The 69,701-nt window shown below is 46.1% G+C and overlaps 2 protein-coding genes across 7 annotated transcripts in view; both read right to left on the bottom strand.

Moving 5' to 3' along the window:
• Positions 1 to 22,469: 22,469 nt before the first annotated feature.
• LOC136588080 (zinc finger protein 271-like) lies at positions 22,470 to 44,550 on the bottom strand. Of its 4 annotated transcripts, none has more exons than XM_066587020.1 (7): positions 44,531 to 44,550; positions 38,892 to 39,042; positions 38,621 to 38,782; positions 38,312 to 38,432; positions 38,163 to 38,245; positions 37,958 to 38,072; positions 22,470 to 25,247 (listed from the first exon to the last, which is right to left on the bottom strand). In XM_066587020.1, exons 2-7 carry the CDS (start codon positions 38,967 to 38,969, stop codon positions 23,740 to 23,742), a joined length of 2,067 nt encoding a protein of 688 aa, XP_066443117.1. In that variant the 5' UTR covers positions 38,970 to 39,042; positions 44,531 to 44,550; the 3' UTR covers positions 22,470 to 23,739. The 4 variants fall into 4 exon arrangements, with proteins under 4 accessions (XP_066443117.1, XP_066443115.1, XP_066443116.1 ...); XM_066587018.1 differs by lacking the exon at positions 44,531 to 44,550 and adding an exon at positions 43,914 to 43,998; XM_066587019.1 differs by lacking the exon at positions 44,531 to 44,550 and adding an exon at positions 43,727 to 43,856.
• A 7,653-nt stretch (positions 44,551 to 52,203) lies between these two features.
• The window catches only part of LOC136588129 (uncharacterized), a 19,480-nt gene continuing 1,982 nt past the window's right edge, over positions 52,204 to 69,701 (bottom strand). For 2 of the 3 annotated variants that reach the window (XM_066587127.1, XM_066587128.1), the window contains exons 3-5: positions 68,716 to 68,806; positions 68,342 to 68,440; positions 52,204 to 54,749 (exon numbers count right to left, since the gene is read on the bottom strand). In XM_066587127.1, coding sequence (XP_066443224.1) covers positions 54,109 to 54,749; positions 68,342 to 68,440; positions 68,716 to 68,806 — 831 coding nt within the window. In that variant the 3' untranslated portion in view covers positions 52,204 to 54,108. The remainder of the gene's footprint in view (positions 54,750 to 68,341; positions 68,441 to 68,715; positions 68,807 to 69,701) is intronic. The other variant, XM_066587130.1, reaches the window with a different exon arrangement.

Here is a 69,701-nt window from a genome sequence, read left to right as displayed (position 1 = left end):
CACCTTCCAGCAGGTATTTGTAGAGATGCTGATGTACATTTATAGGACATTATTCATAAAATTTGGCATCTTATTTTGTATTTAGTCTTCACATATTTACTTGTTTTAGTAGTTTAACGCTTTTTTTGCTGTTTATTGCCTATTTACATCTTTATTGGGCCACATTGATTTTCTCCTATTACTAACCCTTTTATTCCTGTAAGGTATGAACCGCTTAGGATGGTTTTAACCATTTCCTATGTATTGTTTGTACTCCTATCTCTGAGGTTATTGTCCCATTCAATAAGGTTAACGGCATCACGAAGCTGCTAGAACTTGGCCTTTCTAAAGTTTAGTATTTTTATTGCTCCCCTATACAACACTCTCTTGAAGGACAAGTTGAAATGTATAATATTATGGTCACAATTTCCCAGGAGGCCCCCCAACCTGCACCCCTGTTATTCTGTCAGGTCTGTTGGTTAATATTAACCCTTTAAGGACCGGGCTGTTTTGTACCTTTTTAAAGGGGTTTTGTCATTAAAAAAAAAAAAAAAAAAAATTTCCATACTCTCCTATTTCTTCCCCCTCAGTCTCCTTACCACATCTTCTCCAGGCTGAGCTTCTGCAGTGGCCCCGGGGTCACCTCACAGCAGGCCAGGCGGCTTGTTATGAAGGCTTCATTCCTCGCATTCTCTTCCTGCAGGTCAGTGAAGGTCATGTGCCTGTGTTGTACCGTTCCCCGCCTAGGAAGGAATTATGATCTATTTCAGAGACGGCGCACATGAGCAGTCTCTGAAGTAGATCGGCACTCCCTCTGCTGGCCTGTGAGCTGTGGCGTAATGTACATTGGCTGTCAGGAAGGAGACTACCTGTAAATGTATGTAACCTCACAGGAAGGCGCAGAATCGGCCCAGCTGGAGGTAAGGTGACCCGGGGAATTGCAGGAGAAGATGGGTGAGGTGAAGATCTGGTAGGTAGACTGACTGTGGAAGGAATAGGCAAGTATAGATCTTTTTCTTTTTAATGACAAAACCCCTTTAAAGACCAGACACTTTTTAGGGATTTTACCCATGTGGTGGCTTGACTGCCCTATTTTTTTTTTTTTTTTCTTCTCCATTTGGAGAAGCCTGTGTTCTGTTCCACTGTCTGAGGATAAGAGCCTGCAACTCTCTGCTATGGAACTGAGCCCAAGGCACAGTATTGATGCAGGACATCATAACGCCTAGGACACTCATGGCTTCCCTAATACATACTCCAGTTTTTTTTATATAGGGCTGTACAGACACCTAAAATATGCTGCCTTCTTGAGGGGGGTAGGGAAGAGGACTGAAGATGGGAATCTAGGATGACACTCAAACTTTTTGCTAGGTTCAGGATCTAGTTTGGACTTTTGAGAATTGATGAGCCAGCCTAAACCCTGTAGTAAAGAGAGCGTGATCTCTAACTGGAAGTCTGATTGGGGGGGATTCTGCAACAGGGAGGAAGTCATCCAGATAAGGGATAATGATTATCCCCAATCCGCGCAGATGTGCTATCATTTCTATTACTACCTTAGAAAGAAATTGTGGGGCGGAGGAGATCCCAAAAGGCAGACAGACAAACTGGAAATGGTGAACTGACCCCCTCCATCTTCAACGCAATTTTCAAATATTTTGGAGAAATGGGATGGATGGGAACGTGATAACAGGCATCTTTTAGGTCAATAGTGGCCATGACGCTATCTACAGTAATCAGCGGGGTCGTAGTTTTAATCGTTTTTATTTTGAATTTCCTGTATACAATAAAGTCGTTCAGGCTTTTTAAGTGTATTATAGTTTGATGGGAACCATCTGGTTTTGGTACTAGAAATAATGGGGAATTAATCCCTCCCCGCCCCATGACGTAAGGGTACGTCATGGCAGGCTGGTACTTCCCGCAAAATGACGTACCCTTACGTCATCTGGATAGCTATTCTGCAGCGGGAGCCCGCTGTCAGTGCCCCCCCCCCCCCCGCGCGTGCGCTGTTAACACCTTCCCTGCCGCAATCTAAGTAGACCCTGCCATGCCTTATCACAGCGATCATAAGTGCTGTGCTGCAAATAGTGTAAAAAAAAAAAAAGTGTGAAAAAACCTCTTTTTTTGTGCTTTTTCTAATAGCATAAAGGTAAAAAAAAATTTATATGGCACATATTGGGTAATGATGCGTCCGTAACGACATGTACAAAAAGTTGAACGCTCTTTTTATTTGTATGGCAAAAAGCGTAAAAAAACAGCTAAAAAACAGAGGCAAAATGCTAATTTTTAGCATTTTGCCTCAAAAAATGCAACAAAAGTGATCAAAAAAGCCGTATGTACCCCAAAATGGTACCAATAAAAACTACAGCTGGTCTCGCAAAAAATAAGCCCCCGTAGAGCTCCGTACATAGAAAAATAAAAAAGTTACAGGACTTTGAATGCAGCGATAGAGAAAAAAAAAAAAGATTTCCACAAAAAGGGGTTTTTTATTGCAAAAAAGTGGAAAAACCTAAAAAAAATATAAGAATTTTGGTATCGTTGTAATCGTACCGCAGAAAAAATGTATTGTGTCATTTATGCTGCATGATTAACGCTGTAAAAAAAAAAAAAAATCTATGGCAGAATTGATGCGTTTTCTCTCCCTGTCATCATAAAAAAAAAAAAAAAAGTTTTACAATATAGTCTATGTACCCAATAATGGCACCGATAAAAACTACAGTTCACCACGCAAAAAACAAGCCCTTATACGGCCGCGTTGACGGAAAAGTAAAAAAGTTATGGCTTTTGAAAAATGGAGATGAAAATCCGCCAAAAATCGTTGCGTCCTTAAGCTCAAAATAGGCCGTGTCATTAAGGGGTTAAAGCTCCTTCTGGTGGTCTTTTTCCGAAATGGGAATGATGGCCCCCAGCACTAACAGGTTCTGGACCCCTGTATGGAAAGCTTGTTGGAGGGAGGGTGACTAGAGAAGTTACCAGAAATATCCCGGGAAGCCGAGAGCTAAACCCAATCCTATAACCCTCAGCTATTAGGTGTAATACTCATCCATTAGCTGTAATGTTCCACTATTCGCCATGAAACAAGGATAATCTCCCACTCATTTGTTGGGGGGCTGCAGGACCGGGACTGACTGATAGGATAGGACCATCTTCTGGTTTTCCCTTTCCCCACATATCTGGAGGATGAGGGACGAGGTATAAACTGTCTCCTAGGTGGTCTATCTATTGGTAGCCCCTGACTTTTGTCCGCCGCCTTCTCCAAGAGTTAATCCAGATCTGGACCAAAAATGTGATGACCCTGAAAGGCAAGGGTGCAAAGTTTATTCTTGGCTGAGACATCTCCTGACCAGGCCTTCACCCAAACAGCTCTCCTGGCAGTATTAGACAGGCTGCCAAACAGGCCCCGAAGCAGACTGGTTCTATCGAGGTGTCTGCTAAGAAACCAGTGGCCATCTGTAACAGGGGGAGGCAGTTAGCAATTTCCTCTCATGGCCTTCGGGTCAACTAGTGTGGAAAGCTGGTCAAGCCATATAGACATTGACCTAGCTACAGACATGGCAGCAATATTAGACTTGATTGTAAGGGCCGATGCGGTCCAGGCCTTACGCATAACTGCATCGACCTTGCTGTCCATGGGGTCCCTTAGGTGGGACACGTTGTCAAAGGGTAACCCAAACTTCCTGGTGACCTTTGAAATGGCTGCATCCACTTTAGGAACCTCTTCAACAGTAGCTATGTTCTCTTCGGAGAACAGGAGTCGGTTTTTAAAGTCATTTTGATTGTTCTACGTACTGCCATTAATTTAGGATCAGGCATCTCAGTGTTGTGTTCACTGGGAATACCGATTTGCACCGTGCCATGAGTCCCGCAAACATTTTGTCCTGTATAGAACGAGGCTGTTGCGTTTCCTCCTCTACTTGCATGGTTTTATGGACTGCTTTCAGGAGCTGGTCCATGTCAGTGGAGGAAAATAACTACTTTTTCTCCTCCTGAACTTCCTCACTCAGTTCCCCTATAGAGAGGTTGTCCCCTATGTTGGATTCGGAGTCTGATGCTGGAAGAACTGTTCTTCTTGCAGACACAGAGGGGCCTGGTTGGAGGTCAGAGAAGGAGGATTGGACCTCCTCTTGCACTATAGCACAAATTATGTCATAATGCCTTCTGCAAAATTGTTGACGTACACGATGCGCAAAGTAATTTGGTGTACACGTCATCTAATCTCTTTAGGCACACTGGACATTTTTTGCTCTTTCTTGGCCTATGTAGGCTTCTGTATATCCCTGTCCTGCAAGAGATGGAATACAGCGGTGTTTGGGTCATGGTGCAAGTGCGTTGGTCGGTCCACTGGACCAACTGGACTGTTTGTGGAGTCTCGGATTCCTCCCTCGCGGACATCTCAGTGGTAGATCCTAGGAGCCTTAACGGTACCGGAGAATCAGGCAACCATCCCTGCAGACCACCAGCAGAGCTCTCCTTGCAGCTGCTGGGTTCCACTTTTGAATCTTATGGTTTCCCAGCTAGGGATGTTGGGTTATCTCCTGCACCTATCAAAAGAATTGCCAAATCTGGTGAGGGGGAGATTCTTTTAAAAAGAGAAGAGAATCCCTGCCATGTTACTTTTATTATGGGGCAACTCCAGAAAATGTGGAGAAGGGATCCTCGTCCTCCGCATCCTCTCCAACATCTATCAGGGAAGAAGTCGGAGAGTCTAACAGGAGATCTATACCATCTTGTGATCACCTTGCTATGAACTTCCATCAGAGTTGTACATAAAGAGGCCTTATTTGCCCATCTATGTGCTGTGTTCCACTGTTCTACAAATAGGGAACATCCCAATTCAGGAGATGGACTTTTTTGTGTGGATTGTGGTTGTAGTCCCTACCTCCACAAAAAATCTCATATATAGTCTTAAAGGGGTTGTCCCGCGCCGAAACGGGTTTTTTTTTTTTTCAACCCCCCCCCCGTTCGGCGCGAGACAACCCCGATGCAGGGAGGTAAAGAAAGCTCACCGGAGCGCTTACCTGAATCCCCGCGCTCCGGTGACTTCTCTACTCACCGCTGAAGATGGCCTCTTCCTCCGTGGACCGCAGCTCTTCTGTGCGGTCCACTGCCGATTCCAGCCTCCTGATTGGCTGGAATCGGCACGTGACGGGGCGGAGCTACACGGAGCTACACGGAGCCCCATAGAAGACTGCAGAAGACCCGGACTGCGCAAGCGCGGCTAATTTGGCCATCGGAGGGCGAAAATTAGTCGGCACCATGGAGACGAGGACGCCAGCAACGGAACAGGTAAGTATAAAACTTTTTATAACTTCTGCATGGCTCATAATTAATGCACAATGTACATTACAAAGTGCATTATTATGGCCATGCAGAAGTGTACAGACCCACTTGCTGCCTCGGGACAACCCCTTTAAGTTTTAATTTATATAGGGGGGGCGGGGGGGTCAAATAAGAATCTGTAAAGATAAAGTGGTAATGAGAGTTTTGACGTTGGGGGGATCTCCATATGCTAGAGTTTTGGGAGTATAAGAAAAAATCTTTGCTCAAGAGACCATATTCTGATTAAAAGTTTTTATCTAGTCTCCGTTAGCAAGGTCTGAGAATAAGATTATACCTCTTTTTTTCCAGCTGGTCGTGTGCAGGTTGTCCGACCAGAACTCCAGAATATCTATTGGGATAGGAACAGGTTTCCTAGGGGCATGATTTTTTTGATGCCTGTAATAAGAGTCGCCAGATGGTTATTGCTGCTTCGATAGTGGGATTTTTCAGGGGTGTTAAATTAGGGTCCAAACTGGTTGCTATCAATAGGTTGCGGAGTGATTTTTTTTTTTTTTTTTGCCAAGAGCGCACTGCTCGAGATTTGGCCAGCTGATCCCCGAATGTGACACACACCATGCTCTTATCTGCGAGATATTTGCTTTATAAAATGCTTCAATGTTAGGAACTATCACACCTCCGTGTCTTTTAGGACTGAACATTATGGATGCCGCTACTCTTGGTCTTTTGTTTCCCCAGATAAATATCAGTTGCTTTTGTAGACTTTTAAGTAATCTGGAGGGACATTCAGTTGTGATAGTACGGAATCTATATTGGATTATGGGAGGATCATCATCTTGTACAAAACGATTCTGCCCGCCCAGGAAAATTCTCTTTTGTTGTAATTATTAAGACATTCACTTATTTCGTCATGTTGCGATTTATTATGTCTTTTACAGGGTATGCCCCTGTTATTCCCAGGTATTGGCTTCCCAATAATTCCCATTCATATGGGAATTCTTCTTTAATTTGAGACTGGAGTTTAGCGGAGATGTTGGTAAGTATTTTTGATTTAGTTGTAATACGAAATCTTGCCAAAATGTGTCAGATGCTGCCCTGAGGGACTCCAAGGGAAACGTTAGCATTAAAATTACGTCGTCAGCAAATAAACTGATTTCATGCTGTCTGGAAGATAGGGGGACACCTCTAATGTTACTTTCCATACGAATTGCTTCAGCCAAAGGTTCCATGATCAGTACAAATAAAGTGGAGGACAGGGGACATCCCTATCTAGTCCCATTTGTGATCTCAAATGAGCTAGACATGACTCCGTTAATTAAAATTCTCGCAGAAGAGAATCCATACAGTGCCTGGATAGCCCCCAGAATCCTTTCCAGTACCGAAAATGCGTATCCCCAGTGGACCCTGTCGAATGCCTTCTCTGCATCCAAGCTGATGAGCAGACAGGGCGTTCGAGAGGCCTCCACCTCCCCCATCACATCTATCAATCTTCTGGTAGCGTCCAATGTTTGCCTCCATTTAACAAAACCTGTTTGGTCGCTGTGAATGAGGTTAGGGGTAATTTCAAGTCGTATAGCCAAAATTTTAGCGTAAAATTTGGTATTGTTAAGTAGCGATATCGGTCTGAAGTTAATGGGGGAGGATGTATCCTTGACGGGTTTATGTAACGTTATTATATTTGCTTGAAGCATCTCCGGGGGAAGGCGTCCTTTTCACATAGCGTCATTGAATAGGTTTGTCATGTGAGAGGATAGCTGGGTCCTGAAGATTTTGAAATACGCGTTGGAGAAACCATCTGGACCAGGGGCTTCATCATTTTTAGAAGTATTAATAACGTGTAGTGTTTCCTGTAGGGTAATCTGAGTATTCAATTGGTCTAGTTGGTTTTTGTTTAGTTTTGGAAGCTGAATGGAGGAGAGGAACTGGTTTATCTCTGTTTTGATGGGCTGCGGAAGAGGGGTATCTCTCCAAGTTGTATAATGATTCATAGAATCTTCCACATATCTACGCCATTTCTATTGGGTTAGAAGTTTTCTTACCCAAGGATGAGTCTATCATGAACGGGATCCTAGCTTTAGATCTTTTTTGTTTTACCCTATTAGCCATCAATCGGGTAAATTTGTTATTGCCAATGTAAAAGGAAGACTTTAAGCTTTTCAAGTTTTTCTCATGTTTGTCTATGAGAATGTTGCGTACCTTAAAGGGGTTGTCCCGCGCCAAAACGGGTTTTTGTTTTTTTTCAATAGCCCCCCCGTTCAGCGCGAGACAAACCCAATGCAGGGGTTTAAAAAAAAAAAACGGATAGTACTTACCCGAATCCCCGCGCTCCGGTGACTTCTTACTTACCTTGCGAAGATGGCCGCCGGGATCTTCACCCTCGGTGGACCGCAGGTCTTCTGTGCGGTCCATTGCCGATTCCAGCCTCCTGATTGGCTGGAATCGGCACACGTGACGGGGCGGAGCTACGAGGAGCAGCTCTCTGGCACGAGCGGCCCCATTCAGAAGGGAGAAGACCGGACTGCGCAAGCGCGTCTAATCGGGCGATTAGACGCTGAAAATTAGACGGCACCATGGAGAGGAGGACGCTAGCAACGGAACAGGTAAGTGAATAACTTCTGTATGGCTCATAATTAATGCACAATGTACATTACAAAGTGCATTAATATGGCCATACAGAAGTGTATACCCCAACTTTGTTTCGCGGGACAACCCCTTTAAGTCTCATTTCTACAAGTGTATTATGCAGGATAGTAGATGGTGCGTTTTGCAGATTTTTCTCTAGACTTGCTTATTCCAATAGGGTGTGTTTGAGCAATTTATCTTTCTCTTTTGTAAATTGAGTCCTGCTGGATCATCACCCCTCTGATGACAGTTTTATCCGCGTTCCAGAGAATAAATCGGCACGTTCCTTAAAGTTAAAGTATTCACTTAATGCGTCTCTAATTTTCTAATAAGGAAGTATTATTCCTCCAGTTTCCAAATGTTAGAACTTGTGGGCCCAATTTGAGTTTAAGTGTGATTGGATCATGATGGGACCATGGCGATACGACGATTTTTGCTTCTTGAACTCTTTTGAGGATCAGAAAATCCACCAGGAACATGTCGATTCTTGAAAAGAATTTATGACGGAATGAGTAGAATGTATATTCTCTGGAGTTGACATGCAAGCATCTAAAGGAATCAAACAGTTCTGCTCCGTGGATCCAGGAAGACAGTCGGGCCTATTTCTGCCCGGGGAACTTGTATCCAAAGTTTCATCTGCTATTGCGTTAAAGTCTCCCTGCTGAACGTTTTTTATTTTCCTCATCACTCCATTTAAGAATTTGAGTTGCTTTGAATTAGGAGCATATATGTTGGCCAGGGTGATGATGAGGCCCTCAATTTTGCATATTAGGATTATAAATCTTCCTTCTGTGTCTGCTATAACTTCGACTAGTTGAAAGTCTAGTAATTTCTCTCACAGCCACCAGGACTCCTGCTTTTTTCTTAAAAGCATTAGAAAGGAAGATTTTGGGAAATTTAGGGTTTGACACGGTAGGGACCCTGTCACACGCAAAGGGGGTCTCCTGGGTGCAAACAATGTCTGCCTTTGAGGTCAGGGCTTCTCTCCAAAGAACTGATCTTTTGAAAGGTGGCGTTTAAAGATAATACATTTAATTCCATTTGAGCTTTAAGAAGGAAGCTTTAAAAGTCCAGTACAATAGGCAAGTCACAGCGCAGCTCTTAGAGGCCATACAAACCAGTACCACCTCCTTAACCGGGAAAATAGAGGAGGTCAAAATAGATGTAGGCTTGATACGACAAGACATGCAAAACCTCAGAAACAGAGTGGGGGAGGCCGAGACACGTATATCACAGCTCGAAGACACCATGGCTCCAATACCAGAAAAGCTCACAGAACTCGACAAAGCAGCAAACACCTGGTTCCAGCGAGCAGACGATCTTGAAAACAGACTGCGTAGAAACAATCTTCGGATAATAGGACTACCGGAACGCGCTGAGGGTCAAGATCCTTGCTCATTTATGGAAACCTGGTTGAAAGAACTTTTACCAGAGGCCAAATTTACAACGGCCTTCGCCATCGAGCGGGCCCATAGGGTCCCGGGTCGTCCGCTGCCCCCGGGGGCGCCCCCGAGACCGATGCTGGCAAGACTACTGAGCAGCAAGGATAGAGACATCGCCCTCCAGGCCGCAAGGCGAGCGCAGAACCTCCAATACCAGAACGCTAACATCTCTTTGTTCCCAGATTTTTCGGCTGCCCTGCAGAAAACCGGAGCATCCTTCGTAGCAATCAAGCGCCGACTGAGGGAAGCCGCTATACCATATTCCATGATGTATCCAGCCCGCCTACGTGTGGTCCACAATGAACGAGCTACTTTCTTCTCCACTCCAGAGGAAGCCGAGGACTGGCTTAACCGCATGCCAAGATCGCCCAGACGCCAATGATCATCGAACAGGTCTACCCTGGGGGGGGGGGGGGGGGGGGGACCACGGGTTGAGATAGAAATTAGTAGGTGCGAGAGCTTTTAACGGCGGGGAGACTTTATTAATGAATATCTTTGTTGGGAAGCTCCATCTATAGAGAATCTTGTTTTCTCTTAGTATTGCAGTGATTGGTAACAATTTCTTGCGCGCCAGCATAGTGGTCTGTGAGAAATCAGAGTATAATCTTAGTTAGGGCCAGAAATATTTGGACAGTGACACAAGTTTTGTTATTTTAGCTGTTTACAAAAACATGTTCAGAAATACAATTATATATATAATATGGGCTGAAAGTGCACACTCCCAGCTGCAATATGAGAGTTTCCACATCCAAATCGGAGAAAGGGTTTAGGAATCATAGCTCTGTAATGCATAGCCTCCTCTTTTTCAATGGACCAAAAGTAATTGGACAATGGACTCTAAGGGCTGCAATTAACTCAGAAGGCATCTCCCTCGTTAACCTGTAATCAATTAAGTAGTTAAAAGGTCTGGGGTTGATTCCAGGTGTGTAGTTTTGGATTTGGAAGCTGTTGCTGTGACCAGACAACATGCGGTCAAAGGAACTCTCAATTGAGGTGAAGCAGAACATCCTGAGGCTGAAAAAAAAGAAAAAAATCCATCAGAGAGATAGCAGACATGCTTGGAGTAGCAAAATCAACAGTCGGGTACATTCTGAGAAAAAAGGAATTCACTGGTGAGCTTGGGAACTCAAAAAGGCCTGGGCGTCCACGGAAGACAACGGTGGTGGATGATCGCCGCATACTTTCTTTGGTGAAGAAGAACCCGTTCACAACATCAACTGAAGTCCAGAACACTCTCAGGGAAGTAGATGTATCTGTCTCTAAGTCAACAGCAAAGAGAAGACTCCATGAAAGTAAATACAAAGGGTTCACATCTAGATGCAAACCATTCATCAATTCCAAAAATAGACAGGCCAGAGTTAAATTTGCCGAAAAACACCTCAAGAAGCCAGCCCAGTTCTGGAAAAGTATTCTATGGACAGATGAGACAAAGATCAACCTGTACCAGAATGATGGGAAGAAAAAAGTTTGGAGAAGAAAGGGAACGGCACATGATCCAAGGCACACCACATCCTCTGTAAAACATGGTGGAGGCAACGTGATGGCATGGGCATGCATGGCTTTCAATGGCACTGGGTCACTTGTGTTTATTGATGACATAACAGCAGACAAGAGTAGCCGGATGAATTCTGAAGTGTACCGGGATATACTTTCAGCCCAGATTCAGCCAAATGCTGCAAAGTTGATCGGACGGCGCTTCACAGTACAGATGGACAATGACCCCAAGCATACAGCCAAAGCTACCCAGGAGTTCATGAGTGCAAAAAAGTGGAACATTCTGCAATGGCCAAGTCAATCACCAGATCTTAACCCAATTGAGCATGCATTTCACTTGCTCATATTCAGACTTCAGACGGAAAGACCCACAAACAAGTAAGACCTGAAGGCTGCGGCTGTAAAGGCCTGGCAAAGCATTAAGAAGGAGGAAACCCAGCGTTTGGTGATGTCCATGGGTTCCAGACTTAAGGCAGTGATTGCCTCCAAAGGATTCGCAACAAAATATTGAAACAAAAATATTTTGTTTGGGTTATGTTTATTTGTCCAATTACTTTTGAGCTCCTAAAATGTGGAGTGTTTGTAAAGAAATGTGTACAATTCCTACATTTTCTATCAGATATTTTTGTTCAACCCTTTAAATTAAACGTTACAATCTGCACTTGAATTCTGTTGTAGAGGCTTCATTTCAAATCCAATGCGGTGGCATGCAGAGCCCAACTCGCGAAAATTGTGTTACTGTCCAAATATTGCTGGCCCTAACTGTATATTTCCGAATGGGTCAGGGAGCTCTTTAAGATTCCTCGATATCTTCATTAGGTCCTCTTTAATGTTCTAAAAGTGCACCCTGGCAATCACATCCCTTGGGATACTCTCTGAAATATTTTTTGGCTTAGGAAGTCTATGGATTCTATCCAGAATGTGCTCCTCTGGTTTAGAATTTTGGTAAAAGGATTGTTATGAGTTCCTGCACAAATTTATTGAGCTCATCTGGTCTCACCGTTTCCGGTATAATAGTATTGCGCCTATTGCGGCCCTCTGGATCTGCCATTTTTTGTTTAAGCACTTTGAATTCTTCCTCCAATTTATAATGTGCGTTTATCAGCTCGTTGTGCGAACCTGTTATTTCACAGGTCTTGTTCTCTAAGTGATCCACTCTGTCGCCTAAATTCACTATGGTGGGGTTGACTCTGGTATTAAGTTCTGCGAGATCGCTTTTTAGGGAGCCTCTGAGCGCTAGAACCATATCTCTTATGAAATATTGAGACGCTGCCTGGCTGGTGCATTCAATATTTAATATGGGGTCTGTGATGTCTTCTGTTTCGTTTCTAATTTGGCTGAAGCTGGTATGTGAGGGTTCCTCCCTTCTGGGTCTGCTTTTTTTCGGGCTAGATCTAGGGGATCTGGTGAAAACACCCTCTTCCTCTTGAGCTGAATTAGTGGGAGAAGATGGCGTTGTGCTGCCTGCCTGACCCCTCCCCCCTCTTCAGTGTGCTGGACGGGGCCATTTTTTCTCTCCCCCGTTCTTGTTGAGCTGCTGCCAACAGCTCCCGTGAGGGTGACTGTGTCTTCTGGATATGATTACTGTGTTGGGCATGTGAGGGGTAGGATGAAGCCCGCTTACCCCTTCTCCCAGGTGCAGGATTTCCTCTGCTGGCATGCCCCGTCTCCTCTCTTCGCTCAGATTCAGCCCCTGCCTCCTCCATCTCCCACTCCTCTGCTGTGCCGCGCGCAGGGAAGAACTCTGTCAAGCGTCTGGGACCCAGTTTTGTCTGCCTCCGTCTTGACATCTCTGGGTATAGCCGCTCTTCTAGCACCTTATAGGGGATGTTATAGTCCTCTGAAGTCGCTGTGAGTTGCTTGGGGTGGTTTGCTGAAGCGGAGCTCCTCAGCAGACGTCCGCCATCAGTGCCGTCCTGGCCACGCCCCCATTATCTTTAGTTATTAACAGGAAGTTGTTACATTTGAGATCCGCAGGTTTCGGCTTCCCAGTTTATATTCAGATAAAGTCCCCCATAATAATTACCTTGTTGTGATTTGCTGCTTCATCTATTTGTCTCAGTAATAGATTTTCAGTGGCTTCTGTTATATTTGGTGTCTATAGAAAACCCCTATGAAGATTTTATTATTTTTCCTTCCATGTATTTCCACCCATAGAGACTCTACATGTTCCATGTTCACCTCCCACCCATATATCTTCCTGTAATGTGGGCTTTAAACATGATTTTACATAAAGACAAGCGCCCCCCCCCCCCCACACACACACACTTTCCGGTTTTTATGATCCTTTCTGAACAGGTAAAATAATCTAGGACCGCTTAGGAGCTGATGCTCGACAGCCTTGGGCCTAGATATTCCAGGGTGATCCCTTTTCATTTGGTCTTTTCCATTCTTTATTAATTAGGGGTTTAATCTTGACCTAAGTCAGTGAACAGAAAATACTCCTTTAATGAGGATAAGGTTGATAATCAGATTGAGGCAACGCACAAATCTTACGTGCTTTTCACACCCGTGTGAAGGTAGTTTTTCATGTCCTCTTTAGTAAAATTATCCCTTCATTGATAGATGGACAATACAAATCTCTAAAAGGGGGCGTGCAGTAGATTAAGGGGAATCCCTTTTATCCCAGTGGCGGGGCGTCCACTCAGAATCCTTGCTTTAGGGTCAATTGGAGGCCTCTCTGGGATGGAGCCATTCTTTCTACTGTCCCAATCCCTTCAGTTCATAGCAGACAAGCATGTGAACATACTATCAGTGCAAGGGACTACCAGGCCTCCAGGTCCAATGAATATTGCCCAACATCTCCTGGAACTAGCAGAGACTCCATACTGTGCGGCTCTTTGCGGTTTAACGGAAGGGGGTAGCTAATGTTAGTAGGATAGCTCAAGAAATCCATACAATCAGCCAAGTGGAGTACCTACTAAATGTGGAGGTTTTCAAGCAAATTTCCTTTCTATGAGGGTAAACAGAAGAATGCCTTAAGTTCCTCTCCCTGGATCCTAAAGACTGGCCGTTGTGCGTGGATATGCTTTCTCAGCCCTGAGGAAAAGCCACTGCTACGCCATCCCCCCCATTATGTCTTCTTCCCAGAGTGATAGAAAAGACAAAAGAACAGAGGGCCAGAGTTTAAAGGCCTATTTACAGGGACGAGTGTCGGGCAAACGATGCTCGACACTTGTCCCCACACAAACTAGCTCCCGTGCGCGTCACAGGAGCTAGTATCGTTGGCTCACAGTGGGGAGGGCTGCAGGAGATTTCTCTCCACGCGCTCCCGCCCCTCTCTATTGACATAACATAGCGGCCGTTCAATACTGATTGTCTGCTATTTACACTGAGCGATCAGCTCATAGTCCATCGTTTTTGCCCGGGTAATTTAAAATCTCCCTGCTCCTGGCTCCCAAACATAGCCGAGAGCCTGGAGATTTCACGAGGTGCCTCGGTATGCGTTCCCTGGTCACGTGATCCGTGCTATCCAATGGATAACGGCAATGCCGTAAATGTAAAAAAAGCTAAAATTTCACTTCCCGTCACAGATCCGATCCATGAGGGGAGGTGAAATTGCTTACCTTCAGCCTCCGGCGATGTTCCCTGACGGGATCTTTATCCGCTGACCATTCCTCAACTTTGCCGCATGCGCCCGTTGGCCAAATGGCAGACGCAAGCGCAGAAGCTGCAAAGGGTCCGGGAAATTTAAAATCTCCTGGCTACTAAAGGTAGCCGAGAGCCTGGAGCAGTGACTGAGGGCCGCAGTGAGCAGTCCTTGGTCACGTGATCGATGTTATCCAATGGATAATGGCGATAACGTAAAAGTTAAAACACAGTTGAACGTCAATGCTCCGCGATATCGCACTCACCTGTGTGTAGGTAGCCTTAAGCAAAGTCTTTTCTGCATAGTGGCACTCCCAACCGCCCAGCCATGCAGGGAAATACAAGCTGCTTCATGTACCGGGTAAGCAGGACCTCCGGATTGGTGTCCTAGAGGCCCGGCCTCCACGGCTTGTAGAGGTATGCTGGATTCTAGCAATATGCCAACACTTAATAAGATAGGAAAATACTTAGCATTTTACAGCCTTTTTGGGTCATAGTACAAGATCTATTTACAACACCAGCGTTGAAAGATGAGAATGTAAAGAAGTCATCAAAGTGCTAAAGCCCACTTGTCTGTCTTTCCACGTGTTAACCCCTTAGTGACAGTCAAATTTTGGAAATCTGACGTGTCCCTTTAAGGGTGACTACCCACTAGAGTTTTTTGTCTGCTGCGAATTTGCTGCTATTTTTTCTTCCAATTGTCAATGGGATTTCCTAATGTTAAAACCGCAACACAACGCTACGCAACTTTGCATTTTTAACATTAGAAAGTCCCATTGACAATTGGAAGAAAAAATAGCAGCAAATTCGCAGCAGAAAAAAAAACGCTAGCGGGTGTCCGCTCTAACATGGAATAACTCCTTAAAGGTTTTGCATATCCAAGTGATATTGTTTTTTCGCCACCTATTGTACTTCATTTAGGTGCTAAAAATATACCGATAAAATGTACACTACCGTTCAAAAGTTTGGGGTCACATTGAAATGTCCTTATTTTTGAAGGAAAAGCACTGTACTTTTCAATGAAGATAACTTTAAACTAGTCCTAACTTTAAACAAATGCACTCTATACATTGCTAATGTGGTAAATGACTATTCTAGCTGCAAATGTCTGGTTTTTTGTGCAATATCTACAAAGGTGTATAGAGGCCCATTTCCAGCAACTATCACTCCAGTGTTCTAATGGTACAATGTGTTTGCTCATTGGCTCAGAAGGCTAATTGATGATTAGAAAACCCCTGTGCAATCATGTTCACACATCTGAAAACAGTCTAGCTCGTTACAGAAGCTACAAAACTGACCTTCCTGTGAGCAGATTGAGTTTCTGGAGCATCACATTTGTGGGGTCAATTAAACGCTCAAAATGGCCAGAAAAAGAGAACTTTCATCTGAAACTCGACAGTCTATTCTTGTTCTTAGAAATGAAGGCTATTCCATGCGAGAAATTGCTAAGAAATTGAAGATTTCCTACAACAGTGTGTACTACTCCCTTCAGAGGACAGCACAAACAGGCTCTAACCAGAGTAGAAAAAGAAGTGGGAGGCCGCGTTGCACAACTAAGCAAGAAGATAAGCACATTAGAGTCTCTAGTTTGAGAAACAGACGCCTCACAGGTACCCAACTGGCATCTTCATTAAATAGTACCCGCAAAACACCAGTGTCAACATCTACAGTGAAGAGGCGGCTGCGGGATTTTGGGCTTCAGGGCAGAGTGGCAAAGAAAAAGCCATATCTGAGACTGGCCAATAAAAGAAAAAGATTAAGATGGGCAAAAGAACACAGACATTGGACAGAGGAAGACTGGAAAAAAGTGTTGTGGACGGATGAATCCAAGTTTGAGGTGTTTGGATCACAAAGAAGAACGTTTGTGAGACGCAGAACAAATGAAAAGATGCTGGAAGAATGCCTGACGCCATCTGTTAAGCATGGTGGAGGTAATGTGATGGTCTGGGGTTGCTTTGGTGCTGGTAAGGTGGGAGATTTGTACAGGGTAAAAGGGATTCTGAATAAGGAAGGCTATCACTCCATTTTGCAACGCCATGCCATACCCAGTGGACAGCGCTTGATTGGAACCAATTTCATCCTACAACAGGACAATGACCCTAAACACACCTCCAAATTGTGCAAGAACTATTTACAGCAGAAGCAGGCAGCTAGTATTCTATCGGTAATGGAGTGGCCAGCGCAGTCACCAGATCTGAACCCCATTGAGCTGTTGTGGGAGCAGCTTGACCGTATGGTACGCCAGAAGTGCCCATCCAACCAATCCAACTTGTGGGAGATGCTTCTAGAAGCGTGGGGTGCAATTTCTCAAGCTTACCTCAACAAATTAACAGCTAGAATGTCAAAGGTGTGCAATGCTGGAATTGCTGCAAAAGGAGGATTCTTTGACGAAAGCAAAGTTTGATGTAAAAACAATGTTATTTCAAATACAAATCATTATTTCTAACCTTGTCAATGTCTTGGCTCTATTGTCTATTCATTTCACAACGCATGGTGGGGAATAAGTGTGACTTTTCATGGAAAACACAAAATTGTTTGGGTGACCCCAAACTTTTGAACGGTAGTGTATGTTTATTAAAAGCGCCAAAATTGGGAAAATTTTGAAGTGTTATTTTTGTCATTTTCAACTGTAATATCTCATATATACACAAACCTACTGTACAAATTTTTTATGAGATGTATATATATTTCCATCTGTCTATTCTGGACGCACATTTGAAAAACTTGTTTTAAAAAAAAACATTTAGGAAACGTACAAATTTAACATTACTTATCAACATTTTGAGAAAACAGTTTGTTTTCCTACACAGGGCCAAGATTGCAAAGGCTCATGGGTATAGGAATGATAGATGACCCCACAAATGACCCCATTTTAAAAACTACACCCCTTACTTCATTCACTGAGGCGGGGTCAGGAGTATTTTGACCCCACTGTTTTTTTCAGGAATTAATGCAATTTAGAGGAGAAAAAATAAAATTTTACATTTTCACAAATATGTCATAGTAACATAGTATGTTAGGCTGAATGAAGACAAGGTCCATCTAGTTCAGCCTGTTTTAACCCCACCCCTTGTTGGTCCAGAGGAAGGCAAAAAAAAAACAGTCAGCCAATTAGCTGCTATGGAGGAAAAATAATTCCTTCCTGACTCCATAATTGCAGCCAGAGTAATCCTTGGATCAACGTCTGAGATCAACAACCCCGCTGGTCACCTAATGTCTATATCATAACGCTCTAGAAAGACATCTAGTCCCTCTATGGATTTTGACATCCCCACGTACTCAGGCAGAGAGTTCCACAGTCTCACTGCTCTTACAAACCTGCTTTCTTCTAGACGTAGCTGATGCCCTCTTGTTACCGTCGCAGTCCTGGGTATGAACAGATCCTGGGAGAGATCCTTGTATTGTCCCCTCATGTATTTATACATAGTTATTTGGTCGCCCCTTAGCCGTCTTTTTTCCAGGGTAAATAATCCCAGTTTTGGTGCCTCTCTGGGTATTCCAGTCCCGTCATTCCATGTATTAGTTTAGTTGTCCTTCTTTGAACCCCCTCCAGCACTGTAACATCTTTCCTGAGCACCGGTGACCAGAACTGTACGCAGTATTCCATGTGAGGCCTGACAAGTGCCTTATATAGTGGGAGGATAATGTTCTCATCCCTCGCCCCTATACCTCTTTTAATGCACCCCAAGACTTTATTAGCTTTTGCAGAAGCTGACTGGCATTGATTGTTCCAGTTAAATCTACAGTCCACTAGTGCCTCCAGGTCTTTTTCCATATCACTTTTCCCTAGTAGTACCCCATTTAGTGTATATTGGTGACATCTGTTTCCCCTGCCCATGTGCAGAAACTTACATTTATCAACATTGAACTTCATTTGCCATTTTTCTCCCCAAGCCCCCAGCTTATCTCGGTCCGTTTGTAGCCGCACATTGTCCTCCGTTGTATTAATTATATTGTATAATTTTGTGTCATCTGCAAATATTGATATTTTGCTGTGCAGCCCCTCTATCAGGTCATTGATAAATATATTGAACAGAATGGAGCCTAATACTGAATCCTGTGGCCCCCACTAGTGACTGTGACCCAATCAGAGTATGAACCATATATTACCACCCTCTGCTTTCTATCTCTGAGCCAGTTCTTTACCCACTTACACACGTTTTCACCCAATCCAAGCTGTCTCATTTTATATATCAGCCTATTATGCTGCACGGTGTCAAATGCTTTACAGAAGTCCAGATATACGAGATCAATAGACTCTCCCAGGTCCAGCCTAGAGCTTACTTCATCGCAAAAGCCTATCAAATTGGTCTGACATGATCGACCCCTCATGAACCCGTGCTGATGAGTAGTTATGCCATTGTTTTCTTTGAGGTTTTCCAGGATGGCGTCTCTCAGAAAACCCTTGAATATTTTTCCTATTATTGAAGGGAGACTTACTGGCCTGTAGTTACCAGACTCTCCTTTAGCACCCTTTTTGTATATTGGAACTACATTGGCAATGCGCCAATACAGAGGTACAACCCGGGTCTCAATAGTGTCCATAAATATAAGAAATAGTGGCCTAGCTATCACGTCACTTAGTTCCCTTAGAACGCTTGGGTGTATTTTATCCAGGCCTGGCGATTTATCAATTTTGATCCTCTTTAATCGGCTCCGCACTTCGTCCTGTGTTAGGCAGGCAATATTTAGCGGGGGGTTCGTTTTATTGTCTGCATCTCGTGTGATGTTGCATTTTCATTCGTGAATACACTCGAAAAAAAACTATTTAATAGATGTGCCTCCCCCCCCTTCATTGTCTTCTATGGTTTCTCCTGCATCAAGCCCATTTACACCAACAGATGATCGCTCAAACGACAGTTTGAGTAACAGCTTTGAGCGATCATTTTGCAGTCACTTAGGTGTGCAAATGCAGCCTTCACTGAAGGCAGTTAATAGCCCAAGGGCTGCTATTTGCGCCCAGATCCTTTGTTCTCCATGAGGAAACAATGCTATCAGCACTCCCCGTGGAGAACTTCTGATAAGACTGATGGACGATTTTTAGGTTGGACTCAATTTAATGATCAGCTAGCAGTGCCCGAAAAGCGCATGATGGGCGCAAATTTAGACACACCAAATATCGCTAAAATGATCACCGATTAGCGATTTTTATTTTTTAAGCAATCTTCAGCTGGTGTAAATGGGCCTTTATTTGTTAAAGGGCCAGTGCTCTCAGTGCAAATCCTTTTACTGTTTATATAATTGAAGAATAATTTAGGGTTGTTTTTGCTCTCTTTGGCGATCAGTCTTTCTGCCTCCTCCTTAGCAATTTTGATCTTTTCTTTACATGATTTGTTTTTTTCCCTGTGTTTTTAACACTTCTTCGCTGCTTTCTTGTTTTAGTAGTTTAAACGCTTTCTTTTTTTCATTTATTGCCCCCCTTACAGTCTTGTCGAGCCACATTGGTTTCCTTTTACTTGAAGTTCTTTTATTTTTAAAGGTTATGAACTGCTCACATGAGGTGATTAGGATCCCTTTAAACTCCTCCCATTTGTCCTCTGTACTGATATTTTTGAGGATGTTGTCCCAATTAATGTTACTGATAGTAGTTCTAAGCTGATCAAATTTTGCTTTACTAAAGTTTACTTTATTTGTCGCTCCCTGATGAGGCTTCTTATAGAATGACAGCTGGAAATGAATTATATTGTGGTCATTCTTACCCAAGTGTCCTGCACCTGCACCCCGTGATTCTGTGTAGTCTGTTGGTTAATACTAAGTCCAGAATGGCCCTCCCTCTCGTTGGTTCCCGCACAAGTTGGGTAAGGTAGTTATCTTTAATTGATCTCAAGAACTTATCACTATGAGATTTGCAGGTTTCGTGTTCCCATGTTATATCCGGATAATTAAAGTCCCCCATGATAATTACTTAGTTGCGGTTTGACACCTCTTCTATCTGCCTTAGTAGTAAGGCTTCAGTTTCTTCTGTTGCTTTTGGTATCAGTATTTTGTTATCAGATGCTGATGTGTCAGACTCACTGCCTCCACTTAGATAATGGATGCAAGGGTTTAATAATAGTAACAAAGTAAAAACATAACAAAAAATACATAGAGAAAGAAAAACCGCAAATGCAACGCGTCGGGGCTCCTGCTCCTTTCTCAATCAGAAACCTGGCCTAATATTGTGCTTGTCAACGTGTGTTTTACCCAGGATGCTAGGCGGTTTTCATGTAAAAACACCTTGCATCACTCCTGTGAAATTGCAGTCCTCCAGCGCTTGTTTAACGTGTGTTGTAGGATCGGCAAGTATTGCCATTGATTTCAATGGCAAACGTCACATCGCATGGCATAAGTTGTTTGACTGCCCTATTGAAAACAAAGGGCGATGCGTGCCGAGGGACGCAAATAAATAGGACTTGCAGCGATTTTTCAAAAGAATGGAGTTCATATTCGAGTGAGTTTTGTGCGTTTTGCAATACACAAAACTCCAGCAAGATTCTCGCCCATGTGAATGTAGCCTTAGGGATCGGTGAACTACAGTTTGAGTGACAGTTTTGAGCGATCATCTTTGCATACTTTATAGTAGCTACCTAGCTACTTAAGAGTTAATGCAGGCGGAGTGGGATACCACCGCGATAGCTCCAAGAACAAAGCAGCTCTTTTGTATATGCAAATAGCTGCTTTGTTCTCAGAGGTTTCAGCTGGTGTCCCACTGGGAACTGCCAGAGGGATACTAGCTAAAAGAATACCATCAGCGCCGCCTGCAGAGAAAATCAGCGAACATCGCTGATAAGTCACGATGACAGAACGAACAGTGCACAATGGCAACGCGTTTAGACACTATTACTCAAAAGACTGCTTTTGAGCGCCTTTATCACTCATCATCCTGTTGGTGGCCGCATTTACATGGGATGACCATTGTTTGCATTCGCGCTTTTAAGTGCTTCTTTGGAGGATGGTTACCCGTGCAACGCTGCCGCCAGGCACCTCTGGGGACACTATCTCTTGCGAGAACAAAAGGACCAGTAAGTCAGCATGCTCGATGCTTCCTTCTCCGGACATCATTTATGGGATGAGAGTTGATAGGCGCTCCTCCCACGTAGGATAGTTGACTAGTCCCACCAGAATTGGGGGTTTTCTCTTACGTGCCTCGGAGCATTTAGGGAAAACAATTGTCAGGAAGTAAGGTTTGATGCAATCCATGTTTATGAGGGAGACGATTAAGATGTTCTTTGCGTGATAAGCTGCAGTTTTTATTGCCACCATTTTTGGTTACATATATCTTATTTTTTGGCGGAGACCGGGTGTAAACATATATCGATTTTTTCCTCATGGTGTTCATTATAAATGACAACTTTTCCGTCAATCGGTACGATTATGACGATAAAATATTTCATTCTGGCAGGTTTTTCCACCCCTGATTTTATTTTCCCATGCAGGGAGCTGTGTGAGGGCTTGTGATTCGTGTGATGAGCTGTAGTTTTCATTGGTATCATTTTGGGATATATAGACATTTAGCAGGGGGTTGGACCCGATGACCCCGGAGCTCCCTTCCAACTCTACCATTCTAAAATACATATGACTTTTTTATCACTTTTATTGAATTTTTGGGGAGGCACAAAGCTCAGCGTTTTTTTATATAGCGTTAGTTGTGCAGGGGGGAAAGGCGAGTTGAGTTTATTGTAGGGGTCGTTTAAAATTTTTCTTAAACAAAAGTTCACAAAAAGCTGAGTTTTACTATTTTTATATTGTAGGGGACTGAACTTGTGATCCTATGATTGCTCTGTACTGCAGTGTATTATGTGATTTATGTCCCAGCTGAGGAAGCCACCGTTAGGTCCTTCCGCTGCCATAGCAATTTCATGGCAGAGCGCTGATATCCTAGAGAGAGCTCCCTCTCTCTGTTAACGCAATACTTGCTACAATTAACATTGATTGCAACATGTAAGGGGTTTATGGTGGGGATCAGTGTTCTCGCAGTTACAGTGGGATGTCGGGTGTTGATCTGGATAATATTTTCCTCCAGCAGGCTTCAGGGTATTCTGTAGCTTCCAAATTGTATAGTGTGCACACATCATTGACCAGATCAGACACAAGTGCGGGTCTAAGCTGAGTCTGTTCTACAATGGGTAGAGCCTCAGGCTTTATTGTAACACATGATACCTGCCCTTTTATGGGCGTGCAACAGATTACATCAGTAACATATAGGATTCTCATTTGTCAGATCATATAGAATCCCCCACCCATCTCCAAAGTCCAGTGTGTAAGCCAGTCTTTTGTTCTATCAACATGTGCTCAATTAAAACAGCTCTTTGTTGCAGAGTTGGTGTGGAGGAGGGGGCTGGATACTCTTCTTCAGTATTGGAATGTGACTTAACTCTTTAAGAGGCTGCTTGTGGAACTTTGTGCCAAGTCAACATTATACCACACTCGCATCTTTCACCAGGCCACTGTCCAGCAATTACTATAATGAAATTATGCAGTCATTAGCCTCTAAGAGTTAGTCACTACAGCTGCGTAATACATCTAGTTTAGTACAAATCGATAGACATTTTACGCTAACTAATTATCATGTCTATCACAGTGTCAGTCACAGCCGGCTCCCGCTGCAGCTGGTACGGGCTCAGCTGCCGAGCCTGAGTCAGCTACCTGCCGTTAATGCACAGCATTTCCTGCTAACCCCCGCCCGCCCGCGGGAAAGGGTGATCAAGGTAATAAACAAAAACAAATATCTAATTGTGTCCTCTGGGACTAAAAACTGATTGCTTATTCTTAGGATATACCGACAATATCAGATGGGTGATTGTCTAATTCCTGGGAACTCCATGATGAGCTTATGGTCCATTTACACAGGACAAAAGAATTTGAGCAATAATCATGTAAGTGCAGAAATCGCTCAGTTTGTTCACAAGTTGTCATCGTTTGCTTTCATTCAGCATAAAAACTATCGCAGACTTCTCATTCCGTGTAAATGCTCCCTGCTCAGTGCTTCACATAGAAGCGTTGAGCGAGAAGCCTGCAGTCCAACAGTGAAGTCTGAGTCTAAACACTCTGCACAAGCACTAATAATTCAGCGCTCCTGCAGTCGTTTACCTGACTGTCATCCCGTGTAAAAGGGCCATTACTTAAGAGACTGCAACACTCCACTTCATTGGTTATGGTAGCTTGTATGGTAGCAGAGATTTGGACTCCTAACAACCCAATTACCTCTCCGAAGATGATAAGGATAAAACATGACAGATCTTAAAAAGAAAGCCTATCAGACTATTCCAGTTTCAGTGCTGCCCCCTGCAGACGCATCTGAATATTAGATTGCGCTGGATCTAGTCTGGGCCTGAAGAGTGACAGTAATGTCATGGAAGCCGCTTTAGTGAGTTTGCTGGTGTTTCACTAGATTCTTCTTTTGTTTGAATCGCCTTCCACATTGAGGGCAGTGAAAGGGCTCCTCGCCGGTGTGGATTCTGGAATGCGTCACAAGGTTGGATTTATTGGTGAATCGCCTTCCGCATTCGGAGCAGCAGAAGGGTTTCTCGCCCGTGTGCACCCGACGGTGTTTAGCAAGATTTGAGCTCGCTGCAAAACATTTCCCGCACTCCGCGCAGATCACGGGGTTCTTGATTCTGTGAGATAGCTGATGCTGGAAAAGAGCAGATTTCTCTGTAAAACACTCGCCGCATTCGGTACAGAGAAAAGATTTGTCACTTGTGTGGATTTTCTGGTGCTTCGCAAGATCGGACTTCAGTTTGAACCGCTTAGCACATTCAGGACATGGAAATGGTTTATCATCGGTGTGGGTTCTCCAATGTCGTACGAGACCGGAATTGTTGGTGAAAGACTTCTCGCATTGAGAACATGGAAACCTCTTCAGACCGCTGTGACTCAACCGGTGCTCATACAGAGTAGACTTGTGGGTAAACGTTTTACCACACTCAGAACAAGAAAATGGCCGTTCTCCAGTGTGCATTCTCTGATGTTCTGTAAGACTTGACCTTTTTGAGAAATGCTTCCCACATTCGGAACAAGAGAAAGGCTTCTCCCCAGTGTGACTTCGCCGATGGTCAACAAGGTTTGATCTCTGCCGGAAGTGTTTTCCACACTCTATACATGAGTATGGCTTCTCACCTGTGTGAATTCTCTGATGACTAATAAAAGTTGACTTGAATGTAAAGCATTTTCCACATTCAGAACATGAATATGGTTTGAGGCCTGTATGGTTGCGCCGATGCTCGATAAGCCCTGATTTATAGGCAAAGCACTTCCCACAATCGGCACACTTGAATGGCTTCACTCCCGTGTGAATTCTCTGATGTTCCACAAAGGCAGATTTATGCTTAAAGGATTTCTCACACTCTAAGCATGGGAATGGCTTCTCCCCTGTGTGGATTCTCTGATGCTGATTAAGTGTTGACTTATGTGAAAAGCATTTCCCACAGTACGAACAGGAATACGGCTTCTCCCCGGTGTGAATTCTCCGATGTTGCGTCAGAGAAAATTTTACAGAGAAAGCCTTTCCACAATCAGAACACTGAAACGGCTTCACGCCCTCGTGAGTCTTTCTGTGCTCAGCAAGCGTCCATCTCCGTGTAAAACATTTCCCACATTGGAAACATGAGAAGGGCTTCTCTCCGCTGTGGCTTTTCTGGTGGTCAACAAGAGACGATTTCTGAGAAAACAGTTTCCCACAGTCTGAACATGAAAATGCTTTATCAATGCCCTGGGAGAAACCATGTCTCTCCGCCTCCGGCTTACTCGGGGAACATCGGCCTGGTTCACCGTAAAATCCCAGATATATACTTGGGATATTAGAGTTTTCATCTGGGAGATGTTGGACACAAACCTGAGGCAAATCTGAAAATTCTTCCAGCACGTTGTTATCTGCAGGACACAAGCATAGAGAAACCGTTAGCGACACACTAAGTTTTATCATATAATGAAATGTACTTTTTGGTTGACTTCTTTGTTATGTTGCTACTTAAACAGGGAAGTATAAGCATTTGTAACCTCTCTTCAATAGATTTTATAGAAGTCTTTCCACCAATGATCACCAGTTTTCAGCTATGGGAAAACCAGTAGTGGAAAATACGAGTGTGAAAATAGCGCAGGTGGCATATTTATTAAGACCGGGATTTCATATGCCACTTTTAATCCGAAGCATGCTGTGAGAAGAAGTAGCAGGGTCTCTTAATACATCCAACAATGTTGCATAATAAATGTCCACCAATGTTCTAATCACCACTATTGAACTGGCGTCTACCACATTGCTCCTCCTGTTAACCCCTTAGTGACCACCCATACATCTTTTCACGTCCTGGGTGTCTGGAATTTATTCTATAGGGCCGTAAACATACACCAGCCCTGTAGACTAAAGCCCCGGGTCTGTGAGGGTGACAGCTCCTGGCTCCCGGAAGTAGCCGAGAGCCTGAAGGTGTCAGGGGGAGCTGCGGTATGCAGTCCCTGGGGTCATGCGTTTGCCATTATCTAATGAAAAATGGTGATTGCATAATGGTTTAAAAAAAAAAATTGGATCCATGAGAGGAGATAAAACTCCTCCCTAATGTCCCACAGCAATCTGGTCCTACAAGGACCTGCCGCCGGTTTCTGCACTTGCGTGTCACAGGAGAAATGTCAGGCGCATGCGCAGAAGCTGCGAGGCCACGGAAATGTAAAATCTCTAGGCTACTGAGAGAAAGAGGATGTCACCAGGGCCGCAGTATGCGGTCTCTGGTCACGTGAGCGTCGTTATCCAAAGAATAACGGCGATCATGTAAAGTTTAAAAAAAAGTTAGAAAACTTGAAGTTTCATCTCCCCTCACGTATCATATGCGTGAAGGGAGATGAAATTACAAACTTAAGGCCCCTGGATTTGTCCCCCTGACAGGATCTTTATCCACAGACCCTCCCCCAGCTTCTGTGCATGCGCCCGTCTGCAAATTGGTAGACGCATGCGCAAAAGCCGAGTATTGCCCAGAAAATTTAAATTCTCCCTGCTCCTGGCTACTAAAATGTAGCAGAGAGCCTGGAGCAGTGACCAGAGGCCTCGTGGAGTGGTTCCCGGTCACGTGATCTCCATTATCCGATCTACCTTAGGCCGGTCTCACACGAGTGGAGAGGAATTGAAGATTATGAAGCCTCACAGAGCGCCACTTTTTACACCCTATTCATGCAGCTGAGGTTAAGAAATACCCCCCAAAAAAGCATAGGTGGAGGGGGGATACCCGGTTTTATTGCCCCATGTGCCCATCCCAACCAGCCTCCGTAATTACCCCTGTCTTCGGACATACCACACAGTTTACATTATTACTTTTATCTAAGGTTTTGGGGAATGCCAAAAAAAGAGGGGGGGGAGGGGGAGGGAGAGAATATTCTTAGGGAGTCGATTTTTTTTTTTCCACACAAGTGAGTAATGGGGCCTGGAATTTATTCAGTTGTGCCCTGAAATCCAATGGGTGTTCCCTCCATTATAGGCCTAGCCATGTGCCCTATAAGTAGATTGGGGCTACAATGAGTATGTTTCTAAACACGGGAAATATGTGTTCTGTACACAAAAAAAACAGTTTTTAAAATGCTTAGATTCATTCAAAATCTATGGGGATAAAATACGCAGTACACACCTAGATAAATTCGTTAAGGGGTCTAGTTTTCAAAATGGCATCATTTGTGGTGATATTCAATCGTTCTGGCCACTCAAGGGCTCTACCAGTGGGCAATGGGGCCAAAAACACCTTCAAGCAAAATGTCTGTTCTGAAAGCCACTGGCTGCTCCTTTCGGTTTGGGCCCCGTCGTGCATATGGACATAATATTAGGGCCACAATGGGTATGGTTCTGAACACGGGGCAAACAGGAGGATCCATTTTCATAATCCTCCTATTTGTAAAATAGGGTCATTCTGACACCTATTTTGCAATCTTGGCTTGGTGTAGGAAAATAAAGTGTTCCTCAAAATTGAAATAATCAATGTTAAATTTGTACGTCTCCTAAATGGTTAAAAAAACCAAAAAACTTTACTTGATTCTGGAAGCACATTTGAAAAACTAAACAGATGGGAATATATATAATTTGTACAGTATGTTTGCACATATTTGACATATTGCAGTTGAAAATGTTAAAAAGAAAATGACAAGTTTTTTAAAAATTTTCCCAATATTTGCGCTTTTAATAAATATCTAAAAATTCTATTGGTCTATTTTTACCACCTGTACAATATGTGACGAAAAAACGGTCAGAAGCACTTGGATGTGTAAAACCTTTATGGAGTTATTCTATGTTAAAGTGACATGTCAGATTTCCAAAATTTGGCTCAGTTATTAAGTCTTGGTCACTAAGGGGTTAAGATCATCAGCCTGAAATGTGGATCGAGAAATTTACCCCCATTGGGCAGGATTTAAGAAAACAGGAGTAGTTCCCTACTGCGACAACTCAGATTTAATTTGACACTTTGAGAACATAAAGTTGGAATCTGGTTGCCGTGCACAATTAACCCCTTAGTGACCAAGCCTGTTTACGCCTTAAAGGGGTTGTCCCGCGGCAGCAAGTGGGTCTATACACTTCTGTATGGCCATATTAATGCACTTTGTAATGTACATTGTGCATTAATTATGAGCCATACAGAAGTTATAAGAAGTTTTTCACTTACCTGCTCCGCTGCTGGCGTCCTCGTTCCCATGGAGCCCGCCTAATTTTCGCCGTCTAAAATGGTCGAATGGCCAAATTAGACGCGCTTGCGCAGTCCGGGTCTTCTGCTTTCTTCAATGGGGCTCCGTGTAGCTCCGCCCTGTCACGTGCCGATTCCAGCCAATCAGGAGGCTGGAATCGGCAATGGACCGCACAGAAGAGCTGCGGTCCACGGAGGAAGAGGATCCCGGCGGCCATCTTCAGCCGGTAAGTATAGAAGTCACCGGAGCGCGGGGATTAAGGTAAGCGCTGAGCGTTTTTTTTTTTACGTCCCTGCATCGGGGTTGTCTCGCACCGAACGGGGGGGGGGGGGGGGGGGGTTTGAAAAAAAAAAAAACCCGTTTCGGCGCGGGACAACCCCTTTAATGACCAGGCCAAATTTTGCAAATCTGACATGTGTCACTTTAGCATGGAAAAAGACCAGAAAGGCTCTGCATATCCAAGCGATTCTGATATTGTTTTTTCGCCACATGTTGTACTTCATTTAGGTGGAAAAAAAAGACCGATAGAATTTGTGTTTATTTATTAAAAGCGTCAAAATTGGGAAAATTTTGAAAAAATCGTCATTTTTTCACATTTCCAACTGCAATATCTCAAATATGTGCAAACATAATATAGAAATTTTTGCTAAGATTTATATTTCCATCCGTTTACTTTATTTTGGGCGCACATTGGAAAAACTTTCGTTTTTTTTTTAACCATTTAGGAGACGTACAAATGTAACATTACTTTTCAGCATTTTGAGGAACACTTTGTTGTCCTACACCAATCCAAGATTGGAAAGGCTCATAGGAGTCAAAATGATAGATACCCCCACAAGTGACCCCATTTTAAAAACTACACCCTTTAACGTATTCACTGAGGGGTGTCATGAGTATTTTAACCCCACAGTTTTTTTTCAGGAGTCAATGCAATTTAGAAGAGAAAAACAAAAATTTCATATTTTTGCAAATATGTCATTTTAAAGACAGGACTTTTTTCTATAGTACACATGAAAATTAGGATTTGCACCCCAGAATGGATCCCCTGTTTGTCCCGTGCTCAGAAACATACCCATTGTGGCCCTAATCTTACGTTTGGATGCACAATGGGGCCCAAAATGAAAGGAGCAATCGGTGGCTTTCGGAACAGAAATTTTGCTTGAAGGAGATTTAGGCCCCATTGCCCACTTGTAGAGCCCTTGAGTGACCAAAACAACGGAGAACGCCCACAAGTGACCCCATTTTGAAAAGTAGACCCCTTAACGAATTTATCTAGGGGTACGATGACTTTTTTGACTTCACAGTTTTTGAATAAATCTAAGCCAAGCCGAAGGAAAAAAATTACGATTTTCATTTTTTTGGTAATTCTGTCATTTTAAAAGCAGTTTTTTTGTACAGCACATATATGAATGAAGACTTGCACCCCAAAATGGATACCCCTGTTTCTCCGGTGCTCAGAAACATACCCATTGTGGCCCTAATCATATGTCTGGATGCACAATGGGGCCCAAAATGAAAGGAGCAAGTGGTGGCTTTCGGAACAGAAATTTTGCTTGAAGGAGATTTAGTCCCCATTGCCCACTTGTAGAGCCCTTGAGTGACCAAAACAATGGAGATCCCCCACAAGTTACCCCATTTTGAAAAGTAGACCCCTTAACGAATTTATCTAGGGGTACGATGACTTTTTTGACTTCACAGTTTTTGAATGAATCTAAGCCAAGCAGAAGGAAAAAATTATGATTTTCATTTTTTTGGTAATTCTGTCATTTCAGAAGCAGTTTTTTTTGTACAGCACATATATGAATGAAGACTTGCACCCCAAAATGGATACCCCTGTTTGTCCTGTGCTCAGAAACATACCCATTGTGGCCCTAATCATATGTCTGGATGCACAATGGGGCCCAAAATGAAAGGAGCAACCGGTGGCTTTCGGAACAGAAATTTTGCTTGAAGGAGATTTAGGCCCTATTGCCCACTTGTAGAGCCATTGAGTGACCAAAACGATGGAGAACCCCCACAAGTGACCCCATTTTGAAAAGTAGACCCCCTAACGAATTTATCTAGGGGTATGATGACTTTTTTGACTTCACAGTTTTTGAATGAATCTAAGCCAAGCAGAAGGAAAAAATTACGATTTTCATTTTTTTGGCAATTGTGTCAATTTAAAAACTGTTTTTTTTTGGAAAGTGTACATAGGAATGAAGACTTTCGCCCCAAAATAGATACCCCCATTTGTCCCGTGTTCAGAAACATACCCATTGTGGCCCTAATCTACTTAAAGGAAACATAGCTAGGCCTATAATGGAAGGAGCACCCGTTGGATTTCAGGGTACAACGGAATAAATTCCAGGCCCCATTGCCCACTTGTAGAGCCATTGAGCGGCCAAAACGATAAGGAACCCTCACAAATGACCCATTTTAAAAACTAGACCCCTTAACAAATTAATCTAGGGGTGTACTGCATATTTTGACCCCAAAGTATTTGAATGAATCTAAGCAAAGCAAAAGGAAAAAATTACGATTTTCATTTGTTTGGCAATTTTGTCAATTGAAAAACTTTTTTTTTTTGTACAGTGTACATAGGAATGAAGACTTTCACCCCCAAATGGATCCCCCTGTTTGTCCCGTGTTCAGAAACATACCCCTTTTGGCCCTAATCTACTTAAAGGACACATGGCTAGGCCCATAATGGAGGGAATGCCCGCTGGATTTCAGGGCAGAACTGAATAAATTCCAGGCCCCATTGCCCACTTATACGGAAAAAAATTTGACTTCCTAAAAATAATCCCCCCCCCCCCCCCCGCCATCCCCATTTTTTGGCATTCCCTAAATATTAGATAAAGGTAATAATATAAACTGCGTTTTATGTCCGAAGACAGGGGTAATTACGGAGGCTGGTTGGGCTGGGCACATGGGGCAAGAAAACCGGGTATCCCCCCCCCCCTCATGTATTTTGGGGGGTATTTCGTAACCTCAGCAGCGGGGATGGGGTGTAGAAAGTGGCGCTGTGAGGCTTTGTAATCTTGCTGCGGTGCAGCGGTCTCACAGAGAAGGCGCTCAACAAGCTGCTCCTGGAACTGCAGGAAGGCGAGCGTTCCCGGGGCTTCTTGTAAATTACGGATTACAGGTAGCGGTCTGAATAACGCCGGGCTCACACGGCCGTGGGTGGAATCTGCTTGCGGAGGCCCGCAGCGGATCCCAGCTGTGAGCCCGGCTGTGACCCTGCGTACGGTTGCGTAATGTACTGCGCATAACTGCCTACTCACTCAGGCGGTTTTTTGTTTGCATTTCCCGCGCCGTCGCTTAGAGATGACTCGGGTACCCGCAGCCCGTACACAATGTGTTTGCATATGGGCTGCGGGTATATCCGTGGTCAGAGCACAATGTGGTATCCGCGGTAAAATATAGCATGCCGTGTTCTGTTTCTGCGAGTGGATTACGTAATTCCGACCCGCTAATTGGGGGGAATTGTGTAATCCAATGCATATGATTGATCCGTGGATTACCGCTGATCAAGCGCATGCAGAACCTGTAATTCCTCTCCGGTCATGCGTGACCGGCCTAATGTTGGATCGCTACTTTATCATGTGACCGGGGACCGCTCAACGAGGCCCCCGGTCACTGCTCCAAGCACTCGGCGATCGTTGGTCGCTGGGAGCAAGGAGATTTAAAATTTCCTGGGCTTCCCAGCTCCTGCGAATGTGTCCGGCATTTTGCCGGCGGGCGTATGCGCAGCAGCCGGAAGGGTCCATGGAGGATAATCGCATCTGGATTGAAATGCGGAAGCCTCCGAGAAGATGTTTCATCTCCCCCCACCGATCGCATCGGTGAGGGGAAATGAAACTGCCACTTTTTAAAGAACTTTTACGTGATCGCCATTATGCATTGGATAACGACGCTCACGTGACCAGTAACCGCATACCGCGGCTCCCCGTGACATCTCTAGGCTCTTGGTTACCTTTGGTAGCCAGCAGCAGGGAGATTTTATATTTCTTGGGCAATCTTTCACTTTTGCGCATGCGTCCGCCATCATGCTGACGGGCGCATGCGCCGAAGCTGGGGTAAGATCCGCGGATCAACATCCCACCAGGGAACAAATCTGGGACCTTGGGTACGTAATTTCATCCCCCCTTACGGATACGATCCATAAGGAGAGATGAAACTTTAACTTTTTAAACTTTTTTTTACTTTTTAACTTTATATGATCACTGTCATCCGATGGATAACTGTGATCATATGACTGGAAACCACATACAGCGGTCCCCAGTCATATCTCCCTGCACTCGGCTATCTGTGACAGCCGGGTTGCAGGGAGATTTTGAATTTGCCGGGCTCGCCGGCTTCTGCGCATGCGCGCCGCATCGGCACATTGCAGAAGCCAGCGGGGGGTCCCGACACCGGCCGGAGGACATCGGCGGACCTGAGGTGAGTATTTTCACCTCCCCTCATGGATCCGATCCATGAGGGGAGGTGAAACTTTTCTTTTTTTACACTTTTTTTAACTTTTTTGCGATCGCCACTATCCATTGGATAACGGCGATTGCGGTACCGGGGACCGCTCACCGCAGTCCCCGCTGACATCTCCTGCCTCCCGGCTACCTACAGGAGCCGGGAGCCAGGAGATTTTAAGTCTCCCGCGCCGCCGGGCCTTCTGCGCATGCGGCTGACGTAATGCCGCCTGGCGCGCATGCGCAGAAGGACGGCTACGGCGCCCGGAGCATCGGGACAGCTGGGAGTCGTGCGGCGGACATCGGTGAGTAATTTCAGCTGCTCCGATGGATCCGATCCATCGGAGCAGCTGAATCTTTAACTTTTATTGCACTTTTATTTACTTTTTTGCGATCGGCGCTATCCATTGCATAGCGCCGATCGCAATGCCGGGGGGGGGGGGGGGGGGGGGGCTCCGAACAGCCCGGGATGACAGCTCCATGCTGTCAGCTACCTGCGGACACCAACAGCATGGAGCTGTCACGTCCACAGCCCGAGGGGCATTATTCTCTGCAGGAAGCATGTTTTTACGTCCTCAGAGAATAAAGCCCACTTCGGGAGGACGTAAAAACACTATGGGCTGGTCGTTAAGGGGTTATCCCACTTCCCCAAGTAGATCTCCCATGAGTTCTTCACTTGGATTTGCTTTGGGTACAAACTTCAAAACCAGCAATGATTAGGTTAACTGGCTTCATAGGAGAGAAGGTCTGGAATGTGTTTTATCACTAGTAGGACTTACAATCTAATCTCCCAGAAGATAGGGCTGATGAAAGTAAATGTATTCTGTGTATATTGGGCCTACATACACCCCTAAACTGAAGGGCCTGCTGTCCTGTAACCACCAGGTATGGTAATTAGGAGGATTTGCCTGCATGGCCCCAGTTGTGTGCGGAGAATTCATAAGAGCCACATATAAGCCGCCCATCCCCTCAACTTGATCAACAGCGTCCATTATCTCCTACCTGGAGATCCTGGACCTTGTGGGTCTAGTGAAGCGTGGGAGAAACTGTGGATCCCTGCGGATTTCCATGTTCTAGTGTGCATGCACCGTGAGCAGGATGCCTCAGCCGTGTAGCGCCACCTCTCTGACATCACGCTAAGCCATTTTACCTGCAGATGTTACGTGTTTTTCATGCAAAAACATCTCGCATCACTTCTGTGAAATTCCGATCCTTCGGCGCTATATTCACGTGCGTCAGAAGACTGGAAACGTTTCCCATTGATTTCCATGGTAAACATCACATCGCTCGTGTAGGACTCCATTCAAAATAATGGAGTTCATATTCGCGGGAGTTGTGTGTGTCTCGCAACACGCAAATCTCGTGCAATTTTCATTGCTGTGTGAAACTGGCCCGGGATAGAGAACTCAGGACAAATAATGGGAACAATTGGATGGCATTATTAAAATCCACCTATCCAGGGCCCTTCACAGGTATAGACTAAAAGAATATAGTTTATTAGAAACTCTTAAAAACATATACGGGCTGACTAACAGTACTAACATACATTAACACAAAAAAGAGGAGAAGATATATTTTGGTGCAAGTTTGAATTATGCATCCAATGTCTCCAATGTAGATAATGGTCACAATAGCATGGTCAGTATAAGTGGATAACTTTAGTGCATATACAGAGTTCCTGCACTGAATGACTGGTGACAGTCGTATGTAGAGGTCGCAGAGAACTACGGCTCTGAATGACTGGTGAAGTCACAGAGAGATACGGCTCAACGCGTTTCTCCGCTCGCTTTAGAGCGGTTCATCAGGAGCCACAGATGTATATTTGACCAAAAAATCTTTAGTGGGATTAATAGCGTCAATCATTTAATTGACTAAGCTATCTTCCTCTTTTAGGATATATAATCAGTAGGATTAAATTGGCAAGAAAGTGGGTTGTCTGCGAAGATGTCGCCAAAAGGTATATATATATACCAGACGCCGTTAGACAAAAAGCCAGCAGGGTACGATGGTATAGTGGCTACGTTGGTAAAGAAGGAAGGAGGACTCGGATAAAGAACTTATGCACTGACAGTAGTCACAAGTCAGATGCGTGTTTAGATATGTCAGCTACAAGGATCCTGTATTTAGCGCTGTATACCTATCCTCCTACAAGTGTTGCAATGTTAGCAGCACTAATGTAGAATTACTAGTCATATGCACTGACATTAATAGAAAGTCAGGTGCATGTTCAGATGGGTCAGCTAAAGAGGATCCTGTATTTAAAGCTGCATACCTATCCTCCTAAAAGTGTTGCAATGTCAGCAACACTAATGTAGAAATGCTAGACTCCTATCAAAAGTTCAGACAACCAATCTAATATTCAAGCAGGCAGCCAAAAATAGGCTTCAACAAATGTTTCTGCTCAAACAATAGGTCCCCAAGATAAGGCTACCTAGTGTGCCAAACATAGAGTAAAATAACAACCAGATAAAGCCTGTGGCCCTGATGGTGAGCCACAGGTAAATGGTTAGCTAGTGCAAGATCAGCGCTGTATATACCAGGGAGAGAACCTCCCTGTGGGAGGGATTTGATGAATACACCAATGAGGGCTGCTGAGAGGAGGAGATCTGTCAATCATTCTTAATTAGGCCAAAAAAAAAAAAAGGAAACACACTTCTAGGTTTACAAACATGTGGCCAGGTAGAGTACTTAATCCTTATGTTGATTATCTACCATTCGTGCTCCTTGATCATGGTGCAGTACCGGCGATTGTCCGTTAGTGATACGAATATAATGCCCATAACACGGACGTAGAGTAGTGACTCTGCGCATGCGCCCGTGACGCGATGACGTCAGAGCGTCAGATCATGTGCTTACAAAGGGGCGGAGACCCGTTGTTGTATCTCTCTCTCCGTGAGAGTATTCTTCCTTTGGTAAATAGATAAGGGGCACGTCATAGTTATGCTAATGTGTGGGCGGTGTTTCGCTATAGGTAAGCCGATCATTCTATTCATAAATATGTTGAATGAGCGGACATCGGGTAATAGTGACAACTCGAGATACAAACGGGCTGTTCTTTCAAATACTTTATGCACCATAGATGTATAGCTGATATAGAATATCTATAGATTGATTAAAAAGAAGATTTTTGCCTAGCACATTAATAGTTGCAAACTCAATTTTTTTTTTTTTTTCTTTCCCTTCTCTTCTTCTTTCTCCTTTCTTTCTGCCTAGCACATTAGTAGTTATAAGCTCTATTCCGACCTAGTGTGAAAATAATAGCATCTGAGAGTGATGCCATAAAGGTACTGATAGAGCAATCAGGCGTTGTTAAAGGGGAAGTAAATAATGTGCTGCAGAGAATGATTGTTTATATCATTTGTACTAAAAGGAAGACATCACGATAAGATGTCCAGTTTGCTTCATATAAGGTTAGGAGGATACAAATACAGCAGCAGCCTCATTGAGGAGTATAGGAATATCGGTATAGTGCTTGCCATCAATCGGTATGGAAAGAGTTAATGATGTCTATATTATACATAGTTTCCTCCTCCTGTGCTAGGCAGAAAGAAAGGAGAAAGAAGAAGAGAAGGGAAAGAAAAAAAAAAAAAAAAAAATTGAGTTTGCAACTATTAATGTGCTCGGCAAAAATCTTCTTTTTAATCAATCTATAGATATTCTATATCAGCTATACATCTATGGTGCATAAAGTATTTGAAAGAACAGCCCGTTTGTATCTCGAGTTGTCACTATTACCCGATGTCCGCTCATTCAACATATTTATGAATAGAATGATCGGCTTACCTATAGCGACACACCGCCCACACATTAGCATAACTATGACGTGCCCCTTATCTATTTACCAAAGGAAGAATACTCTCACGGAGAGAGAGATACAACAACGGGTCTCCGCCCCTTTGTAAGCACATGATCTGACGCTCTGACGTCATCGCGTCACGGGCGCATGCGCAGAGTCACTACTCTACGTCCATGTTATGGGCATTATATTCGTATCACTAACGGACAATCGCCGGTACTGCACCATGATCAAGGAGCACGAATGGTAGATAATCAACATAAGGATTAAGTACTCTACCTGGCCACATGTTTGTAAACCTAGAAGTGTGTTTCCTTTTTTTTTTTTTGGCCTAATTAAGAATGATTGACAGATCTCCTCCTCTCAGCAGCCCTCATTGGTGTATTCATCAAATCCCTCCCACAGGGAGGTTCTCTCCCTGGTATATACAGCGCTGATCTTGCACTAGCTAACCATTTACCTGTGGCTCACCATCAGGGCCACAGGCTTTATCTGGTTGTTATTTTACTCTATGTTTGGCACACTAGGTAGCCTTATCTTGGGGACCTATTGTTTGAGCAGAAACATTTGTTGAAGCCTATTTTTGGCTGCCTGCTTGAATATTAGATTGGTTGTCTGAACTTTTGATAGGAGTCTAGCATTTCTACATTAGTGTTGCTGACATTGCAACACTTTTAGGAGGATAGGTATGCAGCTTTAAATACAGGATCCTCTTTAGCTGACCCATCTGAACATGCACCTGACTTTCTATTAATGTCAGTGCATATGACTAGTAATTCTACATTAGTGCTGCTAACATTGCAACACTTGTAGGAGGATAGGTATACAGCGCTAAATACAGGATCCTTGTAGCTGACATATCTAAACACGCATCTGACTTGTGACTACTGTCAGTGCATAAGTTCTTTATCCGAGTCCTCCTTCCTTCTTTACCAACGTAGCCACTATACCATCGTACCCTGCTGGCTTTTTGTCTAACGGCGTCTGGTATATATATATACCTTTTGGCGACATCTTCGCAGACAACCCACTTTCTTGCCAATTTAATCCTACTGATTATATATCCTAAAAGAGGAAGATAGCTTAGTCAATTAAATGATTGACGCTATTAATCCCACTAAAGATTTTTTGGTCAAATATACATCTGTGGCTCCTGATGAACCGCTCTAAAGCGAGCGGAGAAACGCGTTGAGCCGTATCTCTCTGTGACTTCACCAGTCATTCAGAGCCGTAGTTCTCTGCGACCTCTACATACGACTGTCACCAGTCATTCAGTGCAGGAACTCTGTATATGCACTAAAGTTATCCACTTATACTGACCATGCTATTGTGACCATTATCTACATTGGAGACATTGGATGCATAATTCAAACTTGCACCGAAATATATCTTCTCCTCTTTTTTGTGTTAATGTATGTTAGTACTGTTAGTCAGCCCGTATATGTTTTTAAGAGTTTCTAATAAACTATATTCTTTTAGTCTATACCTGTGAAGGGCTTTTAAGAAAAATTTACATATAGACTTCCCGTCTCTGTGATAACCATCTATCCAGGGTCTACAAGAAGCTTACCCAAGTAACCCAGCAGAGACCAGTTCCTTGATCCTTTGATTGCAGTAGATCTCCACCTCTTTGGACAGTTATGGTTAAACATAACAGCTATTTACATATTTAAGTGGTTCCTGCTCACCTGGGTTGCTACCTGTAAGACGTTGCTCCTGCTCGCACGGTTGATGAGCCCCGTCAGATGACTCCCCTTCCTCAGCTGTAATCTCAGCTTTGACAGCACTTAGGTGAAAAGCATCCTAAATTTCCAAGAATAAGAGTTTTCTCTTGTCAGACAAGGACAGACTGACAGAACAAGTCAAGTGAAGAGTGGCTTTACGTCCCTCTACCTGGTCATGGTGTGCAGCGCTGCGGGCTTCCCCTGCCCGAGCCTGTGGAGGATGGGGATCTCTCACTGGTGGACTAGTCCTGCCTGTAGGAAAGCATTACTGAGTACATAGTGTGTGGAATATAACAGAAGTACAGTTATTACTCTTACCCGGTGACAGGAGCGGCTGGTGGTCCATCAGGACGTCCTCATACAGATCCTTGTGTCCCTCTACATACTCCCACTCCTCCATGGAGAGATGTATAGTGACATCCTGATACCTTACAGGAACCTGATAACACAATGGTAGTCATTAGCCAGACATATCAGGCCTCATTCACATGGCAGTATATACAAGACAAACCCTGGCGTGGATCCAAAATATGGGAGATATGAAAATCTGTCCACTATATGTCAAACTCCTGAATGTCTAAAGAAGGCCTCACTGTAGAACGCTCCATCCTCCCCAGCGGCGCTCACCTCGCCGGTCAGCAGCTCCGTGATCTTGTTGGCCAGTTCGAGGATCTTCTCATCGTTGCCCCGCTCAGCTACCATGCTAGGGATAGGAGGTTTGCTTAATTTTTCTGAGACTTGATGGCAACTGAGAGCAACATGGTGATGAAACTTCAAGTGTCCAAAGTCCTACGTAAAGCAACAGACAATACCAAATAGGGCGGTTCTTCCAGGACGGTGTGCGCATCCCCTCATACTGATGAGTAGCTCCCTTAGTAATATAAGGTTTTGTCATTACCTCTCCAGTCAACAAGTAGATGATCTCCAGGGTCAAACTTAGTATCTTTTCATCCAATCTCCGGCTCTTCCTGTCCATTCTCACTCAATCAGTGATGGAAGGTTCTTGTAGAGGACGATGGCCATGACCACAGCTCAACGGAGAGGATCTTCTATTGCAATAAAGAATTGGATTTCACTATGTATTAAGGCTCAACAACCTGTACAATTTATATATATATTATATATATAAAAAACAGGAAAAATGCAAAAAATATAGCTGACAGCAGCACCCAAACGTACCTCAAAACTTGAGGGGAGGCTCCAGTAATCCAATGTGTGAAGCAGACTGTAAGGATGGATCAAAAACCGTGATCCATATACCCAGCACAGAAACTTTCAGAATTCCAGCCGCATCCGGGGTACCAAGAAAGTGAGATACTCACAGCTCTAGTAAAAGTGCTTCGTCTCTATTAGTTGCACATAGGTTTTAGACAACCTTTCGACTGTCTTATGCAGCCTTTTTGAAGTCACTGATGTCCAAGAACCCCCACACCAATATAAATACACACCCAACATCATAAAAACCAATCAGCAAACACTTTATTAAAACCAGAGCCCATCCACAGTGGTTAGAGCTCAAATGTAATCAGCATACCCCAGAGGTCGGTGTCCACCGTGAGCCAAAAGAGAGAAGTCACCATCTCATGTCAGAGCATATTGGCGTCCATAGCTACCAACAGCGCATGCGCGAGATTACAAAGCGGTCACGCAATATTACGCTAATAGCGTGATTCAGCGTCCATAATTGAACATAGCGCATGCGCGGGTCTCCACAGAGGCCGCGCGATGCTGTGCTCACGCCGTGAATAAACCCACAGCAATTAAGCTACACCGCAATACTGCGCATGCGCAGGGCGTGGTGGAACAACCCGTACATCCATTACGGCTTATGAAATTACAGCCAGGGCATGTGTCGAACTGGATCTATATCGCATAAACAAATTAGTGTATGTAGGGGCCATATTGGACCCCGTAGCGGTCCCTCTGGGATGACGGTTAAACTTTTTGTTATACAGAGAAAAATTGTTGTTGAGAACCAAGGATAATAATGTCAGTACGAATTCTATACAGCCACTGGAAAATCAGATCTTTGTAAGGAAGGTCTAGTGGCCAACAACCCTATTTCATGTTGAATGATAGTATAGAGGGACGTGACATCTAAGGAGCCCAATATGGCCCCCTCATCAACCGTTAGGCTCTGGTTTTAATTTAGTGTTTGCTGATTGGTTTTTATGATGTTGGGTGTGTATTTATATTGGTGTGGGGGTTCTTGGACATCAATGACTCAAAAAAGGCTGCATAAGACAGTCGAAACGTTGTCTAAACCTATGTGCAACTAATAAAGACAAAGCACTTTTAATAGAGCTGTGAGTATCTCCCTTTCTTGGTACCCCGGATGTGGCTGGAATTCTGAAAGGTTCTGTGTGAGAGAGAGAGATAGATAGATAGATAGATAGATAGATAGATAGATAGATAGATAGATAGATAGATAGATAGATAGATAGATAGATAGATAGATAGATAGATAGATAGATAGATAGATAGATAGATAGATACGAAAGCCCTCACTGACTGACTCGCCACTAATTCTCTCACTTCATGAGGTCTTAGAAACATGAAATTTGGCACGAGCATTGATTATGTCCAAAATAGGAAAAATAAAGCGGTCACAACTCGATTATTCAATTCTAAGCGCAAAAGAATTAGCGTCCACATTTTACGTACGGAATCTAATTCTCTCACTTCCCGATGTAATTTGGCACGAGCAGTGATGTCATAAATAGGAAAGGTTAATGGGTCCCAACTCGATTATTCAATTCTAAGCGCAAAAGAATTAGCGTCCATATTTTATGTACGTAATCTAATTCTCTCACTTCCTGATGTCATTTTATATGAAGGAAACGTCGCATGGTTGCCTCCCCGTGGTGTTTCCTGGGTAACGCAGAGAACTATGCAAAATGGTGAACATATGTTTTCCCTCAGTATCTCTAAAGTAACCACGACTTCATAAGATTTTCCGTGTGAACACCAGATAAACACCAGTACCAAATTAACTCGGGCGAAGCCGGGTATATCAGCTAGTATAATATATATATCCCCCATGAAGACTGGATAGAAGCCGTTTAGCAATGTAAGAAAGTGATATTTTCAGTAGATTATTAGTGAGATCTTGTGTCGTTAGTTGTGATGAAATTTGTCCAGTTAGGCCTCATGTCCACGGGGGAAAATTAGGCCCGCTACGGATTCTCCATGTATAATCCGCAGCGGTCCCTCCTGCCCCGCGGACATGAGGGATGAAAATAACAACTACTCACCTCTCCGCACGCTCCGGATCTTCCCTTCTTCACGGCTTGATCTTCTCTCGGTCGCGGCCGGATCTTCTTTCTTCGGCCTGGCGGATGCACATGCGCCGGCCCGAAGAAATAAGATCCGGCCGCGACGGAGAGAAGATCAAGCCGCGAAGAAGGGAAGATCCGGAGCAGGTGAGTATATTCTGATTTTAGGTCTCCCGCACCTAAATGGAGCATGTCCATTTTTTTCCCATGCTCCATATTTTTTTAAATCCACTTTTATTGACCATCCGCGGGTATTTATCTACCCGCGGGTGGTCAATGCATCCCTATGGGGTGCGGATTTAAAATAATCTTTTGCCCGTGGACATGAGGCCTTAGACATTTCAAGAGCCAATTTCATCTGTTCAGCAGCCTGGCGAGAGACATCAAATAGACCCCAAACGCCAAGGTAGTCTATGGCGCTGGCGCCCATGTCTTCCAACAGATCTGCGGCATGCAACGTATTGTAATACAACTGATGGATTCCCCCTGATAAACACTAAGCAGATGTTATACTGACAATACAGGGCTGCAGGGTAACATAAAGGAATTGGTGCATTCTGAAGACTTTTCATTTAACCCCTTAAGGACCAGACACTTTTTAGGGATTTTACCCATGTGGCGCTTTTACTGCCCAGTTTTATTTCCTTGACCTACCATAATTATTTTTGCAGCGTTTTTCTCCTGTGACGTAGAGGGCGATTATTTCATTTTACTTTCACTGCCTTTTTATCGCGTTTTTTTAGATTTATTGGGGGTAAAAAGCTAAAAAAACACACCAGATTTTATAAAATGTATAATTGTATTTTTTTAAATTAGTAGATTTAAGCTAAAAAAAAAAAAAAGTACATGAACGGGCTCCTCATTTTGTCTGACATTTTGATATATAAATTCGTATGGCCTCGGATTACAGGGGGCATATGGCGACGGCTTTGGTCGGTGTCGGCGGTCGGTCATTTTCTTTATATATATAATTCAGGTTTTTTTTTAACTTCTAATTTTGAAACTATTTTTTTTACCATCTCCATCCCCCATGATGTCATAGAAGACCGCGGGGGTCATTCACACTGTATTTCTTCTTTTTATTTGGCACTTTTCCTCTGTAGCTGAGGCATCTATAGGAGCCCCAGTTACAAGGGAAACATCCCCTGTAGTGACTGGCAGAGCTTACCCCAGTGAAACCTCCCACAACGCGGCCCCAGCGCAACCTCCCGTAACACAACCTCCCACAACACGACCCCGTTCAGGTGAGGCTGCTCTCACACCTGCGCTGGGCTCAGTTCAGGGGAGGGGCTGCTCTCACACCTGCGCTGGGCTCGGTTCAGGGGAGGAGCTGCTCTCACACCTGCGTGGGCTCGGTTCAGGTGAGGCTGCTCTCACACCTGCGTGGGCTCGGTTCAGGTGAGGCTGCTCTCACACCTGCGTGGGCTCGGTTCAGGTGAGGCTGCTCTCACACCTGCGTTGGGCTCTGCTCAGGGGAGGGGCTGCTCTCACGCCTGCGTTGGGCTCGGTTCAGGTGAGGCTGCTCTCACACCTGCGTGGGCTCGGTTCAGGTGAGGCTGCTCTCACACCTGCGTGGGCTCGGTTCAGGTGAGGCTGCTCTCACACCTGCGTGGGCTCGGTTCAGGTGAGGCTGCTCTCACACCTGCGTGGGCTCGGTTCAGGTGAGGCTGCTCTCACACTTGCGTGGGCTCTGTTCAGGGGACCCCCGCACAACCTCCCGTAACATGACCTCCCGCAACACGCCCCTCGCACGATGTGACCCCCGCACAGCACGCCCCTCGCACGATGTGACCCCCGCACATCACGCCCCTCGCACGATGTGACCCCCGCACAGCACGCCCCTCGCACGGTGTGACCCCCGCACAGCACGCCCCTCGCACGATGTGACCCCCGCACATCACGCCCCTCGCACGATGTGACCCCCCGCACATCACGCCCCTCGCACGATGTGACCCCCGCACATCACGCCCCTCGCACGGTGTGACCCCCGCACAGCACGCCCCTCGCACGGTGTGACCCCCGCACAGCACGCCCCTCGCACGATGTGACCCCCGCACATCACGCCCCTCGCACGATGTGACCCCCCGCACATCACGCCCCTCGCACGATGTGACCCCCGCACATCACGCCCCTCGCACGATGTGACCCCCGCACATCACGCCCCTCGCACGGTGTGACCCCCGCACATCACGCCCCTCGCACGGTGTGACCCCCGCACATCACGCCCCTCGCACGATGTGACCCCCGCACATCACGCCCCTCGCACGGTGTGACCCCCGCACATCACGCCCCTCGCACGATGTGACCCCCGCACATCACGCCCCTCGCACGGTGTGACCCCCGCACATCACGCCCCTCGCACGGTGTGACCCCCGCACATCACGCCCCTCGCGGCCGCAGAGCAGTCAGGCAGTTGCCGCTTCTGAGAGCTGAAGGTTAAAAAAAAAATAAAAATCACCAAAACATTGTGGAGTCTTTCTGGACAAAACGGAACACGGCAGGAAGGGGTTAAATCAGGCCGGATATATGGGCGGCAGACGGAGGTTAACTGTGGACACACCGGGGCGGCCGCTCGGGACACCCGCCGTCTGCTGCACTAGGACGGGCTATACAACTGACACCCACAGTCTCTGCCGCCACATTACCTGTGCCAGGAGACGAGGAACGCCGCTGCAGGTCATGTGATGGGACACGTGACAGGTCAGGCGACAGGAATCCCCGAGGAGGGAGCGGAGCGCAGGCATATTCAGCCGCAGCTTAGCAGTGCTGCTGATTAGAGCCACCTCATTGGCTCTTCGGCACCACGTGACTACACTGCGTGCACGCGGATTGCCTTAAGAAGCCGTGCACTACACACTACAGTTAAGCAGCTGTGAATAGACCCCTTTTAGGGTTAGGTTTAGGGTTAACCCTAAAGGGGGTCTGTGCACAGCTGCTTAAGTGTACTGTGTAGTGCACGGCTGCTTAAGGCAATCCGCGTGCACGCTGTGTAGTCACGTGGTGCCGAAGAGCCAATTAGGTGGCTCAAATCAGCAGCGCTGCTGAGCTGCGGCTGAAATCCTAAATATGCGGAGCGCAGAACTGCTGGTCACATGAGCGCGCTCCCTGCACGACGCCGGCTGAGGCCGTAGCACAGCGGCCAACGGGGCTCCGTCCGCCCGGTACAACACAAAGATCTTACTAAGAATCTCTTCAGGCTCCCGTGTAGAATGTAGTTCCTCCTGGTAGTTATGACTTAACTGTAGGAGGTTGAGCACGTTACCTTTGTGATTCAGCAGCTGACAGTGGGCTCAGCTCAGGGGAGGGGCTGCTCTCACACCTGCTTGGGCTCGGTTCAGGTGAGGCTGCTCTCACACCTGCGTTGGGCTCAGCTCAGGTGAGGCTGCTCTCACACCTGCGTTGGGCTCAGCTCAGGTGAGGCTGCTCTCACACCTGCGTGGGCTCAGCTCAGGGGAGGGGCTGCTCTCACACCTGCTTGGGCTCGGTTCAGGTGAGGCTGCTCTCACACCTGCGTTGGGCTCAGCTCAGGTGAGGCTGCTCTCACACCTGCGTTGGGCTCAGCTCAGGTGAGGCTGCTCTCACACCTGCGTGGGCTCAGCTCAGGGGAGGGGCTGCTCTCACACCTGCTTGGGCTCGGTTCAGGTGAGGCTGCTCTCACACCTGCGTTGGGCTCAGCTCAGGTGAGGCTGCTCTCACACCTGCGTTGGGCTCGGTTCAGGTGAGGCTTCTCTCACACCTGCGTGGGCTCGGTTCAGGTGAGGGGCTGCTCTCACACCTGCGTTGGGCTCGGTTCAGGGGAGGGGCTGCTCTCACACCTGCGTGGGCTCGGTTAAGGTGAGGCTTCTCTCACACCTGCGTTGGGCTCGGTTCAGGTGAGGCTTCTCTCACACCTGCGTTGGGCTCGGTTCAGGTGAGGCTTCTCTCACACCTGCGTTGGGCTCGGTTCAGGTGAGGCTGCTCTCACACCTGCGTGGGCTCGGTTCAGGTGAGGCTTCTCTCACACCTGCGTTGGGCTCGGTTCAGGTGAGGCTGCTCTCACACCTGCGTTGGGCTCGGCTCAGGGGAGGGGCTGCTCTCACACCTGCGTTGGGCTCGGTTCAGGGGAGGAGCTGCTCTCACACCTGCGTTGGGCTCGGTTCAGGTGAGGCTTCTCTCACACCTGCGTTGGGCTCGGTTCAGGTGAGGCTTCTCACACCTGCGTTGGGCTCGGTTCAGGTGAGGCTGCTCTCACACCTGCGTTGGGCTCGGTTCAGGTGAGGCTTCTCTCACACCTGCATGGGCTCGGTTCAGGGGAGGGGCTGCTCTCACACCTGCATGGGCTCGGTTCAGGGGAGGGGCTGCTCTCACACCTGCGTGGGCTCGGTTCAGGTGAGGCTGCTCTCACACCTGCGTGGGCTCGGTTCAGGTGAGGCTGCTCTCACACCTGCGTTGGGCTCGGCTCAGGGGAGGGGCTGCTCTCACACCTGTGTGGGCTCGGTTCAGGTGAGGCTGCTCTCACACCTGCGTGGGCTCGGTTCAGGTGAGGCTGCTCTCACACCTGCGTGGGCTCGGTTCAGGTGAGGCTGCTCTCACACCTACGTGGGCTCGGTTCAGGTGAGGCTTCTCTCACACCTGCGTGGGCTCGGTTCAGGTGAGGCTGCTCTCACACCTGCGTGGGCTCGGTTCAGGTAAGGCTGCTCTCACACTTGCGTTGGGCTCGGTTCAGGGGAGGAGCTGCTCTCACACCTGCATTGGGCTCGGTTCAGGGGAGGAGCTGCTCTCACACCTGCATTGGGCTCGGTTCAGGGGAGGGGCTGCTCTCACACCTGCGTTGGGCTCGGTTCAGGGGAGGGGCTGCTCTCACACCTGCGTTGGGCTCGGTTTCAGGGGAGGGGCTGCTCTCACACCTGCGTGGGCTCGGTTAAGGTGAGGCTGCTCTCACACCTGCGTTGGGCTCGGCTCAGGGGAGGGGCTGCTCTCACACCTGCGTGGGCTCGGTTCAGGTGAGGCTGCTCTCACACCTGCGTGGGCTCGGTTCAGGTGAGGCTGCTCTCACACCTGCGTGGGCTCGGTTCAGGTGAGGCTGCTCTCACACCTGCGTGGGCTCGGTTCAGGTGAGGCTGCTCTCACACCTGCGTGGGCTCGGTTCAGGTGAGGCTGCTCTCACACCTGTGTGGGCTCGGTTCAGGTGAGGCTGCTCTCACACCTGTGTGGGCTCGGTTCAGGTGAGGCTGCTCTCACACCTGCATTGGGCTCGGTTCAGGTGAGGCTGCTCTCACACCTGCGTTGGGCTCGGCTCAGGGGAGGGGCTGCTCTCACAGCTGCATGGGCTCGGTTCAGGTGAGGCTGCTCTCACACCTGCGTGGGCTCGGTTCAGGTGAGACTGCTCTCACACCTGCGTGGGCTTGGTTCAGGTGAGGCTGCTCTCACACCTGCGTGGGCTTGGTTCAGGTGAGGCTGCTCTCACACCTGCGTGGGCTCGGTTCAGGGGAGGGGCTGCTCTCACACCTGCGTGGGCTCGGTTCAGGGGAGGAGCTGCTCTCACACCTGCGTTGGGTGGGCATGGAGGCTCTAGTACCCTGTTGTACCGCCTCTAGCTGGGATATAAGATGTGATACGGCCGGGCATTGAGGGTCTACTACCTGGTTGTACCACCTCTAGCTTGGATACAAGATGTCATACAGGTGCACATGGAGTGTAGTGTTTCAGGCACTAGGTTGTAGCCAGGGGTGTAGTAGCCATACAGATCTAGAGAATAGCCAGGTATTGGTAACGGTAGGTCTCCGTTCGCAGTCCAAGGGAGGAGCCGGGTAGCGTTAGGAGGAGTGCCAGCGGTCGTTCACATGTCTGTTTATAGCAGAGCAGGCTGGTAATGGAGCTTGGCTATGGCTATAGAGCACAGTGACCATGCACCCAGAGAGTGGCAGGGCCAGGCTTTTATAGGGAGCCTAATCAGGAACCAGGCAGAGCTAGAACAGGGACTGGGTTTGTAGGATCTGTCTAAGGCCTGACCGTTACTGATGGCTCATTAGGAAGAGCTGCTGACTAAAGTACAGGAGGTCCCAGGTTCAATCCCTGACATGGAGGCATATAGGTTCTGTATAACTGAGCCTCTAGATCGTGCAAACTCGTAGGCTGTTGAAATTAGTGTCCCATACATGTTCTATTGGTGATAAATCTGATGCTGAACTGTCATTGTCCCTCATACCACTACTACAGTAGGCTTTCAGAACCATTGAATTCAATGAATGGCCGAGCGCTTCCTGTGATTGGCTGAGCGCACTCAGCGACCATCTGTGATCGGCTGAGCGCTGCCTGTGATTGGCTGAGCGCACTCAGCGACCATCTGTGATTGACTGAGCGCACTCAGCGACCATCTGTGATTGACTGAGCGCACTCAGTGACCATCTGTGATCGGCTGAGCGCTGCCTGTGATTGGCTGAGCACACTCAGTGACCATCTGTGATTGACTGAGCGCTCAGCCAATCAGATACAGCTCTTTCAGCAAGCGGGGAAAGAACTTTAGAGCAGCGCAGGCTGAGCTCTGGTAGCAGCGAAGAAGTTAGTTTTTTAAAATTTTTTACACATGCTAGGGATGTTTTCTAAGGAAGTGCTTAAATTTAAAGCCCTTCCCCGAAAATCACTGTGGGGTTGCCGGCAGCCCATTGCATTCAATGGGGCCGTGGCAGGCTCGTAACCCGTGTTTTTGCTCTTAAATCAGAGCAAAAATTTGGGAGAGAGTCTGCCCGCAAGTCAAGAAGCTCGCAAGCTGAGGCACTCGCAACCCAAGGTATCACTGTACTGTATTCATTGCTGAAGACCACCCGGTTTCACTCCGTAGCGTCCTGTTTCATCATTCATGACATCACTGCAAACAGAGGCGGCGGGTGTCAGAGGCCGTACATGTAATGGGGGCGACGGCAGGTGTCAGAGGCCGCTGTCACTCACTCAATCTCCCGTGTACCGGCCCCGCTGCTGCTTGCTCTCCTCTGCCACCAGCGATCCCCTTATCACCCCTGCTGTCAGTCTCCCCATGTGCATACACAGGTGGGGGCTGAGCAGGGAGCGCACCGCAGGAAGGCTTCTGTGAAGGGGAGTAGCTGAGCTCTGCTGCATCAGCGCTCCCCTGTCACAGCAGCGTGTCTACTGATTTTTCCCTGCTCTCCATACTTAGGGTTTGGGTTACTGCTCCTGGTAGGCTAATATTATTAGCAGTAGAGCCTTACATGGAAGCCTGTCCAGCTAATAACTGAAGCCTAATTGGAAAAAATACCTGACCCCCTACCCATGGAGAGCAGGGAAAAATCCCTACAGACGCTGCTAAAGGACCTGGAGGAATGCAGCCAATCGGGAGCTAGGGGCGTGACGGGCGCTCCTGCACTAAAGCCCTGTCAAACCCCTCGTTTCCTGGTGGTGACAAGATACACTAATACCAAATGCAGGCCTAAACTCTCGCTCGCGACCTAAAATTTGCAAATTTAGTCCTTACATGGTTCAGGTAGCTAGGTCAAGGTTGACTCAGCAGCCTTCCATCCTTCCGAGGTCGGTAAAGTGAGCACCCAACTTGACAGTGCTGCGAAATAAGTTGGTACTATACAAATAACAGATTTGTTTATATATGTATAATCTATATCTATAGTTATGTATGGCGGCAAAAAAGGCCTGCTGTATGTTTTACTTTTTCAGCCTTTATTGAGGGTAATGATAATCTATCATTATTCTTACTAGTGCTTTTAATGTCAACCCAGGGGAAGACAATAAACCCCTAAGGGGTGGAGGCCAATTTTCCTCATTTTAGGGAAAAAGTTCTGTCCACACTCAAAATGTGGCCAGCCCAAGAGATCACTCAGACGGATTCAGCTTCAGAGGCAAGATAGTCTGGCTAAAACATCCTGCTTAGGAAGGCGAAGTGTGCTACAGGAACCGCAAGCCTAGGATACGTGGGCACAGTGCAAGAGGAACGATGATAATATGCGGTTGACAAGGCGGTGCTACACAAGGGTTATAGCACTGCATCGCTGCAAGGTGGGTGCCTGCAGAGTCTGTGGCTTGTGAGTGGACCTGACATCACCTCAAGCAGCAGGCGTCCGAGTCAGAAAGGCCGGATTGCTGGCAAAACCTTTTTTCAAGTTATCGCTTCTCGGCCCTTTGGCTAAGATCAAGTTTTCAAAAGCAGAAAGTACAAGCAAGAGTTCCAGCGCAGCAGCAGCAGCTAACCGAGCACCATATTTACACTTTGCCTGCCATGGATTATTCTAGGGGTTTTCCCAGTAATCACTTGCGACCTAAAAGTTGCAAGTTCAATCCCCACCTGGTTCAGGTAGCTGGGTCAAGGTTGACTCAGCAGCTTACCATCCTTCCGAGGTCGGTGAAATAGTGAGCACCCTACTTGCTGAGGAGGGTGTAAGGAAAAAAGAAATGAAAGCGGAGATTTATTTCTATATAATCTATATCTTTAGTTGTGTATGGAGGCCTACTGTATGTTTAGCTGCCTCAGCCTTTGTTGAGGGTGATGATAATGATGATCTTCTATCATTATTCTTACTAGTACTTGTAATGTGAACCCAGAGGAATGCAATAACCCCCTATGGGGTGGAAGCCAATTTTCCTCATTTTAGGGAAAAAGTTCTGTCCCCACTCTAAATGTGGCCAGACAGAGATCCCTCAAACCAATGCACCTTCAGAGGCAAGCTAGTCTGGCTAAAACATCCTGCTTAGAGAGGCGAAGAGTGCTACAGGAACCGCAAGCCTAGGATACGTGGGCACAGTGCAAGGGTTATAGCACTGCATTCATAGTGGGATCAACCCTTGATTTCCCCCCCCACCCCCCTCCATACACACTCCAAACATGCACGACGTAACTGTATGTCCTGTAGTGTTGAGGGGTTGAACACTTCTTCACATATCCCCCAGCGTGCACCTTCTCAGAGAGAAGCAAGCTCTTCTCCATATTGCCAGTAGATCTTAGTTTTTGCAAGCTGTTCTTACTCCGCTGATGCAACGTACGGCACCTGATAATAGTAGGATGATTGGCAGCTCTAAAAGGAGCCTCAGCATTTTGTGTGTGTTGTGAGGCTGAACCAAAGCAGACCTCAAGGCTTAGATAAGGTACAAGCACTATTGTGAGGGGGGTACAGGCCATTACTGGTACAGGAAAAAAGCTTAGGACCACTTAAAGTAGCTCTGATTAGGCTGCTAGCAGATATAGACAGACGCGTCCCCTGGGCTTGTACAGAGGAACATGTGTTGGACGCTGTTGATTTGGCACCTCTGGATATTCCCACCTCTGCACGCGAAACTGGGTCTCATGAAACAATTCCTTAAAGCTTTGCCAACTGAAGGAGACTGTTTCAAGTACCTCATCTTGGCATTTCCTAGCCTGCCATTTGAAAAAATAAAAGCCAGTGTGTTTGATGGTCCACAAATTGGGCAACTCATCCAAGGTGAACATTATTAATAATAATAATATTTATTTGTATAACGCCAACATATTCCGCAGCGCTTACAAAGGCCCCCCTGCCTTTGTACAAAAGTACAAAAATACAAAAAAAAAAAACAGTTACATGTAGTAATCAGCTGATGGAAACAATAGGGGTGCGGGGCTCCAACAAGCTTACATACTACAGATGATGGGGTGATACAGAAGGTAAAGGGCTGGAGATGTGCATGGTATGGCGAGGTGGAGAGTGAGGGATGCTATACACATAGACAATGGTCAGACATTTAGCCGTGTGACGGCAGGATCGGTATGACTGCAGGAGGCGGTTGATGGTGGCTAGCAGGGATTGCAGTCAGTAGGTCAGGGAGCATGTTATCAGGCGGCGTACAGAGGGGTTTGGTTTAGGAGATGTGGTATGCCTCCCTGAAGAGGTGCATTTTTAGAGTACGCCTGTTTAGTGTGTCAGTGATTGCCCGAATCACCAGAGGACTGGTGCTGCTCTGGAGAAGTATTGGAGGTGGGAATGAGCGGTTCGATTTAAAGGGGCACTCAGTCTGATTTTTTTAGCGGAGTGGAGGGCACAGGCTGGGTGGTGGATTGAGATGAGGGAGGCAATATAGGGGGGCGCGGTGCTGTGGAGGGCTTTATGGATGAAGGTAGGAAGTTTAAATTGTATTCTGTATTTGACGGGCAGATGGTGCAGTGACTGGCACAGGGCAGAGGCGTCCGAGTAGCGGCTGGACAGGAAGAGGAGCCTGGCTGCTGCATTCAGGATGGATTGGAGGGGGTAGAGTCTGGTGCAGGGGAGGCCGATCAGCAATGAGTTGCAATAATCGAGCCGATAGTGGATGAGGGCAACAGTAAGCATTTTTAGCGTGTTCGCGGTGAGAAAAGAGCGGATTTTTGCGATGTTCTTGAGGTGCAGGTGGCATGTTTGGGCCACAGATTGGATGTAGGGGGTAAAGGAGAGTTCAGAGTCGAAAATCACTCCAAGCAGCGGGCGTGCTGTCTGGGAGTTATGGTGGTGCCACATACTGAGATGGAGATGTCAGGAGGAGGTCGGTTAGTAGAGGGTGGAAACACCAGTAGGTCAGTTTTTGAGAGGTTCAGTTTTAGGTAGAGAGAGGACATGGTGTTAGAGACAGCGGACAGACAGTCGGTGATGTTTTGGAGGAAAGGTGCAGAGATGTCACGGGAAGAGGTGTATAGCTAGCTGGGTGTCGTCAGTGTAGAGGTGATATTGGAGGCCAAATCTAATGGTTTGTCCAATAGGGGCTGTGTAGATGGAGAAAAGTAGGGGGCCGAGCCCTGGGGGACCCCACCAGCAAGGGAAGAGGAGGGGAGGTAGAGCCAGCAAAGGAGACACTGAATAAGTGGTGTCCTTTAGGTTCATCAGGACAATGTCAGTACTTCAAAAAGAATGCTTTTAAAATACACTGTCAAGGACTTGTCAAGAATTACACCAAAATTGTCCAGAAACTCTTGGGGAGCTACAAAATATAACCTTTAAATAAACATTACATTCAGATATTTTTTTATGTTCCATTGTATGTACATTTTTTTTCTTTTTGAGAAAAAATGAGGGTATCCTTTATCCACATAAAAGTGGATCTGATAGAGAAAAACTGGCGTGATTTTTGGATTCAGAAGCTGGTATTGACGCCACTGGAAGCTAGGGGTTTGACAAGGCTTGCATGGAGGACACCCCCTAGCTCCCGATTGGCTGGAGAGTTAGTTTTCCTGTTAGGCTTACATTATTAGCGCTACATGCTTCCATGTTACAGCTCTAACATGGAAGCATTTCGAGCTCATAATGTAAGCCAAACAGGAAAATAAACTTTGCCTTTCCTGTCCCCGCGGCCCTGCCGGCTCTGAAGTGGTCTCAGAGATCGGCGCCCCAGTACCGGCAACAGCCCACACCGCTGGCGCCAACACTGTCCTGCCCCATGCTGTAGTGGCGCTCACCGCATTTGATGAGGCCGTTCCAACACTCTCGGCACTTTCAGGAGATGTGGCCACTGATGGCTACTTTGCTTCCCTGCCTGCGCTCCCTTCATCAGCTGTCAGTGCCGCCGCTGCCGAGAGGTGGAGGGGAAGCGGAGTAGCCCTCAGCCGCCGCATCTCGCCGCTACAGCATGGGGGAAGACAGTGTGGCCGGCGCTGGGGTGATGTCCCTGCACTTTGAAGGCTCTCCCCTGCAGCTGCTGCAAACATCCACGGTCTAAAGGGGCGAGAGCAGGAACCGAGGGGAGAGAGCAGCTCCGGGGTTACTCACCACATCCAGCGGAGAATATTTTATGAAGCTCTGCAGAACACACAGCGGCAGAGGGGTGAGCCAATCAGCCACTAGGGGTGTAATCTGGCTATCAACCGCCCTAACAGTTAGCTACACCCACCATACCGGTACTGGTGTATCTTGAAGCTAGCGGTGTGACAGCTGTCATCAGGAGTGAAGGCCCCTGTCTCGCCCCTAGCTTATGATTGGCTGAGAAGATACAGCAGTAATAGGTGGTGGAGCGAGCAGCACACTGTATCCATACACAGTGAGTGCGCTGCAAACTCCTGATTGCCTGCCTGCTGCTAGGTCCCAGCAGCATGCAAGGAGTTTGTGCCGTTATGGAGGGTTAGGGGTAGTTTAACAGTTAGGCTTACATTTACAGCTAATAATGTAAGGCAAACTGTTAAACTAACCGTAACCCTAAGCCTTCATTACAGCACAAACTCCTTGCACGCTGCTAGGAACTTCGGTGGCCATGTGTGCCCCCCTCTTCCCCGGCGCTGACAGCAAAAGGCCTGCCGTGTCACCTCACCCCTGCAGTGAGACCACACACCCCTATCTCCGCGACCGGCACGCCCACCCCTTGGACCTTGCTGGCCACCTCACCTAAATTCACCTGCAGTGTGAAGGGCCACGGCCCATGCAGGCCACATACGGCAGCATTACTGAGGGCAACTGGCAGAGCCGGGAAGCCGGATGCCGAACACCGAACACCGGAGGAGCCGAGGACAAGGCACAGCGCCGAGATCACTCACTGCAAGCCGGCAGACACCTTGCTCAGCAAGCCAGCAATGGAGGTGAGTGCAGCCAATCACGCACTGGGGGCGTCACCTGGCTGTCAAGCAGCCTAACAGTTGGCTACATCCACTACTTCCAGTGGCGTCAAGGTACACCAGTACCAACAATACCTTTGTGGTCACTATAATTATTGTGGGTTTATTTAAAGGCATCATTTCTTTTAAAGGGGCAGTTGAAAGCACTATTACATTGAAGGGGGCTTTGCTTTAAGATGTAGCTATGTCATATATATCACATTGTGAAGAAGAAAAGTATCCATTTTTTCAATACTAAGCATATTTTTTACAAGGTCTCGGGAAAAGTAACGAAGCACAACCCTAATGTAGCTCTTTACAATGTTCAAGTATTACGTTGGGTAATATTGACACTTTCCCAGGTCTGCTATCAGCCTCCGACTGTGAGGGGCTTGGGAGTGACTGGGGCCGGAGGAGTATCCAGACGGCCCATACCAAGGTTCAAGAGGTGGGACATGTGGAGAAGGGGCATGGGAGAAGGAACCCGGTGCCGGAGATGGTGGATGAGTTGTGGAAGAGGGAGCCAGAAATCTAGCCATGACATCCATCATGGCTGTCCAACATTCCATTTTCTTGGGAGTTGGCATCTCCTTCATCAAAGGAAGGAGACTCTTGAGAAAAAGCAAGTCACTGTCATCATCATCCCGTAACTGCCTCATAATTATCTCCTGCTGAGACATCATCTCCTTTCGGTGGCGTGATCTCTCTTCATTCATCTCGTTGAGGCGATGCAGCACAGACACCATAAATTCGGCCTCCTCCCTTTTCCTCTTCCTGCTGCGCTTGGAGCCCCTCTCTGTTATCCTCCCTGTGTCATGTCTGAGTGGGTTTATGGGACGAACAGTGAAGGTAAACTGTGATGGACCAGCCTGGGAGGACTCGGAGGACTCATAAAGCTCCGCTTCGTGGTGATTGGACTCCGAGTCTGTATCTCTGATGTTCCTGGACCCCCACCTCGTCTGTCTACGCTTTTCTGAAATGTAAAAAGATTATTATAAAATAAAAATGTAATTTTAGCAAATAACTTGGATTAAAATCCTGGAATTAGGAGTTTATACAAAAGTAGAACTGGATTTATAAGGGTGTATCTACATGGGAGTTTTTCACGCATTTTCTGTGCATTGCGAACCTATTATTTAAATGGGTTAATTTTACCTGAGCAATTTTTCATTTGCATCAATAGTGCAACAACAACAAAAATCGCAGCATGTCCATGTATCAGTGATTCTGTTCAGAAAATGCTCATTATTTCCTATGGGAGCCAAAAACATTTCACCCTGCACTGGCCTGTAAATGCAATTATAATGCGAGAGCGATTTCCTATGGTAAGTATTCATGTTATGAACAATCGCACGTGCAACAATGAGCTGTACTCACAAAATGCAGCATAATCACATGAAAAAAAATATCAATGGTTTACGACTTTCTCCCACCAATATCACATTCGCCCATAAATACTACCTACGGAGGATGTATAAAGCTTCCCTTGCTAATTAAGTGGAACCTCCACAATCTTCGCTCCAGTTTCCGGGTGTGCGCCTTTCTCATCCGAGTTCCTTGCAGTAATCTTACAAAATTCTTATTTTCCAGAGGATGTGGAGAAATGACAATTCCCAGGAAATAATTCATTCATGGGATTTGTCTTGCTTAAAGGGGTTGTCCGAGTAATGAAAGGCGATCCTAAAGGGTCCCCCATGGTATAAAATAACCAAGTAGCTGATGCTCCCTGCCGGTGGCTCACGTCTCCATCCTGACGGCATCTTTAGAGGCTGCAGTCACCCTGAACCTTCTTCAAACAAGCTGCTGCAGCCAATGATAGCACACAGCAATCCTCACTGAGCACTGCCATTGGCTGCAGCAGTAGGTTTGCGGCACATTACAGGCTGACTGCAGCCTGTAAACAACACAGCCAAGAAACTGGAGGCGCCAGCAGGGAATGAGCAGGGAGCGAAGAGAGGCAAGTACAGGTGTTACCCCTTCCCTACTGCATGGGGGGTGGCAATTTAGAAGAGCTGCTGCCTGCTTGTATGTCTGTAGGTGTGCAGACACGGGGGGTGGGGGGGACAGTCTCTTGTTCAGTGTATGTTTCTAGGTGTGCAGACACCTGGGGTGAACAGTGTCTGGTTCAGTGTATGTCCGTGGGTGTGCAGACACCTGGGGTGAACAGTGTCTTGTTCAGTGTCTGTCTGTTGGTGTGCAGACACCTGGGGTGAACAGTGTCTTGTTCCGTGTCTGTCTGTAGGTGTGCAGACACCTGGGGTGAACAGTGTCTTGTTCAGTGTATGTCTGTAGGTGTGCAGACACCTGGGGTGAACAGTGTCTTGTTCAGTGTATGTCTGTAGGTGTGCAGACACCTGGGGTGAACAGTGTCTTGTTCAGTGTATGTCTGTAGGTGTGCAGACACCTGGGGTGAACAGTGTCTTGTTCAGTGTATGTCTGTAGGTGTGCAGACACCTGGGGTGAACAGTGTCTTGTTCAGTGTATGTCTGTAGGTGTGCAGACACCTGGGGTGAACAGTGTCTTGTTCAGTGTATGTCTGTAGGTGTGCAGACACCTGGGGTGAACAGTGTCTTGTTCAGTGTATGTCTGTAGGTGTGCAGACACCTGGGGTGAACAGTGTCTTGTTCAGTGTATGTCTGTAGGTGTGCAGACACCTGGGGTGAACAGTGTCTTGTTCAGTGTATGTCTGTAGGTGTGCAGACACCTGGGGTGAACAGTGTCTTGTTCAGTGTATGCCTGTAGGTGTGCAGACACCTGGGGTGAACAGTGTCTTGTTCAGTGTATGCCTGTAGGTGTGCAGACACCTGGGGTGAACAGTGTCTTGTTCAGTGTATGCCTGTAGGTGTGCAGACACCTGGGGTGCACAGTGTCTTGTTTAGTGTCTGACTTCCCCTTTCCCCTTATGTTGGTTCAGATTTCCCTGTTTCTATGTTTTGTCTGCTATGTAAGTCTTGTCTAATAAAACCATTAGGAGTTTTTTACATCTGGTCTTGAGTGCACATCCTTCTCATTTAGCTATAAAAATATTACAATCATGCAGGTGAGGTGAATAAGACCCGCACAAACGTACCAGCATCACTGTTCATTACAGGGGACAGTGCGGCTTGTTCATTACTCAGGGGGGCGCTGTGGGCTACACGGTTATACAGTATTTAGGGGAAACGTGCGGCATTTTTAAAAGTTCATCTTAATATAGGGGTTAAGGATAGGAAAAAGCCAAAGGACATCTGCAGAGACAAGTTCTGTGCAGACCTTCATGGGGCTTGTTTTTTGCAAGATCAGTTGCACTTTTCAATGCTACCATTTAACGTATGAAAGACGTTTAAAAATGTCTATGTTGGGGGAAAATGGGAAAAAACCCCATAATCACACCTTTTTTGAGGGTGAGGGGTTGTTTTTATGGCGTTCATGGTGCAGTAACAATCAGATGTAGTCTTTATTCTGTGGGTCAGTATGATACAACAATATAAATTACCTTAGAGGGGGGGCGTGGCCAGCTGCCAAGATGGACGGTCGCATGTGAGTGAAGCTCCCCAGGAGATCCAAATATCCTGCGATTATCCTGGCCTTACATCCTTAACTTGTTCACCGGACAAGCCATATACGCTACTCTGATCTTGCTGCGGTGGCTGGCTCGAGCTGAAAAGCCCAACTTTCTCCTGAGCCCCCCTGCACCAGACGAGAGCCGAGCGGGAACAGCCCGCGCGCCAACACCCTCCTACCACCGCCATTGCTCCCAAGCCTGTGGCCGGCACCCGACGAGTCCCGCTGGACTTCTAGTGCTTCCTTCTCCCTGCCTTTGCCGGCGACCGGAAGACGCCCCGCTCCCCGTTTGAAGAACTGCACCGAGGGGACGCTGAGAGAGGGTCGAGCCACGCACCAACATCCCTTCACTGCCGGCTCCAGACATACCCGATGCGGCGCGCCGCTTCCTACTTCTGCCGGCACTGGGTGAGTGTTCCACCTCCCACCCGAACTCCGGAGCGTCCTGCACCGGACGAGAGCGGAACGGGAATGGCCCGCGCGCTAACACTCCCTACACTACCGCCGCTGCCCTCAACCCTGCGACCGGCGCTGAACGAGTCCCGCTGGACCTCCACTACTTACCTCTCCCTGCCCCTGCTGGTGACCGAAGGACGCTCCTGCTCCCCGCTTGAAGACCTGCGCTGAGGGGAAGCTGAGAGAAGGTTGAGTCGCGCGCCAGCACCCCTTCACTGCCGGCTCCAGGCACATCTGACACAGAGCCGCTTCCAGCTCCTGCCGGCGCTAGCCTGTGACCGGCGCCCAACAAGTCCCGCTGGACTCTCACCACCTACTTCTCCTCGCCACCTACTGCCGACCGGGGGACACCCCGCTCCCCGCTATAAGACCCGGGGGGACGTTGAGGAAGACTGAACCGCGCGCCACCACCCCTTCACTGCCGGCCCCAGGCGCACCTTACGCAGCGCGCCGCTCCCTGCCTTTGCCGGCACTGGGGAGTGCTCCACCTTTCACCCGAACTCTGGGCCGACGGGCCAGATTAACCAGAAGGTGACCGCAGCACCCGCATAAAATACCCGGCCGTTCGGGGTTCCCAGGCAACGAGACCCACGGCCCTGAAACCCAGTCGGTGCACCTCCTGGGAAACACCCCCCCGCGCGCAAGACGAGGAGTGTCGGGACTGGACTCTAGCTCTGAGAGGAGCCGACAAAAGTAAGCAGACAACGGGGGAAGAGGGGATAACTTGGAAGTCCTAGTCAGACCACATATATATATCAGGTAACCCCCCTCCCCATTGATACCGACAGTCATTTTGTGACCACGGCTGAGAGCGCAGAGGGTTACTACAGGCTCTCCATTAGACGGCAACACAACTTGTGACATCTCAAACAATTTGTTAAACATAACTTGAGCAGCCTCCCTACCTCAACTAACTTGACTGGGACTAGCGACACTGGCTTCATAAATAATCTGCATTTAAAGCTGCATTTACAGCGCAACATTGTTGTACTCCTTACTTATCAGATATACCACGGCTAAACAAGCCTGACGCCGCTAAGCCTAAACGATTACCTGGGACTTTACCCTGAACTGCAGAATAACCCCCAAGACCCATAAGGGAGAAACACGACCAGTCCCTTTAAATTAAACAAGACAACACAGCGGCGCTGGCGAGTGTCTCACTGACTGCACAGATTACACAACTACCTACCATGAGCACTCGTGCTAAAGGCGGCACCGCCGCAGAGAGACTAAAAGAATTCTCTCACACCGAGGCAACTGACCATACACCACGCTCGTCCCGGACCGCGCAGGCCAGAGATAATGAAACCGACTCGGGGCAAAACTCAGAACCTACAATGCGTCAACTACTAGAAGCCATAAATACCTGCAAATCCTCCCTTACTGGGAAAATAGATGAAGTTAAAACAGACGTCCCCTTATTACGACAAGATTTACAAAACATAAGGGGCAGGATGCACGAAATGGAAGACCGAATCTCTAGTGTAGAAGACATCCTACATCCGCTCCCAAAAGCGGTCCAAAAAGCCGCGAGGCAGGCAGAATTTTGTCAATGCAAAACAGATGACCTGGAGAACCGGCTACGGCGTAAGAACGTACGCATAATAGGTCTCCCAGAGAGAGTCGAAGGCTCTCAACCAGAATCCTTTGCAGAAAACTGGCTTAAAACTATGCTGGGCGATGACGCTTTCTCGGCTTCCTTTACGGTAGAAAGAGCCCATCGAGTCCCGACTAAACCACCAGTACCGGGCGCCCCGCCGCGTCCATTTTTGGCAAGAATCCTGAACTGTAGAGACCGGGACACAATACTGCGTCAGGCCAGATTGAAAGGCCCCCTCGAATATAACAACTCGGCGATCTCTATTTTCCCTGATTTTTCAGCGGACTTACAGAAACACAGAGCCTCCTTTATGGATATCAAGAAGAAGCTTCGAGATAGAGGCATTCCATATTCCATGGCATACCCAGCCCGTCTACGGATTGTGGCAAATGATAAAGCGATCTTTCTACAGTCCCCAGCTGAAGCCATGGAATGGTTCCGTATGCATCCTGTGTCGTCCGAGGCTGTGTAGCCCGGGCAGCAATTAAGGATAACGTAAATTTTTTCTAAAGTGTATCTAGACCCACGATCCACTGGTTTATGGGCGATACTACAAAAGAATATATTAAGGAGCTACATTCCTCCTTTAGCTACAGGTTGACTCCGAAGTACGGACCGGCGATCCGGCAACCGCCATAACGGTAATAGCCTACGACCTGATGTCCGGAATTAATCCCCTATAGGCCGGCAGAATATCCCCCACTCACAACAACAGCTATATACCCCTATTATTTGAAACACCCGTTCAAGCCACATATCATGATATTTCCTAATGTCACTGACTTGCCTTAGTTGGAACGTGAGAGGCCTGGGCACCGCTAACAAGCGCAAAGCAGTCTTTTTCTACATCAAGCAATTTAACCCCCACATCATGGGCCTGCAGGAGACTCACCTCACTATAGATAAAGCTGACTCCCTCAAAAAACCATGGGTGCAATGGACATGCCTCTCTCTCCAGAGGGGTTTCTCTTCTTATACACAAATCACTAAGATGGAACCCCATAAACATAAAAGAGACCCTGACGGTAGATTCGTATTTGTATACGCCGAAATTGATTCCAAACCCTATGTCATTATATGCATTTACAATCCACCTCACAACAACCTCCACCTTATAAAGGCAGCGATAACGTTCGCTCATCAGTTCCCCTCGGCATACGTTATCTGCATGGGCGATTTTAATAGGGTAATGAACCCAAATAAAGACAGATTTCACCTGTCCCCTGGACCCCACACTACAGTTAGCTCCCCAATGCAACAACTCTTTGAAAGTGTAGGTTGGATAGACACCCTTGAATACACTTGCCACTCCACAGGTCATAACACGCTGTCAAGAATCGACTACGTACTATCCTCCTCGGCACTGGCACTTTACATAACGGATGTAACACACTGCCCGCGAGGAATATCTGACCATAGCCCAATATTACTAACTCTCAAATTTCCTAGCCTTAAACTCACCCCCACTTGGAAAATACATCCATTCTGGCTCAAACTCCTAAAAACTAACGATCAAACCCCAATACATATATCAATGTTTCTGGACGCCCATGAGAGCAATACCCATTATGCCCTGAAGTGGGACACCTTTAAGGCATACCTTAGAGGATGCCTCAAATCAGCCATTTCCTACATCAAAAAATCAACATCCCAAACCGATAAAGAACTCGAGATCCAAACATTTAGAAGCCGAAAAAAATCTACATTTCCAACCCTACAGACTCCAATACAGTAAACTGGCTTGGCCTAGTCCATCTCTATAAACTCCAAATATACGAAAAAACCAAACGCAAATTATTCTTTACGAAACAGCACTACTTTGAATTGGGCAACCAATCAAGCCATTTACTGGCAAACCTCATTAAGCAGGAAAACAAAGCCAACACGATCCTGAAAATCCAAAACACGCAGGGCACAGAACTCACAGATGCACAATCTATAACAGCTCGTTTCAAAGAATACTATGCAGACCTCTATAGGTCATCCTCGGACAAATCTCTCCTTGACATCCTTAACTACCTACAGGATCTAACATTTCCAACACTCTCCGCTGAACAAATAGAACAGATAGAAGCCCCAATAACAGTAGAGGAAATTCAACTAACTATTAAAGACATGGCACTTAATAAATCCCCCGGACCTGATGGCCTCCCAATAGAGGTATATCGGAAATACAGCGACCAATTAATCCCACTCCTACACGAAACTCTACACCAGGCCCAACTGGGAAAATCCCTCCCTCCTTCCCTATACGAAGCATCTATTATAGTCCTTCTAAAACCCGACAAAGACCCGACGGACTGCAATTCCTACCACCCCATTTCACTAGTAAACGTGGACTATAAAATCCTTACCAAAATTCTGGCCACTAGGTTGAATCAAGTAATTTTATCTATCATACACCCTGATCAAACAGGCTTCATGCCAGGCAAATCCACTACGATTAATATCCGCAAAGTACAAACGGCCATTCAGCTAGGCAGACAATACAACATGCCCTGGGCCCTTGTGTCATTGGACATGAAAAAAGCATTTGATTCCCTAGAGTGGAACTTCTTAGAAGCCTGTCTAACCCGTTTCGGGTTGGTCCCAAATTTAGACAATGGGTCAACATCATATATAAATCCCCGAAGGCTAATGTGATAGTGAATGTTATCCCCTCGGCAGAATTCCCACTTACGAAAGGCACCCGTCAAGGATGTCCATTATCTCCAGCTCTATTCGCCATAGCAGCCTTGGCAATCCGTCTAAGATCCTCTGCTAACGTAACGGGCATCAAATGGGGGGGGGGGGGATTGAGAGTAAAGTGAGCCTCTATGCAGACAACACCATTCTTTTCCTATCAAACCCCGACACCTCCTTCTCCCAAGCTATGACCCACATAGACCAATTCTCCGGACTATTCGTAAACTGGACTAAATCCACAATTCTGTATACGGACCTTAACCCTAAAATTGATCCCCATGTTACCAGATATAACCTGGCAATAGTCTCTAGGTTCAGAAATCTGGGGATAATTATGTCGCGCGAATATCATAAGGCCATAGACGACAACATCATTCCCTTACAAGAAACCCTAAGACACAAATTTAAGAAATGGGCTAAATTACCGTTATCAGTAGCGGGCCGTATAAACCTGGTCAAAATGGCTATCCAGCCTAAATGTCTATACATATTACAACATATGCCACTACAGGTCCCCAAACGGTTCTTTCAATCCTTCAACTCCCTCATCACGTCATTTGTATGGAACTCCACTCGCTCTAAACTGAGCCTTACGTCACTACAAAGGCCAAAAGACCAAGCGGGGATGGCCCTCCCAGATCTTCGATTGTACTATCTGGCAGGACAGCTGAGGAACATCCAGCCGTGGTTTCGCTCCCAAGAGATGCCCACTGCAGACCGCTATTTGGCGAGACAAGTAAAGGGCAACAATCTACTAAATTATTTAGAATTCCCAGAATGTACAAATCCATCTGAAGTCCTACCATTACATAAGCTGGCGCTTAGCGTCTGGAGAGAAGTCAAAACGCTCCAAAAGTTCCAAGATGTGGTGTCAGACCTTCCCCTTTGGGATAACCCCGGCTTAACAGCCTTGCACTCCATCCCAGACACTCATTATTGGACCAACCTAGGAATCACTACGCTAGGGGACATATACAAGGATGGAATATTTCCCACATTCACCCATTTATGCGAGCAGCTCCAAACCCCGCACTTGCAATTATTTAGATTTTTTCAGTTGAGGCATGCGCTAAGCACCCAATTCCCTCCGACCTCTACCCAAATCTCAAAGTTCCCTTCGATTGGCATATTAAAATCGCAGGGCCCCAAAGGTCTGATCTCGACCCTATATACACACTTACTTTCAGCAAAACTAAACTCCAATCCACTTCCCGTCTTCGACAGATGGAAAATTTGCATTCCATCCTTAACACATGAAGAATGGACAGAAATAGAGGAGTCCCATTTAGCAGTATCTCCTGCCATAAATAACAAATTGATCCAATTATATATTATCCACCAATCATACCTTACTCCTAACCGCTTATTTAAAATGGGAAACACCCATTCAAACTCCTGTCACAGATGTAGCCAACCGAATGCGGATTTCTGGCATTTAATTTGGAACTGCCCATCTGTCAAGACCTACTGGTCCAACGTAATATCCCTTATAAATCAACTCTTAATACCCCCTTACAACATAAACTTAGACCCCAAAATAGCTCTATTCGGAATACTGGAGGAGGAGCTATGGCCGAAATATATCTGTATATTTCTTAAAGAAGTACTCTTCCTAGCACGTAAAGAGAGCCATGCATTGGATGGCCTCAGATCCACCCTCGATCACACAATGGATCCAATTCGTAAACTCGATAATTCCATATGAAAAAATTATATACCAGAACAGAGGGTGCCCAAACAAGCACCATAAGATCTGGGGCCCATGGCTGGGGACCTACGCCACGTTACCCCCAGAATAAACAGTACATCATCAGAAATAACACGACCAGCACAGATTGCTTCAGTTTAACGGGTTTTTGTTTATTTCAAATCCTGGATAGATACAATACAAAGAATTTATTTCGTTAAAGGGGTTGTCCCGCGCCGAAACGTTTGTTTTTTTTTCTCAACAGCCCCCCCGTTCGGCGCGAGACAACCCCGATGCAGGGGTTAAAAATAAAAACCGCACAGTGCTTACCCGAATCCCCGCGCTCCGGTGACTTCTTACTTACCTTGCGAAGATGGCCGCCGGGATCTTCTCCCTCGGTGGACCGCAGGGCTTCTGTGCGGTCCATTGCCGATTCCAGCCTCCTGATTGGCTGGAATCGGCACGTGACGGGGCGGAGCTACAAGGAGCCGCTCTCCGGCACGAGCGGCCCCATTCAGCAAAGAAGAAGACCAGGCTGCGCAAGCGCGTCTAATCTGGCGATTAGATGCTGAAAATTAGACGGCACCATGGAGACGAGGACGCCAGCAACGGAGCAGGTAAGTGAATAACTTCTGTATGGCTCATAATTAATGCACGATGTACATTACAAAGTGCATTAATATGGCCATACAGAAGTGTATAGACCCACTTGCTGCCGCGGGACAACCCCTTTAAGTTAAAATAATAATAAATACGTTATTAAAAATCAGAAGATACAGTCTAAAGAAGTAAACCTCAGTCGAAAATACTAAGTTGTATTTTAAAACATGTCTATTCTTTTATTTTGTAAAGTTCATAAATGCACAAATAAGTGTACAGTGTGTATGCTAGAAGACTGAATTGTAATATCCTTTATTTCTCCTTTCTATATCGTATAATTTCATGTGACAAATAAAGCGAAGTTAATAAAAAATATATATAAATTACCTTTAAAAAAAAAAGACTTGCTTTCTGTCACATATTTTGCCCCCCATAACTATCATTCCGTCTGATGCGGATGTGTGAGGGCTTGGTTTTTGCGTGGTGACTTGTAGTTTGTGTTATTACTAGAGATGAGCGAGCACCAAAATGCTCGGGTGCTCGTTACTCGAGACGAACGTTCAGTGATGCTCGAGAGTTCGTTTCGAGTAACGAACCCCATTGAAGTCAACGGGCGACTCGAGCATTTTTGTATATGACTGGTGCTCCGCTAAGGCTTTCATTTGTGAAAATCTTAGCAAATCACCAAAGTCATGTAAAAAACACAGAAATGGATAGGGCAGGCGAGGAGCAACATGCAGGGCTGCATTTCGGGCTCCGAGGTCTCACTATTAAGCCACAATAGTGGCAAGAGTGAGACCCCCCCCCCCCCCCCCGCACTGTCAGCATAACGATCGTTCTCCTCTGCCACAGTAACAGCTGTGGCAGAGAAGAACGATGTTAGCCCATTGCATTCAATGGAGCCGGCAATACAGCCGGCTCCATTGAAAGCAATGGGCTGCCGGCGAGCGCTGGATGAATTTTCGGGAAGGGCTTAAAATATAAGCCTTTACCTGAAAAAGAAAGATTTTAGTGTAAAAAAAGAATAAAAATGCAGGCATTCTCTTCAATGGAGCCGCTGCTGCTGCCGGCGACTCCATTGAAGACAATGGTCCGCTGGCACACCTGAATTCTTTTTCAGGGAAGGGCTTTACATATAAGCCATTCCCTGGAAATGAATTAAAAGTGATTTAAAAAACAAAAAAAATAGATACTCACCTCCCTTCAGCTGCCGGGGCACAGCCGCGTGTTCTCCTGCTGTCCCCTGCACTGTGGTGCTGAACTGCTGTCATTCAGCTGAGAGCTGCGCTGAGCCAATCAGAGGCAGCATTCACTCACCCATTCATGAATTCATGAATGGGTGTGAATGAGATCTGCCTCTGATTGGCTCAGCTGAGCCAATCAGGGGCATGTCTGACTCACACCCCCTTCACACCCACTGCAGGCCGGCCGCGCTGAACTCCATCTGCCGGGACAAGGTGAGTATATATATATATTTTTTATTTTTACACATTTCTGGATGAATTGCAGGGAAGGGCTTATATATTTAAGCCCTTCCCGACAATTCATCCCGCGATCGCCGGCAGCCCATTGCTTTCAATGGAGGCGGCTGTATTGCTGGCTCCATTGAATTCAATGGTCAGTGCTCGTCTCGAGTAACGAGCATCTCGAGCACCCTAATACTCGAACGAGCATCAAGTTCAGACGAGTATGCTCGCTCATCTCTAGTTATTACCATTTTGGGGAACATGGGACTTTTAAATCACTTTTTACGACTAAAAAAACGTAATTCTGCCGTTGTGATTTTTTTCTGATGGAGTTAACCACATGGGATTAATGTAATATTTTAATAAACCGGACCATTGTGGATGCAGCAATACCATTTTTTAGACTTTTGTTTTTGACGCGACAACTGGGAAAAAGTTTTTTGTAAAGCTGTTAATATTTTTTATAAGAATTAAAAAAAATCTTTATTTTATTTCTAACTTTGTTGTTAGTCTCCATAGGGGACATAAACTTGCGGTTATTTTATCACATACAGTATAGTGCAATACCATTGTATTGCATTATACTATGTTTTAACAGGCTTCCTATTAACCCCTTAATGACGCGGCACCTTTTTATCCCCCTTTTCTTTTTTTCATCCCACCATTTAAAAATCGTAACTCCTTTTTTTATCCATCGACGTCGCTGTATGAGGGCTTGTTTTTTGCGGGACGAGTTGTATTTTTTAATGGTGCTATTTAATGTACTGAAAAACTTTTTAAAATTCTAAGTAGAGTAAAATTTTTTAAAAAAACGACATTCCACCATCTTTCAGTGCGTCTTGTTTCTACGGCGCACAAACTGCAACAAAAGCGACATAACTTTATTCTGTGGGTCGGTACGATTACTACGACACCAAATTATTTTCTTTATAATTAAATTATTTTCTGCCGCCATCTTCTGCGCACAATAACTTTTTTATTTTTCTGTCGACTTAGTTGAGCAAGGCCTCATTTGTTGCGGGATGTCCTGTAGTTTAGATTAGGGCTAATTCGGAATACATACAACTTTTTAATCGCTTTTTATTGCATTTTTTCTGGGAGACAGGGTGACTGAAAAAGTGCATTTCTGGCGTTCTTTTTTTTTTTTTGGACGACGTTCACCGTGCGGAGTAAATATTGTGCTACTTTGATAGATCGGACTTTGATGGACGCGGTCATACCAAATATGTATTTTTCTTTTATGATTTTACATTTTTTATTATAGGTATGGCAAAAGGGGGGTGATTTAAACTTTTATTACTTTTTTTTTTTACAATTAATAAAAAACTTTATTGCTGTTATTTTCACATTATTTTAAACTCCCGTAGGGGACTACAACATGTGATGCTTTGATCGCTCCTGCTATAGCATTACGTCATACTGTGATTTGACAGGCAGTCTATCAAGCCACCCCACGTGGATGGCTTGATAGGCAGTCTCCCAGGGCAGCTTGGGGCCTTTCAGAAGGGCCCTGGCTGCCAAGACACCTGCACGGCTCCCTGCGTTTTAACACGGGAGGGGCCGTACGGGACCCCCGAACATTGTTCGGGGGATTTAAATGCCGCTGTCAGAATTGAAGCTATTGCCCGCGGGTGTCAGCTATAATAAACAGCTAATGCCCACGCTGTATGCAAAGAGGTCGCCCCACGACCTCTCTGCATACATACCCCGACGCTCCAGGACGTAAATGTACGTCCTGGAGCGGGAAGGGGTTAAAAATGTGCTACTGGCACATCTTAATACGCAGAAATACATGGCAGCCCTGGGGCCATGGCGCCCGAACAGCAGCCTCTCGATCTTATCGTGGCCAGGCCATTCAGGCCATTCAAATCTCAATTGATTAGGACATTTAAATGCTGCTGTTAAAACTGACAGTGGCATTTAAAGGGTTAATAGCTGCAGTTCTCTCTGATCGTGGCGGCTATTGTGAGCTGGTGTTGGTTGCCAAAGACAGCCATTACTCACCGTGTATGGAGCGGGGTCAGCCCCGGAGTCCGCGCCTCCTCTCTCTGTTCACCCTACAGTCAGCAGCTCCCTATGATCAGCTGATTTGCAGGCATCCCAGTGGCGGACCCCGGCTGATCTGCTATTGGTGACCTGCTGTATCCTGAGGATCGGTCACCAATGACGTCTTTTTAGAGCACTATGACATTATAGGATATAGACATTAAATAACCAGAAGGGTTGTTGATCCGAGTCTTGGATTCAGGTAGGAACTTTTCAAATGTTGATACAGGGATTATTCTGACTGCAAATATGCTGTCGGGAAGGAATTTCCCCCCCCATTTTTGGGGGTAAATTGGCTTCTACCTCTAGGGGGGGGGGGGGGGGGGGGAATAGGCTGAACTGGATTGTCTTCTGCCTAACATACTATGTTCATAGTTTTTCCTTTAAGAAGTAAAGATGTATGGTACGAGACAATCAGAGCTGGCGGATATCTGCTGTAGAATGGGAAAAGAAGGTATTTGTATATCCAGTTTACTCACTAGTCGTATTGATAGACCTTTCCTTCTCCCAAGTATTCAAGGATGTATTTCCTCCCTCGATGTCCAAATCTCTGTATATAATAATATTGTCCCCGGGGTCTGCGTAAACGGGTGAAAAAACATACAGGTAAGTGTATAGAGACTGTGAGCCCCAACGGGGACAGAACCCCATACCAGGTGATGTGAGGTGCTGCGTGATATGTATGTGCTATATAAGCATGGGTGATTATTAATATGAGAGTCTGTACATGTGTGGAGGGGGAAAGAGACATCCATGATATGTTGGCTTGTGATGCCCCCTACTGGCCAGAGAGATGTAGAAAAAAAGTTGAAGAACATATTTAATTGTGCAAAATGTAACTATTCCTACTGACCTGGGCTGATATCTATTGGAATTTCTTCTTCCTTGATCTTCACACAAATCACTTCCTCCTCCTCAACCTCTACATTTTTAGGAACATCACCCTGAAAGTTGTACAAAATAATCTCCCTTAACATCGATACATTTAAAAAACAGTCAAAGTCTACAAGTGTGACGTCTGATACTGTTCAAGCCCTTTGTGACACACATATGGCTATACACATCCTAACTGCACATTGCCCCGTGTAGTTGGCACATATATAGCCTTTCACTACATGTGCTATAATGGAGTCGGCTCAGGAGCCACAAGTGTCCTAAGCAGGTGGGCACTGTCCTCATGTCATGGTAGCCTAGGGACTTCTGAAAGTCCCCAAGGCTGCCATGATACTTTGCTACTAAAGATGCACCTGTGGAATGTCTTTAATAGGAAGCCTGTTAAAATTTAGTATAATGCAATACTTTGGTATTGCATTATACTATTTAAAAGCTCAAACGATCAGGGGTTCAAGTCCCCAATGGAAAGAAATAGAAAAAAGTAAATTTAAAGGGTTTTTTATTTATAAAATTAAAATATATTAAAAGATAAGCAAAAAAAAAAACAAAACAACGTTTCCCATTCATAACATCTAAATAATAATAATAAAAAATAATCTAAAAATTGGTATTCTGCAACTTGAAAGGTCCATTTAAAAAATAAATAAATAAAAAAAATAAATCACATTATTCCTGCATGATTACCTGCGTCAGAAAAAAAATACACAGTCGCAGAATGGCACTTTTTTGGTCATCAAAAAGTCAAATCTATGAAAAAGTTGTATGTTCTCCAAAATGGTATCAATACAAACTACAGATCGCCCCACAAAAAGTGAGCCCTAATCCAGCGCTATCGATGGAAAAATAAAGAAGTTATAAAATAAAGTTATAAATAAAAATGGTGACAGAAAGTAAGAATTAAAAAAAATGTATTTTATTATTTAAAGTATTACTCTATAAAAACTA

The sequence above is a fragment of the Eleutherodactylus coqui genome, chromosome 13 (assembly GCF_035609145.1).
Source record: "Eleutherodactylus coqui strain aEleCoq1 chromosome 13, aEleCoq1.hap1, whole genome shotgun sequence".
Lineage (NCBI taxonomy): Eukaryota > Metazoa > Chordata > Amphibia > Anura > Eleutherodactylidae > Eleutherodactylus > Eleutherodactylus coqui.
This window is presented reverse-complemented; position numbering and strand designations above follow the sequence as displayed.

Bases quoted from the DNA above. Each gene is read 5' to 3' on its own strand.
- LOC136588080 (XM_066587020.1), bottom strand. From the start codon at position 38,969: ATGGACAGGAAGAGCCGGAGATTGGATGAAAAGATACTAAGTTTGACC. The intron at 38,783-38,891 runs GTAATGACAAAA...TGCTTTACGTAG, and splicing joins TCTACTTGTTGACTGGAGAG to GACTTTGGACACTTGAAGTT. The intron at 38,073-38,162 runs GTAGAGGGACGT...TTGGAAATTTAG, and splicing joins GCGCTGCACACCATGACCAG to GATGCTTTTCACCTAAGTGC.